The 72,089-nt window shown below is 42.0% G+C and overlaps 1 protein-coding gene across 3 annotated transcripts; it reads left to right on the top strand.

Moving 5' to 3' along the window:
• Nucleotides 1–17,450: 17,450 nt before the first annotated feature.
• MOSPD1 (motile sperm domain containing 1) lies at nucleotides 17,451–54,455 on the top strand. 3 transcript variants are annotated; one of them, XM_075187292.1, is made up of 8 exons: nucleotides 17,458–17,594; nucleotides 20,070–20,168; nucleotides 25,537–25,571; nucleotides 40,301–40,555; nucleotides 43,794–43,869; nucleotides 47,566–47,789; nucleotides 49,061–49,222; nucleotides 54,037–54,455. In XM_075187292.1, exons 4-8 carry the CDS (start codon nucleotides 40,402–40,404, stop codon nucleotides 54,066–54,068), a joined length of 648 nt encoding a protein of 215 aa, XP_075043393.1. In that variant the 5' UTR covers nucleotides 17,458–17,594; nucleotides 20,070–20,168; nucleotides 25,537–25,571; nucleotides 40,301–40,401; the 3' UTR covers nucleotides 54,069–54,455. The 3 variants fall into 3 exon arrangements, with proteins under 3 accessions (XP_075043392.1, XP_075043393.1, XP_075043394.1); XM_075187291.1 differs by lacking the exon at nucleotides 20,070–20,168 and having other exon boundaries at nucleotides 17,451–17,594; XM_075187293.1 differs by lacking the exons at nucleotides 20,070–20,168; nucleotides 25,537–25,571.
• The last annotated feature ends 17,634 nt before the right edge of the window (nucleotides 54,456–72,089 follow it).

The following is a 72,089-nucleotide window of genomic DNA, read 5'->3' as shown; positions in this document are numbered from 1 at the left end:
TAAGGAGGGGAGCAGTGTGATGAAAGAGGGGAGTAATGAACAAGTATAATTTCTAAACTGAGGAGGGGATGGGGGACACGCACCAAAAATTCTCATATAGGGTGCTGCTATACCTGGGTGGAAGAATGGCACATGATTGTCCAATGCTTTATTAAGTGACTGTACATTTTTTTTGTCCACTACCTATAGTATTTACAGAAGCTCCTTTCAGTCAGCTACACAAACTCTTATATGATTATTTAAACAGTGTTCGACATTCAGGCAACAGTTTCACTATACTGTCGTCATAAAGTGATTTATATAGACATCAAGTGAAAAGAAATAAAACTGGCAAGTTGAGCAAAAGATTTACAAGGGAAAATCGTCAAAGTATTAGACGGGAGCATTTAACACTAGGGAGATTTATGAGCTTCCCAAGTATTTCCTTATAAATAGTAACTGATCTTTCAAATACTTACACTGTGCTCACAGTTACAATATAAACTGTTACCAAAGTCACAGGTAAGGTAGTAATGTGTTGTCCTATGTGTACGGTTGATGCTGGCAGCTGGCTTGAAACTCAAGCCCTAAAAAAATGTGAGGTAGAAATTTTTCAACTGGGAGTATTTTAATGAGCAAACCAAGACAGTTTTTGACATTATTATTTGTCATAATCTCTGCGTTACTGAGCTGATTAACATACAGAAATAACGGAACCTTCAATGCTGCTCCTGAAAATTCTGAAATGCAGAAAGCTCTTACACAGTGTGTACTAATGAAACAATTACTTTCTGTCTTGTACTTTTATCTTATAAAATCTTGGTGTACTCTAGTTTATGGATACAGTTGGAAGTGACCCCTCGTGTTTCGCAAAGTCATAAGAGATCCATTATCGTGGTTCGTTGCAGTTGACCTACGAGTGATTTAAATGCCCCAGCTTTCGGTTGCGTAATACATAACCAGTAATGTAGATGCAAGTTCAAGCAGTAACATACACTGAAGGAGATGGAAGAAAGATGACAAAAAAAGAGATTGTGGTGTACCTAACGTACACAGTGCCGGACTGGGACTAAAAATCAGCCCTGACATTTAAAGTACACAAGCCCACCTCAGTTCCAGCAGGAAACAAACTATGTGCTACCCTGCAGCGGCGGCGGCGGAAAAGGGCGTGGCCACATTGTGTTGTGGGTGTGGCCTACATGGGGCAATGATACATACATTATAATAAAACATTACATTTATCACACCCTCCCAGCCACATCACCCCAGCCCGCTGTACTTATCTATGCTTCTGGTGTTGTTGACATCCATAAGGGTGGGAACTTCCTGTAGAGTGAGCAGGGAAACTCTTTGTCTCACGAGATTACCAAATCTTGTATTACTTAGAGCTCCTCGGCTTGCTCTGCAGTCTGTGTCCTGTCCGGGAACTGGGAGCAGCTATCAGTTCCCTTCCCCTAACCAGAGGTGGATTAAGGCTCAGGGGGCCCAGGGTATTTAAGTCATGTAACATGGTTATCATTTTAGACCAGTGGTCAGGGAACAGGGGTAAATTACCCCAAATGGGGTAAAAATGAAATTCCTGGGGGTAATGATGCCGATTCACATGCTGTCAGTTCGATTGTAGACCCCTTTATATGTGAAATTGCTGTTGTACCAGAAGAGCCTCAAGGGTTGGCAGAGGCACTTCTTGAGCTTCGATGTAATAATGAAGAACGTATTGCATTTGAAAACAAAGCAGATCTGTCATATTTTTGAATGTCAACAGCTGCAAAGGCATCAAAATTGCACATGAGGAGGCAGTTAAAAAGTTGCTGCCTTTTGCAACAACCTACCTTTGCGAACAAGGATTTTCCACTCTAACGAACATAAAAACAAAGCAGAGAAATCGATTGGACGCTGAAGACTGTATCCAAATTGCTCTGATATCAAAATGCCCCAATATTGATGCTCCCGTATCAAAAATTAAGCAACATCATTTCTCCAAAACCTGAAGTTTTGAAGTTGAAGCTTTCAAAGAAATTTTGAATAGATTCAATAACATTTTGAATTCCAATAATTAATAATATATGATTTCCTTCCTTTCAAATCAAGGGGGCAACGTCGGCGTATCTAAATATATTTTGGGGAAAAAGGTAAAAAAGTTCCCTGACCCCTGTTTTAGACAAATACACAGGCACTGCCATTAGAACATACTTGCCTACTCCTGGAAACTTGTTTCCGGGAGAGGGGGGCGTGAATGGAGGGCGGGAGGGGGCGGGGTGGGGCCCCAAGAGCGTCATTTTGACCCTGCCCCCGCAAAAACGTCATTTCCATTGTGGGGGCGGGGCCAAAATTATGCGATATGCCTCACCCCGCCCCCTCCCGCCCTCCAAAATGGTGTTATTCACCGAGAATCGCGTAAAATGACGCGATTCTCTGTGAATTCCGGGATGCGGGAGAAATGCCAGCTCTCGCGGGAGCCCGGGAGACTGACCCAAATTTCGGGAGTCTCCCGGACTTTCCGGGAGAGTTGGCATGTATGCGTTAGAAACACACAGCTCTGCCTTCACAAGCAGTACATTGTGAAGCGGGACATACCTCCCAACTGTCCTTGCAGTCGGACCAAATCCTGACTTGGGTGAGACTGTCACCCAAATTCAGGACTGCCCCACCAGATTCGGAACAGTTGGCAGACTGTCCTGCTCTTTCCTACTTGTCTTGGTCACTTTCACCACTTGTAGCAGCTGGTTTCTTTAGCTCAGTTCATTCTTGTCTTGATCCTGGAATATTGGATGCCCTATTTTGAAAAAAAAAAAAATGGGTACATGAGATTTAGAAAATTCCAACCAGCCCCCGGTGTTAAAACAATAGCACTCATGTTTTATAATTAGGCCTCTCTCCAGTCCCCACAATAATAATATTCACATTTAATAAGTAGACCTATTTCCCTCTAACAAGCCCCAACATTAAATTAACAGTATACCTGTTATGACTCGCCGGGCTCTCTGTCAGAGTAGATAGATAGATAGATAGATAGTTATTGATAGGTAGGTAGGTAGTTAGATAGCCACTGGGTGTTTAGATAGGTAGTTATTTTAGTTCTTAGATAGATTAGATAGATTAGTTTAGGTAGATTAGATAGGCAGATAGATTAGCTAGATAGATTAGATAGGTATTAGTTAGGGTTAGTTAGGTCTGTTCTCTGTCAGAATCTGCCCTCAATTCATGCTGTCATTTCTATATTATTCCTCAACTGGCCAGCCTGTTTCTCCTAGCTCATTCACCTGGCTCCTCATTATCACCTGCAGCCTATTGGTTCTGCTCTCCTTAAATAGCCGGCTAATCCTCTGCAGGATTGCTGGTAATACGTTTACCTTAGTGTTCTGCTCCCTTGTGTTTGCACTGTTACCTGTTCCTGTTGTTTCCTGCCGGCTTAGTGTATTCCCGTGTACCAGACCGTTTCCGTTCCTTACTACTCTTCATTGGATTTCCATGCGTACCGACTCGGCTTTGCTTTGACTCTTCTCTTGTGTTGATTTCCCATTTACCAGACCTTATTCTGTTCCTGAGGATTCTACAATCTACTCACCAGTTCCAGTCAGTCTTCTCCTGGACCCCGGTAAATTCGTGCTCCCAGGCATGGCCCTGGCGTGTTCTGGCAGCTCCTCTGTGATCTGCAGCTCCTCTGCTCATCCTACCTTATACGGAGACGCAGCCCCTGTAGCATCTCTGCGCTCAGATTTCTACAATCTTCATTTGGCTCCGGACTCAAGCTTGCCTCAGGTACTATTGACTATTTACATATATCACTGTGGGCCTATAATTGTAGTTACCCATGGCAACCGCCAAGGAACTGCTTCCCTCCAATCTCTGGACTCTCACCGGTACTGTGGGTTGTAGTTACCCCTGGCAACTGCCTAAGAACTGTTACCCCTAAATCTCCGAACTCTCACCGGTACTGTGGGTTGTAGTTATCCCTGTCATCATCTTTACCTATCACTGCAAGTTCCGTTCCTTTCCGGATAAGCACCGGTACAGAAGTCACTGTGGATCAGGAGACTTCTCTATCAACTGTTCCTTATTTATTCCAGTGGCCACGAGTGATATATCAGTCTTGCCACCATCCACTCGGTGTCTCACCGGACTCCCTCCTGCACTTCCTACTTTACGGCCTCGGTAACTCTATTCCTGGGTTCTCCCCAGCCAGTGCACATCTCACGACCCTCTGTTTGTCTGCAGCCAAGTCTGTCCCCACCACTAGGGGCAACAGTGAACACCAGACCAGCTGTACTGGCTGAAGGGGTTCCTAACAATACCCATTTACTCTTAACATATTTCCCTCCCTCCAAACAGTCCCAGCAATAAATTAAATAGCATTAAAGTCTAATAAATATAGCCATTTTCCACAACCATCCCTGGCAATAAATAATTCATATTCACATTTAATAAATAGCCCTCCTCCCCAAAATCATCCCCATATTCAATTGATAACCCTAAACCACCCCAGCAATAAATTAAAGGTTCCTTCACCTCACCTTAAATAATTAGCCCCCACCTACACTCCAACATTAAATAGCCTACCTCCCACACTATATTAAGATCCTCCCTTTCCTCACATATAATATAAAAATATTGCGCGCATACACACACACACACTATATGAACATGGCCAAACACACACGCACACTATAGCAACACGGGGCCACACACGCACACTATAGCAACACGGGGCCACACACGCACACTTTAGCAACATGGGGCCACACACGCACACTATAGCAACACAGGGCCTACACATGCACACTATAGCAACACGGGGCTACACACGCACACTATAGCCACATAGGGCCACACACGCACACTATAGCCACACGGGGCCACACACGCACACTATAGCCACACGGGGCCACACACGCACTCTATAGCAACACGGGACCACACACGCACACTATAGCCACACGGGGCCACACACGCACACTATAGCCACACGGGGCCACACACGCACACTATAGCCACACGGGGCACACACGCACACTATAGCATCACAGACACACCATAGCCACACAGATACACTATAGACAGACGGACACTTACCTTGTTACATCCGACCCCGAGCAGCAGTAGCACCTCCTTCCTGCACGCTAGTCAGCGAACGGAGAGTCAGTGATGTGCCGCCTATGCAAGTAATCACATGGGGCGGCACATGTCACGTCATGCCATCCCAGGTCATTACTTGCATAGGCGGCACGTCATTGACTCTCTGTTCGCTGACCGGCGCGCAGGGTGCTGCTGCTCGGCGGGCATGCGGACCGGCCCATCTAGCCACCGGCCCTTCTGGCATTTGCCAGAAGTGCCAGATGGGACAGTCCGGCCCTGACCGTACATCATCTTAGTATACAGTACATTTTCCTGTGAGTATATAAAGAGAAAACAGGACAGCATGGCTCAGTGGTTAGCACTTCTGTTTAACAGCACTGGGGTCATGAGTTTGATTCCCGACCATGGCCTTATCTGTGAGGAGTTTGTATGTTCTCCCCATGTTTGCGTGAGTTTCCTCCGGGTGCTCCGGTTTCCTCCCACACTCCAAAAACATACTACTAAGTTAATTGGCTACTATTAAATTGCCCTTAGTCTCTCTCTGTCTGTGTGTGTGTATGTTAAGGGATTTAGATTGTAAGCTCCATTGGGGCAGGGACTTAGTTCTCTGTGCAGCGCTGCGGAATTAGTGGTGCTGTAAAAATAAATAGATGATGATGATGATGATGATGAAAACAAACTATGGGGAACCTTGCTGTCATATATTGACTGTGAATAATCCCAGTTAAAGTTTTCTAATGAGTTGATTTGCCAGGATATTTTACAAATCAGAAAGAGCGAGAGAAGAATTAAAATTGCCCTAGTGGAAAGCAGCACAATTAATTCTTACATTTGTTGACTGGGTGTACAACACAAGGAGATGAACCACAAAATTAACTTTGTAATGCAAATGTGATAAAAAAAAAAAAGTACTTCTGTAAAACTAAAGTTAGCCACAAAATTAGTTAATGTTTTGAACAAATGAAAAAAAATATGATACACATCAAATTAATGTGATACTGCAGAAATTAAAAAGCACTATTTTGGAATACAAACATTTTTTTTCTACATGAAAAGATCTGCTGTCTATAAAAAAATGTATAGCTACAAATTTAAAATGTCAAAAAAAAAAATATTTGCCAGTTGGAGATTAGTAAAACAAACAAATACATAACAAATTATATTAGGACTATAAGCAGGCCTGGCCAACCCATGGCTCTCCAGGTGTTGTGAAACTACAAGTCCCAGCCATCCATCGGCTGGCTAACTACTGGCAAAGCATACTGGGACTTGTAGTTTCACAACACCAGGAGAGCCACAGGTTGGTCAGGTCTGCTATTAGGGATGTTTACAGAATGAATTTAATTTACACAATTGATAGAATATTCAACAAAATAGATTTTGTGCAAAACATATGTCAATCGATCTAAGCTGTCATCCAGAAATGTTGAAAAAAGTTGAACTGGTTGGTTAGAAGTAAGCAATCTGCAATCCTGTTATTTACCTAGTCCTCCACTCTTAACAACAATAATGCCACAACTCCCTGTTACATTGTTTACTTCCTGTACTGCCTGGGAGAAGCACATGAAGCGTGAAAGTAAGAAAAAACCTCAGAGTGGTTATATCTGAGACTTTTATAATCAAAAGTATGTAATTCTCCAATAACATCATTTTATACTCCAGGTTTCTGAAATTGCTTTCACAGTTTGTATTTTCTGGTGCAAAATCAATTCTATAGTAAAATAAATGTTATTTTGTAACACAATCTTGATTTTGAGGCATATAATTATTAAAGAATCAAAAGATACATTTTGCAATAAATTAAAATGACTTTCTGTTACAAATACACTTTTACAACATAATTGATTCTGTGGCACAAAATATTTTGTGAGCTAAAAAGAAATACATTTTTTGGCACAAAAAAATATTATCACATGATTCTGACAGCACATAAAATTAGTTTGGGAGACAATTGCCTAAATACGACAATGACAACTGTCAGCACTAATTAGCAACTTCTGATTGGCTAGCGGCTTAACCCTTCCAGCTGATAGTATTTAATTCATTAGCGTATAGCTAATATTATATCAAGCTGCGGCCATCTATTCACATTATTTACTTGTCATTTCCGATTGTTCTACTGCTTTAAGAAGATTGCCATTGGATTTTAAAGGGGAAAGCAGCAGATATTTGTATTTCATTTCATTTGTATATGTGTTAGTATTTAATTACATTTTATATGGAAAATTCAACTTTCCCATTTAATATTAATAACACTGTCAAGACAGCTTTTTGTGCTCCGTTTGGTCTACAAATACCACACTGGCCGTACAAATCACTTCGCATAGGGGCAGTTTTAGCCTCAATGATAGAATTCAAGCAAGTTTCCCCTTTACATAATATAATTTATATTCATATTTAGGTAGCTGTTGTTTAACTGTCTCACAAAATGCTTTGCTATCACTGGTTTATATGTACAGTATGTCTCTCAAGAGTCCCAAATTTGGCAGGACTATCCCGATCCTCAGAAGAGGGTGTGGCCTTGTGAGAATGTGGGTGGGGTTGACAAATATTGGTGGGAGTGGCTTATTGTGTCTCAATTGGCTTTTTAAAAGGTTGAGAGGTGTTGTGCAGGACAGCTAGACATGATGACTTTTGAGTTTAATTTTTGTGGGCCACACATGCTTCATGAACATTTTGCTTTAACAACTGGTTGTCTTTTATTTATCATTAATTTAAATTATAGTGATCGTACTGAAAAGTGCAAGGCAAACTTTTTCATTGCATACTGATTTGTAGTTATTGAATGGACCCTTGGTATAAAGGTTACTGGAAATGCTATGCTTTTTTAAAATGTGTCAATTTTAGGCAACAGGAGAAATCATTTCTGTGAAGTGGGAGCTATGGTTGGCGACTGCAACTGGTATTTTACATTGCAAATATCTCTATGAAGCAAGAGCAGAAGCAAAGCTAAAATAATACACACACTGTATTCTCAGGTCAGAGCTGCAGAGTTGATGTCCTTTTTCAACAATACGTGTCTTTCGTGGTAGAGCATTAACATAAAACCTCTCACACTTGCCAGCGCATCAGAGTGCATCACCAAGGCTCATTTATGTGAAAGTACACAGCAACCCTTCTTTTAATATTCCCAATGTGAACAAAAATGAAAGTTATTTCAATTTATGGTGCAAAGTCTTTTTTTTTTAACTTTTTGTGGTATTAGTTTGGTTTTACTACACTTGTGCGCAGTATTCCTCCTACATTTTGAAAAGTCAGAATGGACTTTTTTGTGAACAAATGATTGTGATGGATTCCTTGTATGCTATTTAATGGTTGTAGAAAGTGAAAGAATAAATTTAACAATGCTAAATAGTGTCTGTGTCTTTGTTAGTCTTTATAAGCATTTTCTTGCACAAATATTCATATATTGCATATCATACTAACATAGAACATCATACAGTATACAGTCATGGCCAAAAGTTTTGAGAATGAAACAAATAGTATTTTTCACAGAGTCTGCTGCCTCAGTTTTTATGATGGCAATTTGCATATACTCCAGAATGTCATGAAGAGTGATCAGATGAATTGTAATTCATTTCAAAGTCCCTCTTCGCCATGACAATAAACTGTATCCCAAAAACAACATTTCCACTGCATTTCAGCCCTGCCACAAAAGGACCAGTTGACATCAGGTCAGTGATTCTCTCCTTAACACAGGTGAGAGTGTTGACGATGACAGGGCTGGAAATCACTCTGTCATGCTGAATGAGTTAGAGTAACGAACTAGAATTTTTAAATGGAGGGTGGTGCTTGAAAACATTGTTCTTCCTCTGTTAACCATGGTGACCTGCAAGGAAACACGTGCAGTCATCATTGCTTTGCACAAAAAGGGCTTCACAGGCAAGGATATTGCTGCTAGTAAGATTGCACCTAAATCAATCATTTATCGGATCATCAAGAACTTCAAGGAGAGAGGTTCAATAGTGGTGAAGAAGGCTTCATGGAGCCCAAGATCATCCAGAAAGCGCCAGGACTGTCTCCTAAAGTTAATTCAGCTGCGGGATCGGTTACCACTAGTGAAGAGCTTGCTCAGAAATGGCAGCAGGCAGGTGTGAGTGCATCTGCACGCACAGCGAGGCAAAGAATTTTAGAGGATGGCCTGGTGTCAAGAAGGCCAGCAAAGAAGCTGTTTCTCTCCAGGAAAAACATCAGGGACAGATTGATATTCTGCAACAGGTATGGGGTTGCTTTTCAGCCAAGGGAGTGGGCTCACTCACAATTTTGCCTAAGAATTTTCCCTTAGATTGTACGCTCCCTTGAGCAGGGCCATCTCTCCTCCTGTTTCCACCACTTCTATCTCTGCTCTCCAGCTACCTAGCCCTCCTCTTTGAGGACCCTCTGCCCTCCGACCCCTCTCGCTTCTCTCCTCACCCCTCTGGGGGTCTCCCTGTCATCTGCGCCCTCCCTCTTTGGCTCCGTCGTATGTGGATCTTCCCTCTCCCCTCCACCCCCCTCTCTAGCTGCGCTTTGAGCTTACTGAATTACTGTGCTTATTGTTTACTGTACCGTGCCATCTCACCTCGTATTGTAATCGTTTGTCCCTGTACGGCGCTACGGACACCTAGTGGCGCCCTATAAATAAAAATGAATAATAATATTAATAACACAGCCACGAATAAAGAATGGTACCAAAACATCCTCCAAGAGCAACTTCTCCCAACCATCCAAGAACAGTTTGGTTATGAACAATGCCTTTTCCAGCATGATGGAGCACTTTGCCATAAGGCAAAAATTATATCTAAGTGGCTCGGGATCAAAACATCTAAATTTTGGATCCATGGCCAGGAAACTCCCCAGACCTTAATCCCATTGAGAACTTGTGGTCAATCCACAAGAGGCGGGTGGACAAACAAAAACCCACAAATTCTGACAAACTCCAAGCATTGATTAGGCAAGAATGGGCGGCCTTCAGTCAGTATGTCGCCCAGAAGTTGATTGACAGCATGCCAGGGAGAGGTCTTCAAAAAGAAGGGTCAACACTGCAAATATTGACTCTTTGCATAAACTTAATATAATTGTCAATAAAAGCCTTTGACACTTATGGAATGCTTGTAATTTTACTTCAGTATACCATAGCAACTATGACAAAAAGGTCTAAACACACTGAAGCAGCAAACTTTGTGAAGCTTCTTATGTCATTCTCAAAACTTTTGTCCATGACTGTAATATAGCCAGCAAATGACCAGCATATTATATCCAAGAAACGACCAGCATATCACCCACAGCAATACTTCTGGCTGGTGGGTACCAGGATTAAAATGTTCAAAACAGTGCCAGCTCTTGTGGCACTGCAAGTGCCAGCATGGCCATGGGCAGCACTGCATACTGTCACTTGTACTGCCACAAGTGTGCACAAGTGTTTTACCTCTTAGGAGAATAAAAAATATTTTTGCCCCCTTAGTATAATAAAAAAAAATAGTGTGTGCCCTTAGTATTAACTGTGCCCCAAAGTAACTGTGCCCTCAAAGTATATTAACTAATTAACTGTGCCTCCTTAGCATAGAAATAAAGTTTGTCCACATTAATATTTTTACTAATATTGGCCCCATAAAGTTTTTTGCAGTGTAGTATCCCTAATGAATGCTTACTTGGAATCTTATTTTCTTGATCAGACATAATCCATATGGAAATTAAAAAAACACACAGAAAAAACAAACTGCTCCCAAAGAGCTCCCGACATCGCGTAAACAATACAGACTTCATTCTTTGGCTACTAGTGTACAATTGAGAGCCCATAGCTGATGACTAATAAATAAAACAGAGACTATTGTTTGGTGGCTAGTATACAATAAAGAGCCTATTGTCTGGTGATTAGTATACAATACAGATCCCTTTAGAGTATAAAATAAATCACATTCCCCTGTGGACCAGTGTACAAAAATGGCCGTTCTCAGTGTTCCAATTTAAAACAGAGGCCAATCCCTGGTGGCACATTGTACAACAGAGTCCACTCCCTGTTTGCCTAGTACAGAATAAATTCCATACCCTTCTGTTACAGTAGACAATAGAGTCCATTATTTGATTGCCAAATAGACAGTAGAGCCCTTTACCTTGTGGCCAAGTGTACAACATAGCTCTATCCCTGGGGCCCAATGTACAATATAATACTGTCCATTCCTTGGTTGACCAGTAGACAATAGAGCTCATTTATTGGCTGCCAAGTAGACAGCAGTGACCATTCCCTAGTACTCCAGTGTACAATAATGCCCATTTCTTGGTAGCCCATTAGACAATAAAGTGTATTGACTGGTGACTTAGTAGACATTAGAGTACATTTGAAGCTACACTCGGGCAGGGACTGATGTGATTGATGTGCTGATTGTAAAAGGCTACATAAAATGTTTTCATTGCAACAGGGGCACCTCTATAGGAATGACACAATACTGAAGAAGGGTGTCAAAAGAACAACTCCACTCTGACCCTAAATTATAGAGTACAACCATCGTTATTCCCCACGTTGAAAAACCTGTTTATCAGAAACTTACCGCAGATACTACCGGAACAGTCATGAGAGTTTTTAACATCTGACAATGTCTGACTGGATGCTGCAGCAACTGTCAGTCAGTGCTCTTAATGCTAGGTGTCAAAGTGATTCCACTGCCACTAGAACGGACAGTGGAGTGACCAATGACAGTGGTAATGGATGGTATCAGACAACCATCCCACACACGTAGTTGGGGGGGAGGAAGGGGCAGTGTGCTTTTACTTTATAATTTATGGTCAGTGTGGAGTTCTTCTTTAAGTTAGTTCCTCGTTATACTCAGCAATATTAATGACAAATTGTTCTTACCCCAAATATGTCGTCTAAATATTTCACAAAAATCTGGTACTAGCTTAACCTCATTATGTGTGTAATTAGGTTATCATACCTGGAAGTCAGAATCTTCATCATCATCATCATCATCAGCTAGTTCATCATCAGCATCAGCTTATATAGAGCCACTAGTGGTGTAGTGTTGTACAGAGAACTCACTCACATCAGTCACTGCCCCATTGGAGCTTACAGTCTAAATTCCCTAACATACACACACAGACAAACCGGAGCACCTGGAGGAAACTCAGGGAGAACATACAAACTTAACACAGATAAGGCCATCAAACAGACAGAAGTGCTAACCACTAAGCCACCGTGCTGTCCATGTTCTCAGTTTTAGGAGGGAAAAATACACTAGCTCTGGACAGGCACTTGCTCCATCAGAAATGCAGTTTATTTTTATTTATTTATTTTTTAAAAATATACTGAGACTAAGAGAAGATTTATTTTCCCTTTAATTATCTTTAGAACGCTGTGGTTTGATTTTCCACCAGTCTTTCTGATGTACACAGTTGCAGTGCTGGCGTGTTCATTAACAACATCATAAAAATAACTCTCTGCCCAGCAGCCATTTCCTTTGCAGTGTTTGGCAGGGCCATTAGAATGTACACAAGGAACATTATGTTGAAATAAATCACATCTTATCTTTCGTAGGAAAAGTGCTTTTCTGAGCCAGCCAATCAGAACGGAGGCGGCATGCCTATGCTAAATCGTTCTGCCTTAAAAATAAAGTCTAGGTCCGACCCTTCGTATCAGTACCGATGCTGTCCTCAGATCACTAATGTAAAGTGTGCAAGAGGAAGCATGCATTGAAGCACCCTCCACTGGTGCATCAGTCAGCTGCCCCCATGACAGGTTCTTGATAAATTGCCCGATAAAATATTTTCTATCACTACTATATGCAGTGATAGAAAATCTTGCTATTGGAGGGGTCTTGCTAGACCTAATGCTGGTTGTTATTATGATCTGTCCAAAAGTAAGTGGTACTGTGATGTACATATTGAGATGAATTTAAACTCTTTGATGACTTATATCCTTATCTGCAGGCGCGGGCTGGGGGATTTCAGACGGGGGGCGCACAGGCGGCCGCATTTCGTGTCATGAGATGCAGCCGCCGTTAAAAATCCTGTGAAATTGAATCCGGAGGGCGGCCAGCCAGCCTCCCGGCCGGCCCAAATAGCGGTGAGTCTGAGCGGCCCGGGCCGATGCCCCCCTGCCCCCGGCCCAGCCCGCCCCTGCTTATCTGTGTGTAAAAGTATGCTATGTAGACAGATAAAGTGAGTAAACACAGTCTGACATACCATACATAGATAGTAAGATGGTCCTTTTTGTTATGCTAATCAGTGGTAGATTTTTTTCAGCCCAAATCAGTGACTATGGATGTGTGCAGACATTATTTGATTGAGGAGAGGTGTCCTGACATTTTAGAAAAGATAATATGTTCACCCTCTTCTATAAGATGTAAAATAAATGTATCCTGTAACATTGAGCTCCCTGACCAATGGCAACCCTGCTCCCCTCGTATTAAAATGAAGAGCTTTAGTACATACACTGATGGACATTAAAAATTAAAGTGGAACAAAACAGAAATGATGAAAACCACTTATCCATAATATATGGATGATACATCGGTTTTACATTCTCAGCATTTGCTGACTGGGGGCTGCCATTGCATTCAGCCTCAATGTGAACTGTATTGTCCTGTATACAACAATACAACTTTAATGGAAAAAGAAATGCTTTGTTTGATAGAAATAGATATTGGGGGGAAAAAACTAAAAATCGGAATGGGGAGGGACTATAACAGTGTTGGCTAACCTGTGACACTCCAGGGGGTAAATGTATCAAGCTGAGAGTTTTCGACGAGTTTGAAAAAATCAGATTCTAGTTATCATTTATTTAGTACATTCTACAAAATGACAGCTAGAATCTGATTGGTTGCTATAGGCAACATTTCCACTTTTCAAACTCGCCGGAAAACTCTCAGCTTGATACATTTACCCCCAGGTGTTGTGAAACTACAAGTCCCAGCATACCCTTCCAGCAATAAGCTGCTATATATTGGCAAAGCATGCTAGGACTTGTAGTTTCACAACACCTGGAGTGTCACAGGTTAGTCAACACTGGACTACAACATAAATATGACAGTGCACGGTGAACAATTTATTGCTAATCTTGAGATTAAAGTGAGATGTTTACCATTTGTTTTTCCGAGGAATGTTCCGAGAAATGTTTTTCCGCTTGTTACTTCTATTAGCGAAGTAATTGGCAACATGTGGCCTAGGTGCTGTATGTGGCCCTCCAAGCATTCACCTTTGGCCCCCGGCTCTTCCCTGCTTCATTGTCAGATTTGTTTGTTACAGCTTGTAACACTTATTTATTTTACATTAAAATACCTGCTGACTGATGAATGAAACAAGCAGCGCTCTGAGCTCTGGTGACTGATGAACCAAGCAGTGCTCTGAGCTCTGGTGACTGATGAATGAACCAAGCAGTGCTCTGTGCTCTGGTGACTGATGAATGAACCAAGCAGTGCTCTGAGCTCTGGTGACTGATGAATGAACCAAGCAGTGCTCTGTGCTCTGGTGACTGATGAATGAACCAAGCAGTGATCTGTGCTCTGGTGACTGATGAATGAACCAAGCAGTGATCTGTGCTCTGGTGACTGATGAATGAACCAAGCAGTGCTCTGAGCTCTGATGACTGATGAATGAACCAATCAGTGGTCTGAGCTCTAGTGACTGATGAATGAACCAATCAGTGGTCTGAGCTCTGGTGACTGATGAATGAACCAAGCATTGCTCTGAGCTCTGGTGACTGATGAATGAACCAAGCAGTGCTCTGAGCTCTGGTGACTCATGAATGAACCAAGCAGTGCTCTGAGATCTGCTGACTGATGAATGAACCAAGCAGTGCTCTGAGCTCTGGAGACTGATGAATGAACCAAGCAGTGCTCCGAGCTCTGGTGACTGATGAATGAACCAAGCAGTGCTCCGAGCTCTGGTGACTGATGAATGAACCAAGCAGCGCTCCGAGCTCTGGTGACTGATGAATGAACCAAGCAGTGCTCTGGTGACTGATGAATGAACCAAGCAGTGCTCTGAGCTCTGGTGACTGATGAATGAACCAAGCAGTGCTCTTTGCTCTGGTGACTGATGAATGAACCAAGCAGTGCTCTGAGCTCTGGTGACTGATGAATGAACCAAGCAGCGCTATGAGCTCTGGTGACTGATGAATGAACCAAGCAGCGCTCTGAGCTCTGGTGACTGATGAATAACCAAACAGCGCTATGAGCTCTAGTGACTGATGAATGAACCAAGCAGTGCTGTGAGCTCTGGTGACTGATGAATGAACCAAGCAGTTCACTGAGCTCTGGTGACTGATGAATGAACCAAGCAGTGCTCTGAGCTCTGGTGACTGATGAATGAACCAAGCAGTTCACTGAGCTCTGGTGACTGATGAATGAACCAAGCAGTGCTCTGAGCTCTGGTGACTGATGAAGGAACCAAGCAGTGCTCTGAGCTCTGGTGACTGATGAATGAACACAGCAATGCTCTGAGCTCTGGTGACTGATGAATGAACCAAACAGTGCTCTGAGCTCTGGTGACTGATGAATGAACCAAGCAGTGCTCTGAGCTCTGGTGACTGATGAATGAACCAAGCAGTGCTCTGTGCTCTGGTGACTGATGAATGAACCAAACAGTGCTCTGAGCTCTGGTGACTGATGAATGAACCAAGCAGTGCTCTGAGCTCTGGTGACTGATGAATGAACACAGCAATGCTCTGAGCTCTGGTGACTGATGAATGAACCAAGCAGTGCTCTGAGCTCTGGTGACTGATGAATGAACCAAGCAGTGCTCTGAGCTCTGGTGACTGATGAATGAACCAAGCAGTGCTCTGTGCTCTGGTGACTGATGAATGAACCAAGCAGTGCTCTGAGCTCTGGTGACTGATGAATGAACCAAGCAGTGCTCTGAGCTCTGGTGACTGATGAATGAACCAAGCAGTGCTCTGTGCTCTGGTGCCTGATGAATGAACCAAGCAGCGCTCTGAGCTCTGGTGACTGATGAATGAACCAAGCAGCGCTCTGAGCTCTGGTGACTGATGAATGAACCAAGCAGTGCTCCCTCTGAGCTCTGGTGACTGATGAATGAACCAAGCAGCCCTCTGAGCTCTGGTGACTGATGAATGAACCAAGCAGTGCTCCCTCTGAGTTCTGGTGACTGATGAATGAACCAAGCAGCGCTCTGAGCTCTGGTGACTGATGAATGAACCAAGCAGTGCTGTGAGCTCTGGTGACTGATGAATGAACCAAGCAGTGCTCTGAGCTCTGGTGACTGATGAATGAACCAAGCAGCGCTCTGAGCTCTGGTGACTGATGAATGAAACAAGCAGTGCTCCCTCTGAGCTCTGGTGACTGATGAATGAACCAAGCAGCGCTCTGGTGACTGATGAATGAACCAAGCAGTGCTCTGGTGACTGATGAATGAACCAAGCAGTGCTCTTTGCTCTGGTGACTGATGAATGAACCAAGCAGTGCTCTTTGCTCTGGTGACTGATGAATGAACCAAGCAGTGCTCTGAGCTCTGGTGACTGATGAATGAACCAAGCAGTGCTCTGAGCTCTGGTGACTGATGAATGATGAATGAACCAAGCAGCGCTCTGAGCTCTGGTGACTGATGAATGAACCAAGCAGTGCTCTGAGCTCTGGTGACTGATGAATGAACCAAGCAGCGCTCTGAGCTCTGGTGACTGATGAATGAACCAAGCAGTGCTCTGTGCTCTGCTGACTGATGAATGAACCAAGCAGTGCTCCCTCTGAGCTCTGGTGACTGATGAATGAACCAAGCAGTGCTCTTTGCTCTGGTGACTGATGAATGAACCAAGCAGTGCTCTGTGCTCTGGTGACTGATGAATGAACCAAGCAGCGCTCTTTGCTCTGGTGACTGATGAATGAACCAAGCAGTGCTCTGAGCTCTGGTGACTGATGAATGAACCAAGCAGAGCTCTGGTGACTGATGAATGAACCAAGCAGCGCTCTGAGCTCTGGTGACTGATGAATGAACCAAGCAGTGCTCCCTCTGAGCTCTGGTGACTGATGAATGAACCAAGCAGCGCTCTGGTGACTGATGAATGAACCAAGCAGTGCTCTGGTGACTGATGAATGAACCAAGCAGTGCTCTTTGCTCTGGTGACTGATGAATGAACCAAGCAGTGCTCTGAGCTCTGGTGACTGATGAATGAACCAAGCAGCGCTCTGAGCTCTGGTGACTGATGAATGAACCAAGCAGTGCTCTGAGCTCTGGTGACTGATGAATGAACCAAGCAGTGCTCTGTGCTCTGGTGACTGATGAATGAACCAAGCAGTGCTCCCTCTGAGCTCTGGTGACTGATGAATGAACCAAGCAGTGCTCTGTGCTCTGGTGACTGATGAATGAGCCAAGCAGCGCTCTTTGCTCTGGTGACTGATGAATGAACCAAGCAGTGTTCTGAGCTCTGGTGACTGATGAATGAACCAAGCAGCGCTCTGAGCTCTGGTGAACTGTGTGTTCCACTGACAGAGGCGGCAGCAGCAACTCAGCATCCGCAGCAGAGGCTCTGACGTCACGGCTGTGGCTCCGGGGCGGCACTGCGGCCAGAGGCTGCTGACAAAGAGACGGAGAGCGGCGGAACTCGGATAAAGGTACAGAGAGAGAGAGGGGGGGAACCGAGGGAGGAGGGAGAGGGACGACGCCGCAGCCCGGGGGAGGAGGGACAGGCTGACATCCGCACACAGTCCACTGACTGCCTCATCTGACCCGAGTACATACCGAGCCAGTGTAAACAGTGTGTGTGATATACACAGCTGACATGGTGTCCTCCTCCTACACGTACATAACATGTCACAATAGGATTGACTGTGTATATATATATATATATATATATATATATATATATATATATATATATATATATATATATATATATATATATACACATATATACATATACACATAGTGTTTATACTGTGTGCACTATACCCCTGAAATGTTATTACACACGTCCTCTGCTCACCAGATACAGTGTAATAATAGTCACTATTTCAAGGGGAAATATTTAACCATTTTGATCCCAAATGTTGAATCTAACCACAGTAGTATCCAGAGAAATGCTCCAGTGTTCTATAGGACAATACTTGTTTTTTTAAACACACAGTGATACAATTATGTCTATGTAGAATAGATATAATCCATAATGCTGGACATTGTGTGGTCTGAACAAGTCTTGGAAGCATGTGCAACCTTAGTATAGAAAAACAACCTGTTTCCAGCAGGTTTAAAACAAAGCTACACAGCAGTAAAAAAAAGCCCATTCTTTGTTATGGGTTCACTGTAAGCTAATGATAACAATTGATTACATATCTATGTAGTTTTTATTGTCCATTGTTCCCAGAGTTATAATTGACCACTCATTTGTCCTTAAGAAACAGATGGCAGATAATGTGATTACAGGTTATTGGTAAATACAGGGTTATATGGAAAACTAGACAACCAGAAATCATAATTTTTAATGACATCTCTAAAATAATTATTCAATGTTGACTTCAAGAAAGTGATAGGTAAGGAGAGTAGAGTAATGATGTTGCACTGAAGAATCCTTTTCCGACACCAGTAGTGATCCAAATACAGTATGTACATTTATCACACATCTAGATTACGACATAGGTTTGATCAAAATTATGACTTATTAACATGCCTGTATTTCGTATTGCACATATGAAGAAGAGCAACATAACCTGATATATGTCATCTTCTCAATAGTAATGAGTACTTTAAGGATTGGTAGTATAATGTAGATACATAATATATCTATCTCTTAAGAGGCACATCCTTGTTTGAACATTCTAATGAATTATTGATCCAATGCTTTATCTCCAAATTCAGTAGTATGGCTTTCACAATGTGTAGTTTTTCAAAGCTGCTAATGAACTAGCTATGATGTATTTCACATAGATGAATAGCCTCTAAAGAAAATATCACAGTGTTATTCAACACAGGAAGCAAGTTCTCAGCCATAAATGTCAAAGGTGGATGAGGAAAATACTGGATGAGCAAAGGAAGTGCCTACTTTTAATTTTGTTATTTTTTTAAAGACATTCATATCCTATGACTATTCACTTTGTGACTTAGTTTGAAATATAGGCCTATTTTTCATATCTCTGGGGACATTTCTTTATGTGACAGGCATATCAAATAGATGGTGTGTTTTCTATATTTTAAATATTAAAACAAATAGACATTGTATAGCTTCAATAGACAAACACAATTAGACACTGATTACACATATTTAGCAATCCATGCACTAATAATGAAAGACCAGTCACTGAGCACAGTTTCATGGTACTGCTATAATTATATGTAACATATAATAATACGTATAATAATTATTATAATGCCAGTAAAAATAAAGGTAAGTCATATGAGCAGCTTTGATGGCTAGCACTTTACCAACTAGGAAAACACTAGTGTTCCTAGTGCACAAATCGCTCAGTGCTGACACACTAGTGAATGGAAAATGCTTATTCCTTGTGACACGGTGTGATTAAGCTCTGCATGTAAAATTTCCTGAGCGTAATCCCTCCCATGTGACGGGTAGAGTGGTACGGTCTTTTGAATGCTATGAACGCTAGTGCTGAATGTTGAAGAAGTGCAAGAGTTTAGAGTGCTCAGTTTTATAGTGCTGTGTATAATTCTCAGTGGTTGTCACTAAGGACATACATGTCACATATGTAGACAGGTAAAAAATGGAGAATCTAGGCTATCATCATCATTTATTTATATGGCGCCACTAATTCCGCAGCGCTGTACAGAGAACTCATTCACATCAGTCCCTGCCCCATTGGAGGTTACAGTCTAAATTCCCTAATATAGACACACACTCACACACAGACAGACAGAGAGGGAGAGACTAGAGTCAATTTTGATAGCAGCCAATTAACCTACCAGTATGTTTTTGGATTGTGGGAGGAAACAGGAGCACCCGGAGGAAACCCACGCAAACACAGGGAGAACATACAAACTCCACGCTATGCTTCCTCATTTTCATGTTTTGTTATTTTTTAATTTTATAAAATATTTTACCAGGAATAAATACATTGAGAGTTTCCTCTAATTTTCAGCTATGTCTTAGGTACATTATTATTGAGGGACAATTTCTGTGGTCAACACTAAGGGGCATATTCAGTTGTGTGCAGAGTGCCTCCGTAATGGGCACAAAGGTATTTTTCATTAATAATATACTTACTTTACCGTTTTCTTACATTTTAATACATTATTGCAACATAAATAATGAATAAGACTTTGGACACTTTTATAGAATAAGATTAAACATAAAAAGTTGATAATACAGAATAGGATTGCAAAGCGAGGGTATTGTGACCCACCCAATATATCGTAGCTTCCACTATTTTGACCCATAGGTTAAGAACCTCACACCTAAAAAATGTTTATGCACTTTTAAGGCCCACTCTCCCATAGATTCTGTTTATAGCATTTTCAAATAAGAAATTGAAGTAAAAATTATCTTTACCCCACTGAAAATCACAACTGTCCCTGTAACAATTAAATTGTGTATCTTAATCTACCTAGTAAATAATGAAATTTGACATTAGCTGAGAAATATTCATATTTACTTGCGGTACTGAAAAGCACATGAGTTCACATAATATCTCCAACATGTGACATCTGTTGACTTGGGAGGGTAATCACATCAAGTGTAATGTATCAGGAAATAGCAGCTTGGAAACTTATATCAGCATGGCCATTTATATTCCCACTCAGTAACATTTTTCAGCAATGACAAACTCATTTATTGTTGCACTTAAGGAACGACTGAAATCATATTATGGGTTGTGTGGAAGTTTTATCTGTACATATTTACATTTTTTAAATGGTTTTAAATGAGAAATATCTTAAAAATATATTACAGATTTTTAGTTTGGAATATAAGTTTATTGAACAATGTGGCATTATTCACATACCTGGGGGGAAGTACGTCAAATTGGATGAAATAATGGATTTGTAATTTCTAAGAAAATGCAGTTTACAACAGCCGGTCATTTTAACTGCCTCCATTGCTTACTTACAATGTAGGCAGACATTTTGTCACTCTCACGAACAGTGAACCACTGTTCGTGAGAGTGAGGAAGGAGGCGCGGCCATTTTAAATCCGCACAAGACTTCAGTCCTGTGGTCTTCGCGTTTCATCCTATGCTTTTACCAGGAATGATTTCTGGGTGCCTAGCAAGCTATATAAAACAGATTTCAAAACACACAAAAGTACCTTGTGTAATAAAGACAACCTTTATGTCCTCTAACTCTCATGACTGATTTAAGCCGCAAAATAGGCAAAACTGGGCAGTGTTTTGGAAGAAAACTGTAAAAGTATTATTAATTAAAGGGGTTATACTATAATTGAGTATACTTTAGTACAGAGAGACAATAATAAATTATGGTGTCAACTGTGCTATTGCCAATTTAAATCAAAAGTTATTTGCGAAAAGATTTGCATTAGTTTTTTCATGATGCTTTTCAGATTGCATGCCACAGGAGAGCAGCTGTGCAGCCATTTTGAGAGGATTATGGAGATAGAAAGATGGCAGCATCTGTTGTCTCTTTGTTTTTCTCGTCTGGGACAGGACCCCTTTGTTTTCCTGAGGCTGGGCGGGCCCCATCTTGCTTAGGCCTTGCTTCAGGGCCTATGATTTCACAGACGTCAGCATTGCCTGCAGCCAACTTAGTTAAGTGATTGGCTTGTCAGGCAAAAGTCAGGGTGACTGCTGAGGCAGTGACATTATAACCCTGTGCCTGACAGACTGCAGCAGCGTCTGTAAACACGGTCACATGACTAGCCACGTGGAGCTAAGGCTGTACATGGAGGGGGGGAGGGCAGGGACTGGAGCACTGTTGTGCAAGACAGACACAAAGGCTGAGAAATGTGTGCTGGAAAAATAGGAGCAGCAACAGTACAAAAACAGCTCAGTGTGAAAAACCAGGAGTAAAAGGTGTTGTGAATCCCAGAATGTGCCAGTAAAGGCCAGCTGCACACATTTCACCTTTTCCACACTTGTAATAAGTGTGAAATGTATATTGTTAGATGCTTGTATTGTATTTAACTTACAGCGGTCACATGATATGGTGATATGTATAGGGTAAATTATCTTTATGCCATTTAGGCTGCTTCTCTGTTGAAATATCCTCTGCTTTTAAATAATGTATAGGTATCACTTTACTATATGGTGAATAACATATGCTGCTACAATCCCTTAATTTGGGTATTATTTATTCATATAGTGCCAGCATACTCCACTTTATAATTGGCTATATGTAAGTGTACCCCCATTTGGCAATTAGTTGCAGGCTATGTGTAGCTCCACCTGTGGTTAGCAGTAATACTGAGCCTCTGACGGGACAGGACCAGGTATAAAAATAGCCTCAGTGCTTCCACTCAATATGGGCTTGTGTTAAAGTGCAGTCCCTGTTGAGAGCTTATACTCCATCTTGTGTACACAAGGATACACACAAGGTTTCATTAGCACAACAGAACAAAGTGGTGTGTGCAGTACATTATTATTATCAGCATTTGTTTTTAGGCTTCCACAAAGTTCCGCAGCGCCATACATGGCAGCAGTACAGACAAGGTAGACATAGTTTACATAAACAGACAGAAGTGCATCAGTATAAATGAACTGGATCATAAGCAGCAGCATGGGACCAGTGACTTCTGTTCTCACTCAGTGTAACAGTTGATCCTTGACAACAGCTTACAGCACAGTTGCCCAAACCATGGGCCACATGAGGCTTGCATGGCCATTTTCTGTGGCCCAAAGGATGCAGGACAGATATAGGGCAACGCAATGTTGTTACGGCAGCGTCCATGGTCCTCCTGTTTACGTCCTGTCCAATAGTTAGGGACAGCCTATAAAAGAGAAAACACTAAAGGGTCTATTTATTAAGACTTTAATAGAAAATCTTTTACCCGGCAATTTATTAAGATCATGTCACCGGGCAGCAGAGTGATGGGCAGCTCTTCGGTGATCCTGGCTGGCAACAGTAAGCGGTGACTTACCACTTGCCAAGCCAGTCCTGAGACCCTCTGTGCGTGCTTGGCCCAGCCTGCTGGCTTGGGCATTGCAAACTGGAACTGGAATCCTGGTCTTGGGCCTCCAGGTCATGATTCTACAAGAAAAAAAATGACAGTTAAAAAAATAGTAAACATAATTAAAAAAAACCAAAACACATTGGGCCAACCGCCGTTTTGATTTAGCCCCTTACCTTTCCCCCTGGACTTCTCTCTGGAATCACCCACTGTTTCCTCCAGGCCGTTCTGAGGAAATGTCCTGGCAATGGAAATCATATAAATTTGACCCCTTTGTCCACGTAATAGGCGAATGAGCCCGTAGGTCATTCGAGGATTTATGCACTAAATACCACCTGTCTGCTTTTATGCAATTTCAATCCCTACAAATCCAGGGATTTATCCAGTCCCAATCCCGGACCAAGGAATTCCAAACTTTCACACCGTTTGAATATAACTGCATCTACTCAGTCGCAGAGGCAATATTTAGATTCTATACTTTATAATTATGGCCAAAATCTTCTGACGCACTCGAGCCCCATGAGGAGGCCTAGGAACGTGACTTAGGGGTCTCTCTGAACAGGGAGGAGTGGTCAGTCATACATGCCTGGACAGCTAATGTCTCCATTAATGCCGGCATTCAGGAAAATTGTTTTAAGATTTATTCCTGTTTGTACTTGGTCCCAGGTATACTCAATCGCATGTACCCCCAGGTGACAGACCGCTTCTCTGTGGAGCTAAAGGCACTTTTCTACACATACGGTGGGAGTGCCAAATAATCCGTGATTTCTGGAATCTCACCTTAGACATAATCAATCAGAATACCGGAATACGAATCCCTAGAGACCCTCTGACAGCCAATCCCCCAGCTCAGTAAACACACATTTGCCAAGTCCCCAAACTGTTCATAGACAGAGCATGGAAGTAAACAGCTCTCCCCTCAAAGACTGAGCTGTTCAACCTCATCTGTTATGTCTCTTCCATGGAGTACGTTATGGTCATCCTAAACGACACTCTACCCAAATACCAACCAACCTGGATCCCATGGTTTATTCTTCACCACTCACCTGTACCTGATATTACTTGATCAGTAATATGTGCTGCACAGACCACTTGAAATAAAGGCAGCCCCAATGTGCCTTTACTTCAATTAGTTATCTAGTTAGTTTAGTAGATAAATGAAGATTAGATGAGGAGTACATTGAGAGAAAAACGGCAAAATTCATATTAATAAGAGAAAGGTACAGATGTGAAATCACATAGTACTTTTTTTTTTACTTTTTCATTTTGCAAATCATGCGCATTTGAGTCACAGTAAAAAAAATCCACAATAATCATGCAAAGAATATTTGCAGATGGATCGTGAAATTGCTCTTTGGGGCATTAAACTATTTATGCAGTGTTAGTTAAATTAGGCAGGATTTTGCATAAAAAATGCACTGCCTGTGCCACAGCATTTTCTAGCCCCCTTAGTATGTAAATTCTGAAGTATTTGCAAATGTAAAACATACTTGCCAACTCTCCCTGAATGTCAGGGAGACTCCCTGAAATAGGGGTGATCTCCCTCACTCCCTGAAGGGTCTGGCATTCTCCCTGATGCTGAGCCAGTAGAAGACGATGTTGGCTTCATCATCTGTAGCATGATGATACAGTTCAGAAATTGTGTCCTATGTCCATGTATTGATGCCTATGGAGGTGGCCATTTTCATGGAGACCAAGATTTAATCAAAGACTGACAGGTAAGACAACATGACTTCAGTAATGGAGACAGAAATGGAAAGACACTTGAGTCTCTAGAGATTCATTAGCTGCTTTTCTTTAACACATAGTTGCCTACTCTCCCGTAATGTCCGGGAGACTCCCGCATTTCTGGGAGACCTCCAGGGAGGGCAGGGCAACTTCCTGGTTCTTGCCCCCTCAATAGATAAGTGGCGGGGGGCGAGGCTTAATGACGCAAATATTGGATCATCTTAGCCCTGCACCCTGCTGTAATTGGCCAAAAATTGTGACAATCGTTTAGGGGGCAGGGCCAAAATGATGCGACTCATCAAGCCCCACCCACACACGCCCACCTCCCTCGGGATCTCCCTGAAGCCAATGAGGAAAAGTTGGCACGTATGATGTAAAATGATAATTGCACTTACTAGGTATGCTTAGATCAGGATAGTTTTTTAAACCGTGTTTTTTAACAAACAGTATGAACTGTGTAGGAAACAGCAGTACCTGAATAATACAGCTTCAACTTTCACCACAAGTTGCATACGCGACCACATGGTATTTGAGTAATTAGAAGATTATAACATTTGAAAACATATCACAATAAAGCCTAAAATGGCAGCACTGTAAACACAGATTGTGTAGGTAGCACAGAAGGGATGCCATGTTTAATTGTGACAGCCAACAGAAATTTAAGCTCTTCTTGACACACAGCATGATTCACCTCTTAGAATGGGATTTTAATAGACGTTATGCTACTGGTGATTACAATACGTTCCTTTGATATTTTACAGCCTGAATCATGGAACGGAACGCTGTGTTATAACAGGTAAGAGCTTCCTCACCTCTTTATTCTATAATTACTTGACTTCCTTTGGGAGATACAGACCCACTTTAACTCTCTGTCTGCCATAGGAGAGTTTGTGAATTGTGTTGTGGCTTCTTGTACAGTAAAATGAATTAGAGCTAGGTTTCCTAGAATGAATACACAAATTTAGCACACAACTGAAAATTTCCTAGTTTTTCTTATTGGTCAAAAAAACCTGCAAAATTATTTTATTTTACATTTGGCTATTGTACACTATCTGGGATTTAGTCATTTTTAAATGATAACAAAATACTATGATTTTGTACATAATTTTAAAACTGCATTACCACCTAGAAAATGTTTCTGCTAAGGTGGCCTCTCCCGCTAGCTGGAGCCCCGGGTGCTGCGCCATGCAGCCACTCTTACCGGAACTCTTCCGTTTCCTTCACAGCCCCGTCCACAAACCGGTGTGGAGGGGTGTGTGAGCGGAAAGGCCAATCTTGGTTTTTCTGATCATATTCTGACATCCACCTTTCAAAGACATGTCCACTGTGCCGCCGTCTCTCCAAATGCATCAATGATCTGAAGAAGCGTTTCTATCTTTACTCTGTTCCTTTTTTGACAGACGATGGATGAGACAGAAATTAACATCAGTGAGCAATTGACCTTCCTGTGTAAATTTGTTAAGTATTATTGGGAGAGATTTATGTACATGGAGTGACCTATGAGAGATGAGATAGCTAGTTTAAAAAAAATCCCTCCTCAAATACACTGAACCGGTCATGATTTCCATTATGTGAAGTTCTGTACATCTCTTACAGTACCTGTGTTGTCCCTTTATATTTCATATACACCCTAAACCTGGAGCCAGGTGGCCTGGTTAGCCTGGTCATTTTTGTAGACATCAGTTAGTGAATCTCCTCCCTAAAATGACAAGATAATATACCAATCTCATTGAACCTAATTAGGACATTTGCTTTTTAATTGTATATTACAGAGTGCCTTGTGAACTGTTAGGAGTAAAAACAGAACAGGGTACCTCCGTGGCGACAGTCACTCTAGGAGAATGTACATGGTATGGTGGGCTCTCAAACTGACAGCTCAACTCAGAATATGTCTGCATATTCTATGCTCTCTACCAGTCAGTGCCATCTTAATGCATGTGCACGATGGGCCCTTGCCCGGGGAGCCCAAGAGCATAGGAGCTCCATATTCCTCTATATTTAGTCAAACCCTCTTTATTAAAATGTTTAAGTGGACTGATCACCTCAGTATCAGCTGTTATCTGTACATGCGATCTTGCTGTTGCAAATACATATCTTGACCTTGACGAAAACAGCGTAATTGTACTATACAATACGGTTTCCAGTGCACTGCTTTGCCTGGGGGCCTATAATGCTGTTAAGACTGCCCTGCTACCGGGGCAATCTTCTCTGTTCCTCACAGCTCTGGGATGGGGTAAGCAGAGCAGATAGAGAGTACCCTGTATTAAATGCTTTATATTGGGTGAATGGGATCAGGAAGTACTCTGTATTTTTTCTAGAAAAAATACAGAGTTCTTTTTGCAAATGTACTACCATTGGGCATATTGAACTTGCTAGTAGAATGCATCTAAAAGGTAATTTGTGTCCTCTGGGCTTGGGAGTACCAGCACCCCATGATGCATTTTCATTCCAACTTCACCAGCTTTGAACTGAATGGTATAACTACACACCATGCCTGGGGGCGTGGTTTGGGTTAGCATGGAGTAGGACGTTTCTCTTCTACTCTTCTCCAGCATCCGCCTAAATATCCTGTTTGTAGCTGGCTCCCGCTGCCCAGATTGCTTATATTGTCACAGTGGGCACAATACACAAGGTGAACCACCTGGTCAGTGACTTTTTGGCTGAATATCAGCTCCCAATCGACTTCCCTGCCTGCATTCTGATCGGGGCCTACATCTTCTTCAAACCCAGGGGCTAAATTTGTGCAGAGACTCGAGCTGACGGCACAGTTGTCCCGGTGACGCCCTTTCTTCTTGCAGTAGATTATAATTATAAAAGTGGACCAGCGGGTGCTCCCACAATACTTTCCACTGTTTTCCAGTGCACCCCGATTTGTCCTGAGGCGTGGGCTTGCTGCGATCGCAGTCCTCACTGAACTCTGGTGCCGTCAGGTCAGGGAGCATGAAGCTGCTAAACTGAGGAGAAAAAGGGAAAAAAATCCAGCTACTTACCTCCTTGGGCTCCTCAGGTGGATGGTACCAGCGGTCTGTCGGCATCGGGCAGATATACTGTTTTGCTGGCTCTGGGGCGACCGCCATATTGGCATCCGAATACTGTGGGCTGTCTTTGGAATAAGAGCCTCGATACTGGGCTGTGTCAAAGTTTCGAGACATAATCTTTTGGAAGTGGCTGTTCTCTGTGCACACCTGGGTACACAGTGAGTAAAGGCATGTGAATAGAGCTTCTTGTCCCTTGACAATCACTGGTGACTGCCTGTTAATAACTTTCTGTTGAACTTGTTAACGCAGTTTTGAATTTGCGCTTCATAAAGCCCAGCAGCAGATGGTAGCCACAGTAATACATTTCTGCAAGTGACATTTCTTTACTATCGCTGCATGATACGGTAGCAGAGTCTTAACTGTCTCATACAGTATATTAAGGCTGATACGCAGCTGGGTCTATTTGTGTTATTCAATGTGCTGAGTGGAACTGTATACAAGAATATAATATTATTGGAAGGGACAAGCAGTAGCCAGTAGCAGCAAGGATAAGCTTGCTCCATATAATATCAGAGCAAAATGGGAAAACATGGTCAGACGGTTGCGACCAGCTGCGAGTGCTTTGCACGCCAGTCTTCCTCTACTCTGGCTGGGGAGGTCTAGGCTTCAACAGCTAATTCTCAATCCTCCTCTGATGTCAACCAGCAGGACCAAGTAGATCCACCATCTATTCAAAAGGCGTTATCCGCCATTACGGCCTCAGAATAAAGGGTCACTGATAAAATCGGCGAAGTTCAAGCTGATATCTCCCTGATGAGACATGAAATGCAAAAAACACGTGAAAGGGTTGGAAAAACTGAAAATCGTATCTCGACTCTGGAAGATGCCTCGGCACCGGTAAAAGGGGAGCTGCAGAGCCTTGCTGCGCAAGTTTCCCAGTGTAAAAACAAACTGGTAGATCTAGAGGCGCAACAATCTCAGGCTTGTCGGGCTGCCGGAACGTGCAGAAGGAGCTGCTCCGGAACAGTTTCTGGAAACCTGGCTAATTGAATAGTTCGGGAAGGAGGCCTTTTCCCTACATTTTGCAGTGGAGAGGGCGCATCGTCTTCCACCTCAGGCGCCTCCACCTGGTGCGACGGCAAGGACATTTACAGCAAAACTCCTACACTTCAAGGATAGAGACGCAGTCCTTAGACTGATACGCCAAAAAGGCCATTTAAAGTTTGATAACACAACTGTCTCAGTATTTCCAGACTTCGCGTTGGATGTCCAGAAGTCCAGAGCTCAATTTGCCTCAGTTAAACTTCACACCCTGCCTACCCCTCAAGTAAAAAGTACCCACAGAATTCAGCTGTTCAAGGTACCAGTTAGATGCACCCTACTGGTAAGTTAATCTAACCAATAGTTTTAGATGTGTATGAGGTTTTTATTGGAAAAAAGACCGAAGGGAGCCATTGCAATCATTTACGAAAAAAATAAAGTTCCAAAAGTTGGACTATTTCTTTAATCAACAGAGTGCAGTTCTGCGGGGCAGTGACCCTGTTCTGTCTCAGAATAATGCAAGATAGAGAAACACCTCCTGCTGTGAAATGATAGAATAGTGCATAATAGACATGTTAAGTCTGGTATAAACACTCAGGTATATTATTCAGTTTACTAATCTACAGCCATTGCTCTACAGTATTACTGTAAATTTGTGCTTCACCTTGTGATTTTACAAGCTTGGATATGACATGAGCTGGTTGAGGAAGCTGTAATTGCTGTACAGGTTATGCAGGGAACACACCACTTGAAAAACTTCCCCATGAGTATATTGTTTACATCTTGCAGACTCATCCAGCAAGAATTTTGTGTTTCCACTGTGTCATGCTGGTTATTTATTTTGTTACCACTTAGCTAGTCATTAACATTATCAAGAAGAGGAATCATAGCAGCTCTTCTTCTGTGTGCATTTTATCAGTCTGTTGCAAGAGTTTGTGATCACATAGCCATAAGACTTGTAAAATATGTAGTCACTGATTGAATACCCTCAATAAAGGGATTAGCATTGAGAATTCTAATTCAAACATGTTTTATAACCAAAATAAAAATAAAACAAATCAGCGACTTTCTGCAAAATCTTCAGATTGAACATTTTAAATATGTTTTCAATATAAAAAGTAATCACATTATTTATTTAAAGCCATTTATAATTCTGTAGCCCAGAAAAAATAACCAGTGCAAATGAACTAATATGCGGATTTATTTTTATGATATTAAGACATTCGCATTAAACACATTATTAAATATAGATATTTTCATTAACATTTTTAGGTGATATAACAGCAATATATTTTCAAAGATTAGTCGTATTATGCTACATGTAGATCTGCAAAGTTTTGATAAAATTGTAACCGTTCTAGGATCTTATATTGATCTCATTAATGTCACTTAAGAAGCACAAAAAATGCGGACCTGCATTGCTTGTTTAGGTGCACAAATTCACTTACTTATGTAGCTAGTGCATTTCAGAACACCCATTTCACGATCCTCGGAACTAACCCTGGAACGTTAATGTCAGTCTATATTACAGGGGCAGACCTAGATTTATTTTTAGGGGGCCATTTAGTGCCCCAACCCCTTTTTCACTAATAGCATGGGCGGGCTGCCTAAAGCAGCACAGTATATACATGTTCCCATCGGCAGAGACAGTCAGGCAGAGGATGCTGTCCTGCCCCCCTTCCCCCATGGATCCGCCACTGCTACATTTGTGGTTTTACGCTAGAATAGTGATAGGCAACCTGATACACTTCGGGGGGCCGCACATTACCTTTAACCTTAGTGATAAATCACTACATTTAAGCAAATAATGAGTCACCTATCTTTAATAGCATTTTGAACAAATGTTACAATCTATAACAAACAGATCTGACCATAAAGCAGGAAGGAGCTAGAGTCCGCAGACGAAGGCTCCAGAAATTGTACTTTGTGAATCAAATGTTAAATCAAAGTCCAACCTACATCCACTTTATGACCACCCCCTACATTAATTTAATCTTTGGTTTAGCTTTTTTTGTTTTAAATTAGTGGAAATTAGGACTGCCTATTACTTGGTCTCTCTGGTCCATACCAGCATTAACAGAACATATACTTTAGTAGAGGAAATAGGTGTAGTCATGTTTTGTTTTGCAGGAAGATATGGCTGTTGAATTGTCAAGGGCTTCAACCTCTGCTGGTGTCCTTTGTTTCCTGTTCATTACAGGAGTGCACCTTACAGTGTCACATCCAGGGTTACCTCCTCTTCCCTGCACCCAGCAATCAAGCATATTGCTCGGAAATACCCTACACTATATGTTAGTAGTGGGATAGGTGGGTTTTGAAAACCGCACCCCGTAAAAAAAACGAGCTAATTTCCTTTTAGGTCTAGCTCAGCACAGATCATGCTCAAATTTGTAGTTGTAGCAAATATCTTCAAAAGTGCTTGTTTTTTGCTGCATTCTCTAAAGCTGTGTACATGACCACAGGACCACAAAACAACTTACCATTTTCCACTAGACTGTAGCTGGCAAGCGTGACCTCACTACTCAAGCCATGTGACTGAATTCTAAATGAACAGGGAGGAAGACTTGTAATTTGGCATTATAGTTGGTAGTAGCTTCAGAGCATGTCATCATAGCATCTACTTAAAAATGTAACTTAACATTAATTTATAGTGAGTCATTGGTGACAATTATGTACTGCTAACCTCTCTCAGAATTATTTTAATCAGCTCCATGGTCATAAGGATATCAGAATGTGTCTTGCATCATAACAGCATCTATCTATAAATAGTCCATCTATGGACTGGACTTTCCTGCAGCACAACAGATAACAGCAAATGTTACATGACAAGCAGTTCCTCTGCCTAATACAATTATATGGTATTATAAGGTGAATTAAGACATATTTTTAGTTTTTGGAGGAATACAATAGACTTATTTATGTGGCAGTATCATGAAAGTGATAATCTGCAATACGAAATAATTTTTCATGACATTCAAATATATAGATATATTATATTTATATGTTATCTGTTATGGGCTTTTGTGTTTCCATTAAAAATACATGCCCTAAAAAGTAAAGCACATGTTCAACATCACAAGAGTTGCAAACGCCACATTATTGCATTATAATTGTTTATAAGCTTTATAAGCTCTTTTACAGCTCTATCTTTTCTCCTTTCGTTTTTTTTCTGTGTAGAAATAAAAATGGTGACACCTAAAACATAGCTATTTCTAAATATTTTCTATATTATTTACCACATGGTCAAGACCTGTGGCTTCACCTGTGGGTATTTCACACTGTTCTCTGCATTTCATCTTTTCACTGCTTCACCCATTCTTCCCTACAGCTACTTGGTGGTTCTACAAATTATCTGCTTTGCGCCCCCTAGAGGACCGCGACCTGCGGTTGAGAGCAGCTAAGACCATATTCCCTTGCGGGAATTTCTGGTAAATACCTCACCTCTGTTAGACTCCACACCTCTCCGGGGGTAAGCTGTCACTCTAGCAGAGATCAAGACCATTCCATGATCTGGCTTTCGTGACAGCTATATAAATAAATAGATGTTGATGATGATAACTGTGGGCGGTTTGTCCCAGGTTCCCTTGGATTCTTCAGGGAGTCTTGCATATTTGTTGCCTGTAGTGCCAAGTCGAGGTCCTGCAGGTCCTGTGGCAATGGTCTCAGAGGTACAGGCTTGGGTCTGAGGCCTAGCAACTTTTGTACAGGGCCTGGTTTTCTCCTCTTTAGAGAGGATGTTGGAGTCCACTACGCCGTATTCCTTGCTTATGCACAGGAGAGTAGTGGTGCCCCAACCTGGCAATCAGATTCTGACTGTTCTTCCCAGAGAGAAGGCAAAGTTCTTGTTGGGTCAGATGTAGAGGACTCCCTCTTTGGGGAGGAAGACACCTCTGAGTCTCAGGGAGTGGAGGAACTGATTTGGGCTGTGTACCAGGTTTTAGACATCCCAGAGACAGCAGTCCCTGAGACTACTTTATTTTTCCTCTTCCTTCCAGCTGGATGATTTGTTGGGTGAGGCTTAAAACTCAACGGACTGGAAGTTCCCGGTGTCCTGTAGGCTACTATCCTGTTATCGTCTTTCCTCTGAGGATATTAGTTAATGGGAAATGCCTCCCATAGCTTTTGTACAGTTATCTAAGACTACTTTCCCATTCCCAATGCAGCCACGCTTAAGGATGGTGTGGATTATAAGGTCGAGGGCATCCTTCAATCCATTTTCGTAGCGAAAGGAGCCTCCTTAAGCCTGCCTTGGCCTTTGCTTGGGTGAATAAGGCTGTGGAACGATGGTCTGAGGAACTTCAGAGGACTTCTAGTTGGCAAGTTGGGATCTGAATTGCTTCCTTTGGTGGAGAGATTCAAAGTATCTGGGACAGGTGGCCCTGTATGCAAGACAGATTGGGGCACAGATATATGCTTCTGCAGTCTTGCCTGGTTGGACCCTTTGGCTTAAGTCCTGGTAGGCTTATGTAAAGTCTAAAAAGTCTCTTGAGTCACCTCCTTTTTCTGTTTGGGATCGGAATTTACAACATTATTAGTCAGGCGACAGGAGGCAAAAGTGCTTTCCTTCCTATTAGTGATCCAAAAGCTAAGGTGCCCTCCTTTCGCTTCTACAATAGGTCGAGGAGTCAGAACCCCATTCATATGCCCCCAGGGGTGGTGTGCATCGTGGACGGTAGGCCTGGTGCATTAGGCGTCCAGCAGCCAAATCTGCCGACACCTAATCATCATGACAGGCATTCTGTCCACCTTATATGGGATATTATTATTATTTGGACCATGGGTCTTCACCAAGATCATGGAGGTCATGGCAGTCCAAGGGAGTGACAATCATTCCTTTGCTAGCTGAAAGTGCTCCAGGTGATGGCACAGACTCTGGAGGCCCACGGTTGGATTCTGAATTTGAAGAAGTCCAAATTCACTCCGTACCTACAGATGATCATTTTGTGTCTCCTCTTCAACACCCACAAAGAGAAGATGTTCTTGCCACCAGACAAGTTTCAGGCCTTATGTGATGGTAAGATCTCTGTCAGACTGACTTACAGTCAATACACTTGTGCATGAATAATCTGGGCAAGAGGGTATTGAATTTTGAGGTGGTCCATTTTACTCAGTTTCTTGCAAGGGAGTTTCAGCTGGAACTCCTATCAAAGTGGCATAGATCTTACCTGAACCTTTCCAGCCAGGTGAATTGTCTTGCCCCAAGGGTACATCAATCGCTTCTTTGGTGGCTGGAGAGCTATAATCTCTGCAAAGGTCATCCATCCTTAATCTGGGATTGGATCTTGGTGACAACAGATGCCAGTCTTCTGGGTTGGGGAGCTGTATGTCTTCACGCCTGTTTTCAGGGTTTTTGGATCAAGCAGGAATCCAAGCTTCCAATGAATGTGTTGGATCTGCAAGCAGTGTTCCACGCGCTGGTCAGTGCAGGACAGGCAGTAAGGATACAGTCAACAATGGCACATCGATGGCATACCTCAATCACCAGCATGGCACCAGGAGTCCTCTAGCCATGTGAGAGACACTCAGGCTCTTTCAGTGGGCCAAAAAAACACGTTTTTGCCATCATGGCGGTCTTTATCCCACAGGTGGAAAATTGGGAGGCCAACTTTCTGAGCATCTAGAGTCTTCACTCTGGAAAATGGTCTCTGCATTAGAGGTGTTTTGCGAGATCGTGGACAGGTGCGGTCAACCTGATGTCGACATAATAGTGACTTGTTTGAACCACAAGGAGGAGCTCTTCTGTTCCAGGGCAGAAGATCCTCGGTGGTCTTAGTAGATGCCATGTCCAATTATTGGCGATTCCACTGGTTTATCTGTTCCCTCCAGTGATCAAGATGCCGAAGGTCTTGAAGAAGATGGGGAATGAGGGTGTCACGGTCATTCTGGTGGCTCCTGATTGCTCTTGAAGGGCCTGGTACACAGATGTTCTCTCCATGGCAGTGGGTCAGTCGTGGCATCTACCACCTAGACCAGTCCTGCTAAGTTAAGCATCATGGATTAGAACATCTGACTTTAACGGCATGGCTGTTGCCATCATCATCCTTCGAGTGAAGGGAATGTCTGAGTGTGTAGTGCAAACTATGTTTCGGGCCAAAAAATGATCATAGAGTGTGGAGGACGAATTTTGCCTTGTGTGAAAGGAAGGGGTTCCCTACCTCTTCTTTTCATTTGCTAGGTTACTTATATTCTTACAAGAGGGCCTGGATGCTGGTTTGCACCTTAGCTCTCCTACAGTTCAGGTGTCATCTCCTTCGGTCTTCTTTCAAAAACAACTGTCTTTGATACCTGACGTGCAGATGTTCTTTATGGTGTATTTCATGTCCAGCCTCCTTATGTTCCTCGGGATCTGTACTTGATGTTGAATGCTTTGCAGTATTTCATTTTTGAATCATTGTACTCTGTTGATTTGAAATTCATTACATGGAAGACTGACTTCCTTTTGGGTTTTCTATGGCTAGGAGAGTTTTAGAGCTAGGAGCCTTGTCCTTCAAGTCTCCTCTTCTAGTTGTTCATGAGGATAGGGCAGTTCTTCAGACCAAACCTTTCTTCCTACCAAAGATAGTGTCCAGATTCCACATTAATCAAGACATTATCATCCCGGCACTGACCTAGAGTAGGTCTTCAGAGGACGAGGGTTCTCTTCATTATTTGGATGTGGTCAGAGCTTTGCAAACTTATGTACGTAGGGCACGTATGCTGGACTGAAGATCTTTTGGTCTTCTATGATATGCCTAAAAGGATCTAGCCAATATGTAAAATTACCATTTCTAGATGGCTTACGGTTGTGAGAGTCTATGGGCTCATTCTATCATGTCGGTGAATGGCGTCTCAAATGAGCAGCTGTGTCTGGACGCTACCTGGTCCTCTGTTCACACTTTTACCAGATTCTACAATGTGTTTGATTCCAGATATGTGAGTTTTGAGAGAAAGGTGCTTTGTGATGTTTCTTCTGAGCATACTCACCCATGTTGGCAGCTTTAGAATGTCCCCAATGTACCCGGTGTCCCCTAATGGATGCTGGAGAAAATAGGATATTTATACTTATCTTAAATAATTTTGTCTTATTCCATTGGGGATACCTGGTACTCCACCCTGTATGCTCTGGGTTCTCCTTTTGCGTGACATGTTCTAGTTTGGGTTTTATTCAGGAGGATGTTGTTCTTTCCTCCTTTTCTGTTTGTTTCTTTCTCTATTTTTCTCCTTTTCTGTGGGTCTTGGTTAAACATAAACAGAGGCCTTACAGAAAGAGGTATAGAGGAGAGGAACTACAGTGCACTCTTTAAGGAGTTGTAAAGTGCCTGCACACCTGGATCTCTACACTTTACCCCTATAACTATTATTTTGCTGGTGACTATACCTTTATTTCAGATGTAAGTACATGGCTTCATGACAACATGATCAATATAATTACAGCTGTGGTTGCAAACTTTTTGCCCCTTCTGTTAACAGACGAGTACAAATTGGGGTGTCAGTTGATGAATGCAGAGGAGAAGTGTCACAGGAGAGGTATCACATGAAGGTTAATCATGCAGCAGAACAACAGGGAAAAAGCTCTTAAATATTTCAGGACATTTTTTTCTGCTGGCAAAAATACTGTGCAGCTTCTAAAGATCTACAATCTAAGCGGCTGATTAATAGATCTGTGACAGGTGCAGGAGAAATAATCATACACATATTTGTCTGAGCTGATTTGCTGCAGGCCCTATACGCTGCTTACATCTCTGCTTTGTGTAACACCCTCTAGGCAAAACATATTCAATTTAATAGGGCAGCATCTTAAAAAAAATACTAGAGGGGAAAAAAAATGCACCAGAAAAAGCTTTGGTGTGACACCACCCTGGCTATGCTTTTTCACCCACAACTGATTAGGTCTAAGGGGTATAGTTACTAAATTGCGGGTTTGAAAAAGTGGAGATGTTGCCTATAGCAACCAATCAGATTTTAGCTGTCATTTTGTAGAATGTACTACATAAATGACAGCTAGAATCTGATTGGTTGCTATAGGCAACATCTCCACTTTTTCAAACCCGCAGTTTAGCAAATCTAGCCCTAAGACTCAGTTTAACATCCCATGGCTCAGTTTGTAATGAGTAATGTGTTTCCTTTTAACTGCTTTCTTACAATTGTATTACATGCTAAGTATATTATTATTCTTTTTTTAAACTAAAAAAGGAAAACCTAAAACAACCAATTCTCTTGTCAAATGTCTGCCAGAGTAAAATGTCTTTCACTTGTTTGACATAAACAAGTATTCTACTGTAAGGGAATTTGGTGTTGAACAAAATAATATTAAAATATAATTTATAATTAGTCTTAGCAAACAATAGTTTTCCAAACAGTTGTCATAATGATTCAGTATAAATAGCACAATTTAATGGGTATAAGCAATAGAGGTAATTTACACTGGGCATCCACAAATGCAGATTTTTCGCACTGGTGATGTTGTTGCATATTTGTGTTCTGACTGGCACATATACCAAAATACTTTATACATATATATATATATATATATATATATATATATATATATATATATATATAATCGTCATATACACTATATCGACAAAATTATTTGGCCACATTTGTTAATTATTGAATTGAGGTGTTTCAATCAGACCCGTTGCAAGAAGTGTATAAAATCAAGCACCTTGCCATGCAGTCTCCAATTGCAAACATTTGTGATACAAAATGGGTCATTGTGGAGATCTCAGTGACTTCAAGAGTGGTACTGTGATTGGATGCCACCTTTGCAATAAGAAGCTTTGTGAACTTTTAACCATGATGGATATTCCACATTCAACTGTAAGTGATATTATTATAAAGTGGAAGCGTTTAGGAACAACAGCAACTTAGCCACGAAGCGGAAGATCACGTAAAATCACAGAGCGGGGTCAACGACTGCTAAGGCGCATGGTGCATAAAAGTCGCCAGCACTCTACTGATTCTATAGCTGAAGAGTTCCAAACTTCCACAGGCATTAATGTAAGTACGAAAATTGTGCATCGGGAGCTTAATGGAATGGGTTTCCATGGCCTGTTCGCAAGCCTCACATCAGCAAGACCAATGCCAAGCATCGAGTGGAGTGGTGTAAAGCACATACTTCCAACTTTGCAGCAACAGTTTGGGGAAGGCCCTTTTCTATTCCAACATGACTGTGCCCCCAAAACATGGACTACAAAGACATGGTTTGAGGAGTTCGGTGTGTAAGAACTTGACTGGCCCGCACAGAGGCCTAACCCCAACCTGTCAGGTGCCGTCTTCGCGCTCTCCACAGGCGCCGCAGACGGACACCTTCTCTCCGCAATCCTCGTCCTGTTGCCTAGCAGCAGAACTCTATATCTACTCACCTGTCTGCAGCCAGCATGTCTTTACCGCCTAAATCTCCCTAACCCTATCAGGAGGCACCTTAGAGTACTTAAAGCAGCCTTTGACACATGTCTAGTGCCAGAGTATTGGTTCTAACCAGCTCCAGCATTTAGTTTGTATTCCTGTTCCTGACCTCCTGTGTATTTGACTCCTTGGCTTGTTTGACCTCTCTTCCGGATATCCCTTGTACTTCGCTGCACGCACTGGTATTGACCTTTGGACCGTTCCTGACTACTCTTGCCTACTCTCCGTGGTACCTCGCTTCCTTGGTTTCGACTCGGCCTGTCTGACTACCTTCTAATCGCTGCACTGGTGACTTCCTGGGAGAACCGCGACCTGCACATCGCATACAGCAAAGCCCAAACCTCTTTGCGGGGGTCCCTGGTGAACACCGGTGGTGTGTTAGACTCCGCGCCTCTCAGGTTAGTAGCGCTAATACCAGTCAGTGATATTCCTTGTGTAAAAGTGTGACACAACCCCATCGATCACCTTTGGGATGAACTGGAACAGAGATTGCGAGCCAGGCCTTCTTGTCCAACTGGAACAGAGATTACAAGCCAGGCCTTCTTGTCCAACTGGAACAGAGATTACAAGCCAGGCCTTCTCGTCCAACTGGAACAGAGATTACAAGCCAGGCCTTCTCATCCAACTGGAACAGAGATTACAAGCCAGGCCTTCTCGTCCAACTGGAACAGAGATTACAAGCCAGGCCTTCTCGTCCAACTGGAACAGAGATTACAAGCCAGGCCTTCTCGTCCAACTGGAACAGAGATTACAAGCCAGGCCCTCTCCTCCAACTGGAACAGAGATTACAAGTCAGGCCTTCTCATCCAACATCAGAGCCTGACCTCATAATTGCTCTACAGAATGATTGGGCATAAATTCCCACAGACACACTCCAACATCTTGTGGAAAGTCTTCTAAGAAGAGTGGAAGCTGTTATTGCTGCAAAAGGGGAACTAACTCTATATTAAAGTATATGTATTTGAGCACAATGTCATTACAGTCCCTGTTTTTGTAATGGGTCAAGCATCAAAATATTTTGTCCACATAGTGTATATGACACATAAATAAAAAAAACTTGCCTTAGTCACATTTCTCACCAGAGTTGTTATGTGAAGAAGTTGACAAAAATGTACAATTAGTGATATATCATAATACACATGTGCAGAAATTAGAGGAGGGACAAGTGATTTCCAATCCGTGGCGAGCTGATAGGCGGAAGCAGATACAAAATTTCGATTAAGCTTGAGCTGATGCTTCGCAAAGTCAGGGGGATAAATGTGCGTTTTTTACATTGCATGTGCACATTGTAATGGACCCCATTGCATTAAACATATCTTAAAATTAAAGATTATATTTGAAAATTCGCATACTCCTGCCCCAAAACACAGAACGCGAACAGAAAGTAAAACAACGTATCCATGGACTCACAATTCTGTTATATATTATAACAACTGTAAATGGCTTTGTGTACATGCATGAACCATGTGTCCGAGTGTCAGTGGGTGATAGATACAAAGGAGTTAACATAATAAAATTTCCATTCTGGTGCACCACAGTTCCAAAATGGAAGAGAGGGCTGCAAGCAAAGGGTTAAACAGCTGAGAAAGGCTCCTCATATTAGATGCTGTTATACTAGTAATCCCATCATCCTTTCTGAGCCAGTGGCAGCCTGAGAATAATCATTATCATCATCATCACCATTTATTTATATAGCGCCACTGATTCCGCAGCGCTGTACAGAGAACTCACTCACATCAGTCCCTGCCCCATTGGAGCTTAGAGTCTAAATTCCCTAACATACACACAGACACAGAGAGACAGACTAGAGTCAATTTTGATAGCAGCCAATTAACCTACCAGTATGTTTTTGGAATGTGGGAGGAAACCGGAGCACCCGGAGGAAACCCACGCAAACACAGCGAGAACATACAAACTCCACACAGATAAGGCCATGGTCAGGAATTGAACTCATGACCCCAGTGCTGTGAGGCAGAAGTGCTAACCACTTAGCCACCGTGCTAAGTGAATCTGCGGTTCATCTTCAGTGATAACTAAGGAGTGTATATCTGCTGTTCGAGTATTGCTGTATGAACTGCTACGGACTGCGGTATTAATGTTGTTGTTCCTCCTGCAGAACTGACAGCATGCACTAGAGGTCTTCCCAGCACCAAGAAAAGAAGATTTGAAATTCCAGGAGACAAAAGGAGCTGAGGAGGAAATCCAGATTCTGTGCCAATGCAGCAACATAAACGGCAGCCAGAGTTAGTGGAAGGAAACCTTCCAGTGTTTGTCTTTCCAACTGAACTTATATTTTATGCTGATGATCAGTCAACACACAAGCAGGTTTTAACTTTGTACAATCCATATGAATTTGCCTTAAAGTTTAAAGGTAAGTTGAACAAGAGGTATGGCACACTGTATTGGAAACGTAATCACACTGCATCAAAGCCTAGGAAAGAGCTGAAGCAGCGCTACACTGTTCTTATTAGATATGGTTTGTTTATACAGCTTGGCTTCAACATATTAATGTACCCGGCATGAAGTAGAAGTGGGTAGAACAGTAATATCTTAAAGGGGAAGGCAATTATAGCATATAGCCACAGACAGCAGCAAAATATGGTTTAAGTATATGGAGTGTGCTAGGATGATGGTATTTCAGTGCTAATCTATAGGGGAAAAAAAAATACAACGTGCCTGAGTCATTAAGGAAAGTAAGGCAATAAAAGGAATAAATGTTCTATGGGAAAAACCACCTTATAATGCAAGGGTTGCAAATGAGTTTATTATTTTGCACATAAGTTAAATACTGTCTGTTTGTTTATGTAGCACACACATATTTGATAGCTTAAGTTTTACACTGAAATTTAAAGTTGATCTTGGACATGTTCTACCCCAAATATAAATCTGTCCCCACATTGTAACCTCCCCCCCCCCCCCCCAATGCAACATGGTTTTGCCCATGTGCAAGTCACTCCTTTTTTATACTTTTCTCTCCTTAATGACTCGGGCCCACAGATACTAATGGAGTGGACATCAATAGTCAAGTAAGGTTTTTTTTTTTAAACGGACTGAGTATAAGTTGTTGATTTTATTAATGTATTACTTAGTAATTCAGATAGTTGGGCTTTGTCACAGTCACAAAAGTTGTGACAGGTTAAAATAGGTACTCTAAATTATGGTAATACAGAGGTTGGTGATTTAGCTGATTTCACTATTTTTTAAGCTGTGATTGAGTACAGTCAGCACATATATTGTATTCATTATTCAAAGCTGACAGACCTCCAGGACATTAAGTCACAACCGGTTGTCAATCGGAACATTAGCATTAGAATACAAACAGCAGCATGGAGTATTTCAGCTCAGCCAAGTACTGTGTCTGTACAAAATAATGAGGTGAGGCTCCTGTTAAAATTGTGCGGGAAGATTGTGTTGTAAATCACACCACTTTATGAATCAAAGTTCATGCATACAATATGCTGTTTCATGTGTAACAAAAGCAGAAAAAATATTTTGGAAATATATTAGAGGGTTAATTTCACTAGGTTATGTTCACTTGCTTGGCAGAATGGCACTGTTAAATAAGCAAGTAAGTGCATTCTGCATTTGCAAAAACTCTGCTACTATGCATTTTATTTGCCCTGACAACTTGTGTCATGTGATGTTCTTCACAATGTCAGATAAAGACTCAATCAGATTATTGTTGGGGATCCTGGTCATTTGTCTGGTATTAACTACGACGTTACAGCTTGTGGAACACCTCAGAAAGCAACTAATTTTGTGCATTCTAATCTGCTCAAGTGCAACACTTAAGTTTCAGTTTGCCTGAAAGAAGCTGTGAGTCTTGAATACATATTCATGGGTATAAATTTATCAAGCTGCAGAATTGAAATAGTGGAGATGTTGCCTATAGCAACCAATCAGATTATGGTTATCATTTATTTAGAGCTTTCTAGAAAATGATAACTAGAATCTGATTGGTTGCTATAGGCAACATCTCCACTTTTTCAAACCCGCAGCTTGATAAACTTACCCTATGGTGTTCAAACATACCTTTTATTGAAATGCCAGGTGACCCACACCTCCGCTGGCTCTGTGACACTCTTGCACGGGAAGGGAATACCTCAATATCTGCCCAGTCAATTCCCTTTATATTAATATTAATCTACACATTTTCTTTATAGTTTTGCAAATGTGCCCACCTCCAGTTACAGTGCATATGCAAAGTTTGTTATACCGACTGGCCCCTAAAAAAGCAATACATTTTTTTCCCTTTAATATCAAGTTCAGTACCTTTTAAGCAGGCATCTGATCAGTCATTTTTCTTGGCTATCCTCCTCAAACCATTATTTATTTTTCAAAAGCTCTCCGGTTACCAAACAAAAATGACTGCAACACTGACACAGGTTCACAACTCTCAGCATGTAATGTTATGGCGGAGGGAGGAGAAGCAAGATTTCACAGTGAAGCAGAGCTCAGAGTGGCATTCCAAAGCCTCTCTGTTCACTACATTATACACCATGGGCTAGATTTACTAAGCTGCGGGTTTGAAAAAGTGGGGATGTTGCCTATAGCAACCAATCAGATTACAGCTGTCTTATTGTAGAAAGTACTAAATAAATGAAAGCTAGAATCTGATTGGTTGCTATAGGCAACATCCCCACTTTTTCAAACCCGCAGCTTAGTAAATCTAGCCCCATGTGTCTGTGGTTACCATGGTAGTCCAGAATCATAAATCATTAATAGCAGCCTGAAGAAAAAAAACAAACAAGGAAAATGGTAAACACCAACATGCCTCTTATAGCATGCCACAGTGATTTATGTAAATAAAGCTCATCTGATTTTTTTCATGTAATTGCTGATTTAATATTTGTGAAATCTGTCAGATACCATCTTCTGCAATTGAAATTATACCTCATTGTTTCCATTACTGAGGGCAGGAGTATACAAATGAAAGTGAATTTGGAAAATCTGGGTTTCTGTGGAGGAATATTTGTGAGCATCTGTTTATTAATGACCCCCAGATTATTCTATAACTAGTAGTGGGATTGTTGTAGAGATTTCCCAACATACACAATTTTTAGTGTGTCTTGTGTCATCCAGTCTCTATGAAAAGCTCCCAGTAATGGACAATTCCTACACTGGAATTCCTCTCTAGCTATCACAAGACCATGGCCAGCCACAAGAAGATATGTATGAGAAAGGCTGTCTCACCCATGGGAAACGTACTGTCAGATCACTGTGACCTCTTTAACACTAATTGAGTTTGCAAGCTGTTCATTGCAGGGCTTTAATAATCAGTCTGTTTATGGCGGTTATCGAAACCTCTTTCTTATATGAAAGTACGTTCCGGGTAATTTACAGAATTATGCAACCACCAGATGCTTCATTTGTGTATTTCAAATTCATTTGAAAGTTAAAAAAAAGAACCTGTCCACCATTTATAAATAAATGGTGATGATGATGATTATGATCTGGAACAAGTGACATCTCATATGCAACTGTGTGTATCTCCTGCTTAAAAGGTAATGTATCTTGATTAATTGACAGGACATGTGCACTGACACCGAATATTGTTAATAAAACATAGAAATCCATTAAAGCACTAATGCACTTTGCTTTTTCTCCAGTTCTCTGTACGTCTCCCAACAAATACGCTGTTGTTGATGCTGCTGGTGCAGTGAAACCTCAGTGCTGTGTTGATATGTAAGTATTGTAAAGCTTATCTTTAGCTATAGGCAATTGTAACTTCACATAATATGTTGTTGTTTCATTGATTCATTTATACACAGCTATTAGTCATGCAACCAGTAAAGATGAACATACAGGTATGGAATGTCTTGTCCAGAAATCCTGTAATTCAGAAACCTGAACAAAAACTAGAAAAAAGATTAAGTAAATAATTGTTGCTTTTCAGTAGTATTTTTCGTACACACATAATCAGCAGGTGTTTCCCTTACAGTCTCTGTAAGGAGAACTGGTAAACATCTGCATATGCAGAAAAACAACAACTTTTTAAGCATTAAAATGTACAGCTCTTAAGCGGTACTTACTAATCATTAACAGACATGGGATGTCTGGACAGACTAATGTGCATACAAACTGAGATCAACTCCTTTCAAAGAAATATTGTTTTGGTCCCCTCAATTCCCCATAGTATCATACTTACCAGCTTTCTGTCATTGCCTTCCGGGAGATGCCGTGGGGAAGGTGGGCGTGCAAGGGGCGGGGCTCCAAAATTGCGTCATTCCCGGACAATCGCTGTATTTTGGCCCTAATTCTGCAGATGCGGGATTTTGCCATACTCTCCCGGGAGTCCGGGAGACTCACCCAAAATGCGGGAGTCTCCCGGACATTCCGGGAGAGTTGGCAAGTATGCATAGTATTCTAGGGAAGCATTTCCCGATGTTACACCACAATTTCCTAGATTGTACATTTTTGTCTCTATCACTGACACCCTGTTAGGTACAGTACACACAGAAAAAAAAGCCATCACACATTATTGTACTATTGTGCGTAGGGTGTGGTGTGTTGATTGGGAAGAACTGACTTCCTTTCAAACTGACAAACAACATTTAAATCTGATTTCACAGTCAGTTTGTAACATACTTTATATGTCAGTGCAATGAATTGTGTGTTTTCTGTTTGTGGTACTGTCACTGAGATGAGGTGAAAAGATTTTCAGCGTTGTTGAAAAAGTGTAACATATCAATAAAACCAATACAAAATACTGTTGTAAGTGTTCTGTATGTGTCTGTGTGCTGTCTCTGAGATGGGGTGAGTGTTCTGTGTGTCTGCTTTCTGTCTCTGAGATGAGGTGGGTGTTCTGTGTGTGCTGTCACTGAGATGGGATGAGTGTTCTGTGTGTGCTGTGTGCTATCACCGAGATGGGGTGAGTGTTCTGTGTGTGCTATCACTGAGATGGGGTGAGTGTTCTGTGTGCTACCACTGAGATGGGGTGAGTGTTCTGTGTGTGCTATTACTGAGATGGGGTGAGTGTTCTGTGTGTGCTATCACTGAGATGGGGTGAGTGTTCTGTGTGTGTTATCACTGAGATGGGGTGAGTGTTCTGCGTGTGCTGTCACTGAGATGGGGTGAGTGTTCTGTGTGTGCTATCACTGAGATGGGATGAGTGTTCTGTGTATGCTGTGTGCTATCACTGAGATGGGGTGAGTGTTCTGTGTATGCTGTGTGCTATCACTGAGATGGGGTGAGTGTTCTGTGTGTGCTATCACTGAGATGGGGTGAGTGTTCTGTGTGTGCTATCACTGAGATGCGGTGAGTGTTCTGGGTGTGCTGTGTGCTATCACTGAGATGCGGTGAGTGTTCTGTGTGTGCTGTGTGCTATCACTGAGATGGGGTGAGTGTTCTGTGTGTGCTATCACTGAGATGGGGTGAGTGTTCTGTGTGTGCTGTGTGCTATCACTGAGATGGGGTGAGTGTTCTGTGTGTGCTATCACTGAGATGGGGTGAGTGTTCTGTGTATGCTGTCACTGAGATGGGGTGAGTGTTCTGTGTGTGCTGTGTGCTATCACTGAGATAGGGTGAGTGTTCTGTGTGTGCTATCACTGAGATGGGGTGAGTGTTCTGTGTGTGCTGTGTGCTATCACTGAGATGGGGTGAGTGTTCTGTGTGTGCTATCACTGAGATGGGGTGAGTGTTCTGTGTATGCTGTCACTGAGATGGGGTGAGTGTTCTGTGTGTGCTGTGTGCTATCACTGAGATGGGGTGAGTGTTCTGTGTGTGCTATCACTGAGATGGGGTGAGTGTTCTGTGTGTGCTGTGTGCTATCACTGAGATGGGGTGAGTGTTCTGTGTGTGCTATCACTGAGATGGGGTGAGTGTTCTGTGTGTGCTATCACTGAGATGGGGTGAGTGTTCTGTGTGTGCTATCACTGAGATGGGGTGAGTGTTCTGTGTATGCTGTCACTGAGATGGGGTGAGTGTTCTGTGTGTGCTGTGTGCTATCACTGAGATAGGGTGAGTGTTCTGTGTGTGCTGTGTGCTATCACTGAGATGGGGTGAGTGTTCTGTGTGTGCTATCACTGAGATGGGGTGAGTGTTCTGTGTGTGCTGTGTGCTATCACTGAGATGGGGTGAGTGTTCTGTGTGTGCTATCACTGAGATGGGGTGAGTGTTCTGTGTGTGCTGTGTGCAATCTCTGAGATGGGGTGAGTGTTCTGTGTGTGCTGTCACTGAGATGGGGTGAGTGTTCTGTGTGTGCTATCACTGAGATGGGGTGAGTGTTCTGTGTGTGCTGTGTGCAATCTCTGAGATGGGGTGAGTGTTCTGTGTGTGCTATCACTGAGATGGGGTGAGTGTTCTGTGTGTGCTGTGTGCAATCTCTGAGATGGGGTGAGTGTTCTGTGTGTGCTATCACTGAGATGGGGTGAGTGTTCTGTGTGTGCTGTGTGCAATCTCTGAGATGGGGTGAGTGTTCTGTGTGTGCTATCACTGAGATGGGGTGAGTGTTCTGTGTGTGCTATCACTGAGATGGGGTGAGTGTTCTGTGTGTGCTATCACTGAGATGGGGTGAGTGTTCTTTGCGTACGATGGTACTCATTTTTATATATTGGATTTATCACAATCGCTTCATTTCGTTCATTGGTGTGGAATCTTATTGGCAGTTTTGGTCTTTATGCCTTCACTGTACATTAAATGAAAAATGTTTTCTTCTGCAATAATAAGCTCATAAATATTAATTGAATCGTAATAGTTGGAAAAAAAAATGTGGTTTTGCTTCCCATTAAACATAGCACTGGAGCTGTAAAATGATTCTACATGCAGTTTTGCTTGTACAAGTTTACAGACATAGCTTGATTCTCTCTCATCAGTCTTGTTTTTTTGTCTGAAGCAAAATTAAATTAAGTGCCCAGAGAATAGTTTTATCATGGAGGCATAATTATATTTTCTTTGCTACTGAGCAACATGGGAAAGGTTTTGTTTACTGGTGTTTCTGGTCCTTTATAGAGAACATGTCTGTTCTGATAAAATTAGCTTTTTACATGTAAGTTTAAAAAAATTAACTTTTATATTCTCCCTCTGCTCAGATGCAAAAGTCAGCATAATGCATTATATTAACACCTGGAAGGCTCCTTCCATTCAGTGTCTGCTTCACGTGTGCTTGTGAGACATGGTAGCTGCGTCATATGAAGAAGGCCACCAAGGGATAAGACTAGAGCAGTAATAGCCCATCTCTTAAGCTGAGTCAGGCCATTTATATACAGTGCACATTGTTTTTCTATGTTCTCTCCCAATAGGAAAGCTTAGTGCTGTTGCACAACACAGTGGACAATTCAGAAATTATCTTTTTTAATATTGTATTAGCTTGTGTTTTAATTTTGGTAGTTATACTTTAAGTTATAGAAATTAATTGGTTTTATTTCTTCTTCTGTTCTTCAGCGTTATCCGGCACAAAGATGTCCGAGCCAGTCACTTTGGTGTCATTGACAAATTCCGCCTTCAAGTGTCCGAACAAAGTCAGAGAAAAGCGCTGGGACGCAAAGAGGTAATAGCGACACTACTTCCGTCTGCTAAGGAGCAACAGCACAAAGAGGAGGAAGAGAAAAGAATCAAGGAACATCTAGCAGAAAGTGTCTTCTTTGAGCAGGCACCATGCCAGCCAGGTCAGTGAAAATATTATACATCACGTTTAGGACATCCATTTTCTCCTTATGACTGCTGGAGAAAGTATTGTTTTTTTGATTGAAAAAGTAGCTTTATTTGTATAAAGTACAAAAAACAGACGAAACATTACATTCAAGTGTGCGCAGTACACCGTAAAACATAATCACTCATACATTTTAGTACAATACAAGGCATAAAGTACAAGATATAACATCCTACACTATACATCGAGTACTGCACTAACCATACAAACTTAAGCAAAATGACATTTAAAAAAAACAGTGGATGTGAGGGAATGGTATGTGAGAGGGGTAGGGTGGGGAAATCACAAGCCGGAAGCTTTATTGAGGACAGACACAAAAAGGGAAGGGTGCATAAATTAAGACAAGACATTCAACAAAACTTCAAACACTGATATGGGTATGGTTGCAGGGGGTAAGGGAGGGAAGGCACAAACCGACATTTTAATGATCAAAAATACACATAAGGGGAGAAGGAGAAGAGGGAGATAAACAATCAATCATCTTCCTCTTCCTCAGGACTGTCAAGGGTGTTGTAGTCTCTTAGCAGGCTGTGGATCAGCCTGGGACAGTCCTGGATGGTCATCTTCTCCCGCTTAAAAATGAGGCTATTCCTGGCAAGCCAAATAGCATCCCTAAAATAGTCCATAAGGCTCCAGACCTCCTGGATTGCCCCAATGGTGTGGTCCCAGGAAATAATCCATAAAATATGATTATTATTATAAATAAATAAGATTATTTGACAGTATAGTTTTATTAGAAAGGAGTAGCAAATAAATGCACAATTAAGGAGTCAGACAGGCATATGTAAAAGCCACATAAGGTGCAGGGGAAGAGGTGCATCATCTGACATTAATAGGAATTTACAGCAAAATGTAGGCGCTAGCCATCTAATCTTAGGCGCAATAGCTATGTGGCTTTTGGTCAAATCTTAATTACAGTATTTTGAAGTGCAGATTATCTTCATTTATTCTAATCCAAGTAAACCTAAGGAATGTTGATACAGTTTTAGTAATAACTATCTTATGTTGGGCCTAAATGCCAAATGGATCAGTTTCCAATTTGGCCACACTGTGATCATTGGACAAATCTTGACATTCGTCACTTAGGATGAGCAGACTGATCACATCACACATGTTCATCTTAGTCCAGCTTCGCTTATTATAGGCTGTGTGACTAATTAGAGTTCTAAGCCATTATACAGAACGGTTAGCTATGGAATGATTGCAGCTTTACATTCATTCTTCCAGATCTTAGAAGTTCTTCCTCAGGACCCAGTCTGCTGATGGTCTTCCTTGCCATGGTTTGCATTGCTGCACTGATGATGCCCACTTTGGGTGAAATGGAATCTGTGGTGCCTCTCTACCTCCATTTAAGTGTGAATCAGAAATTAGTGGCTGCCTATGTTTTAGGTAAGAATATTGTCCTTGTTACAATATACACTTGTGACATGTGTTTTTTCCAAATGCGAGAATGCCATGTGCATTAAAATAGGGAGAGTGAAATCAGATTGAAATCAGAAAATGTGTTGTATTATGCAAAGCAAATCAGAATGTATAATTACTTTATCTGTGCTGGCTGTAACAATACCCTCTTGCTGAAAGGCCAATATCATTCTCTTCACACTCCCAGAAAGCTGGGAGTGTGTATTAGCTGATAATTACAGAGCCACTTATTGAAATGTACACAGTAGGAAACTCTGCTAATATGTGATGTTGCATCCAAGCAGGTCCATATTGACCCTTTATGAGGATTATGATGTCATGGCAAAAACACCACTCTAAATTACCCTCATTCACAAATAATAAAAATTGAATTCCCCACTTGTTACAATGAGTATACCTGATATCAATGAATAAAAGAAAAATCAATGTATGCTTAGTGGGTTAACATCAATCACCAGCTAAAGTCTTGAGTCGAGGCAGTGGGGTTCAAACAGGATCCTCTGTTGTGAGGATCCACAGCATGACACAGCAACACATATGAACAGCAGACCTGAGAGAGCTATGCCCAAAGTTCAGGCTCCTCCAGTAAAGATATGTGAGACACAAACACCAGCCAACACTAGACTGAATTTGAGCCCTTAACTAGGCCCAATCTGCTCCCCTTATGATGAATGTGTGGGACTTCATCCTTAACCCTTTTCGCAGATTCTGCAGTTTCTAATCCTGTCACAGCATGAATCACCAGGTTCCCAGAAAGTACTAATCAGTTATAGATTCAAAAGGTTATCCAGTAATAAGCAAAAAATACAAACATCATTTATTAACAGCCCTTAATAAATGGCTTCCATACATTTTATTGTATATATACAGCAATACCAATTATGGTACTCTCAATTAAAGTTGCACTACCACCTAGTAAAATGCGGTAATGCAGCCCCCCTCCTATATCTAGCTGGGGGGGGGGGGGGGGGGGGGTTTACAGCCATTTTTCTCAGGACTTCTCTGCTTCTTATCAGTCTCTTATGACAACTAGGAGGGGGAGGGATTATGTGCAACTAATCTCCTGAAGGTGTATGCACATAGCTAGTCCCAGTTAGTCACTGTTTCTCAACCCAGAAAATACATAGTCCCAGAGCTTTAACTTATAATTGTAGCGCCTGGGGCGAGAAAGAAAATTGCTGTCCCACTAGCCCTCAATTTTAACCAAATGAACCTGAAATATACATAAATTGCGCCCCCTTTCAGTGTTGCGCCCTGGGCGGCCGCCCCTATCACACAGTCCTAGTTACGGCCCTGCCTAGAGCACATGGCTTGACTGGATAGATTTACAAAGTAATAAGCCTGATATGGATGCCCTTGAGCAAGCCAGAAGGCGAAATCCAGATTGGGTTTATTCAGAGTAACACTAGTCTGATATGCAAAGGTTTGGGCACACCTTGTCAAATTGTATGTTTAACTACATCTCTAAGTGAAAGGATGTTAGAACAACCTCTGGAGGAAACAAGCTTTAACATGACATTGCTGCTTATTTTAATGCACAACCTATTTCTTTGTTGGATTTAACAGATCAGAAAAAAATAAAATAATCATATAACCATTCTCTCCAATACATTGTAATGTGATATATTCTTACAGCAAGAGGTGCACCTCTGAAATCTAAATTGTCATTTTTTTATATGGTTTGCTTGGTGCAATATATTGTCTAATTTGAATGTGTGTACTTTATCCTCTACTTTTATGGACCTAGCATTGGGTCCAACATGAGTACAGTGCTCATTTAGCTTGGTACCGCTGTAATCAGTGAACTGGTTCTGATTAGATATTATCTTCCCCGATTGTGTTTGTATGTATGGTATGATGTTTTATCGTACATGTATTACTTAAAGTGACCCACTTCACTCTTAAATATATAAAGTATTTCTGTATCTACAATATGAATGGAAAGAAAGGAGATTTTCGCTCAGTGTAGTTTGCTGGCGGTCAGATGGCGGTGGTATGTTCTGGTGAGCTGCAATCTACGTCCTGCATTGAGTGTGTATTACATATGACATAGTTCTGACAGTTAGACAGGGAGTTTAGGAACCACAGTAGTGGGTAGGTTTGCTAGTTCTGCAAGTTGCCCTTAAAAAATATTCCTGGGTTTACATCTACTTTACCCTTTCTTTACATTTCACATATCCAGCAATGCTTTCTCCATTTATAATGCAAGAAGGTCTACAATGAACAAGCAGACCATAAATTAAGTAACTAAACTACATTCAAATGTCTAATGGAAACACCATTCATTACAGAGGTTCCGCACAGAGCCTCTACAGTGCAGATTTCAAAATGAAAGGAAATGACTAATTAATATACCTGTGTTCTTGAGAGAAGATTTTGACAACACATATTGTTGGTGGTGGTTGGATATTGATAAGAGCCACAGCTATCTGAATATATTGATTTTGGTTAAGTTAACATTACACTTGTAAACTCTCTCCATTCATTATGCTTTTATATTAGACACATCATAGAAATGTATATATCTTGTTTTATATCTATTTGCTGTGGTGTACCTTTTATATAGACATTGTTATTTTTATACCATAAACAAATTTAATTAGCTCTTACAGTTACTGTTTTGTGTTGCCTTGAGTATTTAAAAACATTGAATCTCATGTGAGACGTATAGAAGAACTATTATATGGTAGAACTTGGCCTGTTCTATACTCCCAACGCCTCCCAGTTATACTTGACCAGTCATTCTATTACAAGTCACATCATGTAAGTCCACCCTAGCAGGGGCGCACAGAGGATTTTTAAGGGGGGGTTTCCCCTCCACACAAAAAGCTCACTTTCGGCAGCACTCTACTATACAGCAGCCGCGGCTGCTGTAAAGTACACTGACGCTATGTAGGGCACTTGTTTAGCAGAGGGGAGGGGTTCCTGGAGACCCAGAAACCCCCCCTGCGTGCGTCCCTGCCTAGCACTGTAGGTTCATATATAAAGAATTGTATAAATTGTACACATTTATATTGTGCCACATATAAACCGGTGCACTTCCCGATTAAGAAAATTTATGGTCAGTTTCCACATCCACACTTTACACATCTGTGTGTAATCATGGCCAATTTCAAGGTGAAACTGAAGGACACATGTCTTGCACAAGTGAAAACATCACCACAAAGCATGGCTAACAACCCCATTGTGTCTGTACTGTGTCAGTTTCAACTGGTATTTATTTCTCTTGTTTGACTAGCATTTATATTCCATAAAACCTGAAGGACACCAGAACGTTTGTGGTATTCACCATTATTTGAAACGACAAATATTTCACACATTTAATACATAGTTTTAATATAAGCAATTGTGCATTGTGGTGTGTCTGTACCTAGATGGCACTAGAAGGGTATGCTGGGACTTGTAGTTTCACAACTCCAGGAGTGTCAGAGGTTAGCCAACACTGCAATGGATAAACATCCAAATCAATCTGCATTGTGTTCTACCCATATGTGCATGTTAAATTCCTTTTTGATTTGTCAAATATCTCATCCTGGAAGGCACATTCTTGTTTTTGTGGATTGGGCACATGGTTTGGTACATCATCACGTCTGTTCTTCAGGAGTGTGGAACTGCTATAATTATCTCCACGACTCTCCCCACATCTTTCTTATTAAATTGTGTTAAAATGCCTTTCCGTTGTATGCTCCTCTCTCTCTCATTTGGAAAGAACACCACTGGAATTAGGATGGACTGAAGGAGAGGAACAAATTGACTAATAGAATAGTGTTAAGCTACCCTTAATACCTGCAGAAAACTAAGTATACTATTTAAGATTTGATATTTAATGCATACATTGTTTTTATAACGAAAACAGAACCCCAGCAAACCATTTGTACAGCCAATCCTTCTGATATAATCAGTAGTATTTTATTGCCACAAAAATTTAAAAGATATTAATTAGTGTTTCATAGTAAACTGCAGCACCTTCTTGTAACCTGCTGGTGGTCACCAAAACAGTGATACATGAAGGCTATACATTTATTATTATTATTATTATTATTATTATTATTATTATTATTAATACAGCGCTGTACAGGGAATATTTAATCACTCACACCTGTCCATGTCCCATTGGAGCTTCCAGTCAATATTCTCTACCACCCAAGCACACAGAGTAAGGGCTATATTTACTAAACTGTGGGTTTGAAAAAGTGGAGATGTTGCCTATAGCAACCAATCAGATTCTAGCTGTCATTTTGTAGAATGCACTAAATAAATAAAAGCTAGAATCTGATTGGTTGCTATAGGCAACATCTCCATTTTTTTCAAACCCGCAGTTTAGTAAATATACCCATAAGCCTTTTTTGTCATTAGCCAGTTAACTTACCAGTATGTTTTTTGATTGTGGGAGGAAATCAGAGCACCCTCAGGAAACCCACGCAAACACGAGGAGAACATACAAACACCACAGATTAGCAGTGAGATGTTATCAGACGTTGGTAACGTCACCCGTTTTGCCACAAATACCGCCTGATATCCTTCACATACTTGCCCAATAACAGCAGGATCTGACCATTGGCAATTACTGCTATGTATGTGTAATGTATCAAACACCTATTACCTACAGATTGTGAGCAGGGCCCTGCCTGTTTTTAATACCCATTCTTGTTTATTGCTGTCTTTTTTTCCCCAATTATAAAGTGCTGCTGAGTACGCTGTAAATATATAAATAAATGTTAATAATAACCGTTACCTAGATGATAATAACAGCTAGATTGTCCCTGTTTCATGTCTTGCAGGTCTTATAACAATGGTTGTACTGCGAACATGAAGGTGTCTGCAGCCACAGGACGGCACCTGCAGATCACTGGGACTACCTGTGTCTGCTCACCTCATCATGTGGACCGCATTCAGCTGCTAGGCTGGCATTATCCGCCCTTTACACAGACATAACAATGGTTTTAAGGCAGAAATATAATATATTTTAACTGTATTACTGTAATTGAATGGCTGAAAGCATATTACCAGCGACTTTGTTACAGACAAGCGAGAATCTTTGTTTAATGACATCTGTGAAAGAAAAATGAAAAAAATAATGCATTTTATATGTATGCCTATACGATACTTTTATTGTAAAATGGACAGTCATTTTCTACATTTTGTTTGTGTTTCATTTTTCAATAATAATAAAAAAGAATGGAAATAACATGTAAAATTATCATATGACCTCTATTAATCTTTGTGTTTAGCCCAGGCCGTCTGTATGGGCAGCGCCGGTGCTAGGGTTCACGGCGCCCTAGGCAAAATAACGCCGCCGCCGCTGCTCTCTCCCCGCCCGCCCCCCGCTCACCAGATAAAAGAATAATTAATTAAAATTAATTTAAATGTTACTTACCTTTTCTTCCTCTAGCTGCTCCTCGCGATGCATGCTGAGAGGGGAGGGGAGAACTCAGAGGCGCCACCGGACAGACTATCACATGATCACTGACGTCAGTGTGACTAGTGTGAGATGGAAAAACAGCAGCGGCACCCCGCCGCCTCTGCCCTTCTCTCCTGAACCGCTGACTAGATTAAAAAATCTAGTCAGCGGCGCCCTGCAGGTCCCGGCGCCCTAGGCAACTGCCTAAGGTTGCCTAATGGGAGCGCCGGGCCTGTGTATGGGATTTTGTGCACAAGTTTTGGTAATACAAATGTTGGAATGAATAGAATACAATATACAATGTTTCTGCAGGTTGGAAATAACCGTTTCCATGGTAAACAAAAAGCTGTGTTTACCAGGTCTTTATGAAGGAAACATTTCTCCCTCCATATGTTATCTCTGTTCCTTGAAGTGGGGGAGTTCAGTTTACAGCTTGTCAGCTGATGAATGAAAGGACATTATTGCAGCTACAAAACTGACATAAATCTGATGAGTGTAATTCTTTAGCAAACAAAAATGTCAAAGGTAATTTAAAGATAATACCTATAATGATGATTAGCTATATTGGAAATCATTGAACGCTGCAAGGCCCTAGGGGACCTTCGTCTGACAGATTACAAATTAAGCTAAAATGATATGCCACATATGTACACACACAGGTTTCAAGGCACATAGACACATCTTCTGTAATGCAAATGGGGCGAGAGAGAACAGATCAGAATATAAATGACTGTAAAGTGGAACAAGCATTTGGTGGGGAGCACAAAGTAGACAGGAGGTATTAACACAGGAAGTGTCCCCACTGTCGGACTGTGGCATGAAGGGCCCACAAGGGGGGATTACAATGGTAGGGGCCCACCAGAGGGGGTGTGGCCAGTCACTAAAAAGGCGTAACCAAACCGGGATGTGGTAATCCCAGGAAGGACAGCTAGCACCATAGTGTAGTATATAAAGATTACACAGTCTTGGCCTGCCCCTTAGATTGGGCAGAACAGTCACCAAAAATCGGGATTGTCCCACTAGAACCAGAACATATGACATACTATCCTACTCTCTCCTGCCTGTTCTTGTCACTTTCACCACCTGTGGCTGCTGGTTTCTTTAGTTGTGTCTTGTCTGGATTCTGGAATGTTGGGGGCCCTATTTGGAAAAATAAATGGGTACATTTAGAAAATTCCAACCAGCCCCAGCGTTAAATCAATAGGACCCTTGATTAATACTTAAGCCTTCCTCCAGCCCCAACATTAAAGTAATTGTATTCTCAGTTAATAAAGACTTATTTCCCTCCCTCCAAACAGCCCCAGCAATAAATTAATAGCATTTACGTATAATAAATATACCTATTTCCCGCAACCGTCATCACCCCACAAACAAAATAGCACCATTAATTAGCCATCATCTACCTCACAAACACACTACATTGCCACAAGCCCTCTGTGCCATCACACACACACACACACACACACACACATTACTGTGTCCCTTCATCACCATGCTGTGCCCCCTTATGATCACACTGCACCATCCATGCTGCTTTTGCTCCCCCCCTTTCACACTCTGTCATGCTGCTTTTGCTTCCCCCTTCATCACCCAGTGCCAACCTGTTCTGCCCTTCCGCCCTTCACTCTGTGCCATGCTGCCCCGCCCCTTCATCACTCTGTGCCATGCTGCCCCGCCCCTTCATCACTCTGTGCCATGCTGCCCCGCCCCTTCATCACTCTGTGTCATGCTGCTTTCCTCCCCGTGCCTCGGTTCCTCTTCTTACCTTCTTCTCTTCTGTCTTCTTACTTGCGTGCTCCTCTCTGTGCCGCTCCTCACTGAATGTCGAGCGCGACATGATGAAGTCACGCCCGACATTCAGTGTGAACAGAGTAGAGAGGAAGGAGGAGGGGCGTCGGCGCCGCAATCACGTGAGTATTATTGGTGTTTTTTTTTTGTTTTGTTTTTTTTAAAGTACCAGCTCTCCCCACCAACGAAGAGGGGAGCCATCAGGGGTCGGGGCCTACCGGGGGATACCCCAGCTCCCTGGCGGGCCAGTCCGACCCTGAGTGTCCTCCAGAAAATGTTTCTTCTATGTTACAATTGTTCCTAATGTGATCTGTTCTTTCACCTCATGTGTTCATCACTTTTGCATTTCAGAAGATTTTGACGTGTCATTTAGCTTCATTTGTAATCTGCCAGACAAAGAGGCCCTAGAGCCTCGGAAGCTGACAATGATCCCAGGAGAGCACTGAGACAAATTTCTGACGGCTGTTTTAAAACAGCAGCTCAGATTTGAGAGGGCATCGCTCTGTTATTTTATAACAGTGGGTGCTCAGCAAATAATTCATTTTAGGTTGCATTGGGGAAAATGTATGTGGGACATTGGAAGGCAACAAATAAGCAATTGAATAATTATAATGAAAACATATTGGGCCTGATTCATCAAGACACGTATCTACCGATTTTGTGCATATTGCCCGCTTTATCTGGGAAATACGTCCGTGAACTCAGCGCTGTCCGCTGTGTCCGTGATCTCAAAAGACTCTTAATACAGTAGACGATTTTGTGGATGGAACAGGGCAAGGAAGGGGCGTTTTGCTGTAGTCAATGTACTGTAGGGGCGTGCCAAACTCAAGCGCCAGCAGCCACATTCAAATCCAGCTCTGATCGTCTCAAAGTTACTGGTGTATCTCTTGCACCAGTTAAGCGGCTAGTCTAAGTCCTGATCAGTAGTGTTGACAGTCTCGTAACTGTTTTATCATTAATGCCTATAGTATTAACAGGTGACATTAATTCAATATTTTTTTTAATTTCCTTTGTGTTCTTTAGCAGATTTATAATCCATATAGCATTGGACGTATCCTGCAGCTCTTGTGTATAAGAGCACAGCAGACCTACTCCTGAATTCAACAGCGCACGTATCCAAAGATCCGTGCCTTGGTGAATTCGGGAGTACGCAAAGCCTTAATTCGTGCGTATAATGCTGAAGACAGATTGCACTCAGAATGCATGTCTGGATGAATCAGGCCCATTGTGTGGGTTAACAAGACACATGCATAAAACATTACTAGTTACTAAACATGGAGACAATTAATAAGCAATTAAACAGCACCCCATGGGAGAACTGTCACAGTCATTTTATCCATTATGTTGGTTATACCCATAGTCATCATTCCTGCTTTTTAGGGACAATCTACAGTGTGTGTATCTGCTTTCCAAGTACCTAGTCACACAGAACTAATATGCATTGCTGGCCTGTAACAGCAGTGAAGAGCAATCATCTGTATTCATAGTCTATGCATTCTGGACACTGACAGAGAATAGCACAGGTACAATGACTACAGGAATCAAACAGACTGCAATCGCAATAATACTTTTAACACAGCTGCCTCCAGTGCCACAAAGCTGGCACTGCTGCCGACAGTGCTTATTCCAGAAATCACGGCTTCATTTGTAGTCTACCTCACTTTCAATGATCACTACACAGGCAAAGAGTTTAACACGCTTAAGTAGAATTTGATTTAATCCTTGTATTCTACAAAATACTAACAGCTTGAAGTAATTTATTATAGATGTGCTCATTTAGAGTAGTGGAATTGTGTTCATACAGTGTGTAGGAAAAACTACATGAATCTGATAAAAGTATATAATTGAAGAAGGAAAATGGTTGGTCTTTAAAATATCTTATCCATTAGAAAATAATAACAAAAAAAAGTAAATGTCACGATCCAGCACTCACCTGAGTTTGTGTGACATATGTGTGACAAAAGGTTACTCAAAAACAGGCATCTGAGGCAAAATGGATCAAGCTGAGATTTGCCTTTTTCAACGATATTCTCGGGCAAATTTGAACCCACCGATGTAAAAAAGTGCAAGTTGATAGTAAATCGCCAGTAAAGTGATGTAGCCAAAATCGACATGCTACATATCGTCGTCCCGATGTTTTGCCATTCTAAGAACACAAGTCATCAAATGTATGAAGCTGCAATTTTGCAAAATCACTGGGTAATTCACCCCAAAAATCACCAAAACTAAAGAGTTGGTTCTGAGAGGCGAGATAGCTCAAGTCACCTGTGTTTTGAGCTATCTGGCCATTCTTAACATAACAGGAGGCAACAATACAAGTTTTAATTATGAGGGTAATCATGATTTCTTGTTTAGAGGGGCAAAAATTATTATATTAATTATCTGACGGGTGCAAAATTATTTTATTAATAAATTAGTGGCCCAAATTTCATTAATGATTATATGTTAAGCCAAAAATTATGTATTTTATTATGGTGTGCATGCTATCATTTGTAGTGTCACAAGAATGTACTTTAAATGATGTCCCCATCAGGAAATATTAAGTGTTGCTACATCAGAAAAAAATATTATTGCCCCACTGGCAATCAACTAGTATGCCATAATAATAAAATAAAATAAACATTTTTACCCTTACATATTTAGGGCCACTAATTTATTAATAAAATAATTTGTCCCCCGTAAGACAATAAACAAGAAATCATGATTACCCTCATAATTAAAACTTCTATTGTGCCTTTTGTTATATAAAGGATGGAGAGTATGCTGTTAGAGCAATCTAGCCAATCAGAAGCAGGACTAAAAAATGCAGCGATTTCTCTGGTGAATTTCCTGTGATTTTCTGGCGAGTTTGACTAAAATGCCAGGGTCAGAGATTGGATTTTGGGCTCTCAAAATCGTAGTTTAACACATATGACAACTTTGCCCATAAAATTGCAGCTGATCTCTAGCAATCTGCAGTGGTTTCAAATCGCTGGAAAAATTGCACTCTGATACATTTATCCCCTGATCTATTTAAAAAAGATTAAAACTCTCCCTGTCTATCCCACCCACTAACTTTGCCTTACCAATTATGCTACCACCAAGGTTTTTTGTGAAGTGTTGACACTCTTACTCAGGAAGCCTTCGGTTCTCACTTTAAACGAATCTATCACAATTTACTTTCATCAGAGTTATCATAAACCAAATGATCTCCCCTGACCCAGAGTTATCATAAACCAAATGATCTCTTCTGTAGCATTCTAAATCAAGCTAACTCTCAGGGCTAGATTTACTAAGCTGCGGGTTTGAAAAAGTGGGGATGTTGCCTAGGGCAACCAATCAGATTTTAGCTTTCATTTATTTAGTACTTTCTACAAAATGACAGCTAGAATCTGATTGGTTGCTATGGGCAACATCCCCACTTTTTCAAACCCGCAGCTTAGTAAATCTAGCCCTCACACTTGAATTCGTAAGAACACAGAGACATGAACTTATTAAGTATAATTTAATACGGAAAATAATTAACAAAATTACATACAATGATATAATACTATAGTTTCTTGAAAATAAAAAGGAATAAACAACAACAATGGTAAACTCATGAATAATCAGTTTTTTGTCTGCTGGGAGGGCATGAATAAGGGGGGCACTTCTCAATATGAAATTGACTCCAAAAAAAGTGAACAAATCTATTAGATTTTACAGGACATTTTAACATGCCTCAAGTGCCCACAGACCCCCTTTCACTGTGATGTCAGAACTAGAAAGTATGTGTAAAGGCAAATTAATTTTCTATGATTTTTTTTCAAACACATTTCAAGTCAGGGTTTATTTACACTGGCCTAAAGTCTTACCAGAATGTCCTACAAAGATCAATGCTGCCCATTGAATGTGATTTTAACTGTCCTTATAAGGGCTACTTGAGCTAATAAAACATCCTTACTTAAAGAACCTGCTTTGAAGACCACTTACCTGCTGAAATTCCTGTGACCTGCAGATTAGGCCAGAATCTAATCCTCTATGCAGTTGTTTTGAGGTTGGGACCCAGCATTCTAGCACCAATGCTTTGACTGTTACTGGCAGCTCTGGCCCGTGTAATAGGCCAAGTGGAACCATCCGCAGCAATGCTGATCTGAAGGCAAGAGGTCAGGGGTACCAGCCCAGGTGTACCAGCAAAGGGGTAAACTAGTAGCAAAAGTTTCTCAAAAGGAAGCAGTTCTAGATGCCGCTGTAGGAGCCTAGTGGTGGCAGCAGGCTCCTCCTACTGCGACAGGAGGGGCATATTTGGGATAAAGAAAGGGGATGGTGGCAAGGCAAGCCCAGCCTCTCCCCAGCAAAACAATAGACAGGGTGGCATAGGTGGTCCATCCTGTCACACCTTCATTTAAACATATCCCAACTGCTTAGTCACCCAGTTGAGATGTCCTGAGATATTATTACATACAAAAAGAGAGAAGGGATGTGTTGACTGGAGCACTCTGGGATGTTAAAAAATAAAACGTAATATTTTATTGAAAATCTTTAAAATTACAGTCAGTTCTGGTTCATAAAAAGTAGCGAAATATTGATAAAAACATAAGTGATGTATGTGACGTGGTTATACTTATGTTAGTGCGACTAAAGTGTTTTGAAAGTTACCGAATTAAACTGCAACAGTATTGCTGCCACTATCTCAATTAAATAAACACATATATTTGTGTGATAGTAGTATCTCCACTCGTTAGAATCTATATTTATAGCTGCTATTGGCAGAAATTTTTTTATTCCATGGGAACAGGTCAGAATCAATAAATCTGACTATTTGTCATAACATTAATAGTTCAAAATATTATGATAGCTTCTAACATTGTATTCCCATGGGTATAGGAAATTATACACCCCCTATGGGAGTAATAGGATCGTTACACGATCCCAGCTATAGTTATAGCTGGATCTATTGTAAAAATTTAAATAATTAGAGTTTTATAATTCATCTATTTAGTCATCAATAAGCAAGGGTTTAAGCAACCTAATGTCAGGTGCCGTCTCCCCACTGTACATACGGCGGTCAGGTGCATCTGACTGCTGAGACCTTCTCCACCTATCAGGGGCTAACCTACTATATATAAGGTAGACTCCCTACCTCAGTCTGGTGCCAGAGTATTAGTTCACCAGCTCCAGCAATCCTGTCTCCTGTTCCCTGTTCCTGCTATTGTTGTGTTCGGATCAGGCCAGAACCGTAACTTAAAATGTTAGCGCCTGGGGTGAAAAACAAAAATGCTGCCCCCCTAGCCCTCAATTTTAACCAAATGAACCTAAAATATTCATAAACTGCGCCCCCCTTCAGTGTTGCACCCTTTGTGGTCGCCCCTATTGCACAGCCCTCGTTACGGCCCTGGTTTAGGCTCCTGGCTTGTTCCTGAATATTCTCTTGTCTTGCGAATTGGTACTTCTTGCTCATCTGAATTCTGACTTCTGGCTTGCCCCTGACCATTCTCCCGGATTCTCCTTTTGTACCGCACTATTGTTTGGTACTCGACCTGGACTGCATGACCATTCCTGTTCTCTATCCACTGCACTGGTAACTAACTTGGAGAACTGCGACCTGAGCACCTAACGCAGCCGAGTCCATACCTCCTTGCGAGGGTCCCTGGTGAATACCGGGGGTGCATTAGACTCCACGCCTCCCTGGTTAGTTGTGCTAATACCAGTCAGTGACACCCACAGAGTCTATAACGTGACACCTAAGCTGTAACAAGCTTAAAGGCTTAAAACAACTGGGGAACATTTTTTAAATTTAGACAAGGCAGGGGCGCACGCAGGGGGGGTTTCTGGGTCTCCAGAAACCCCTCCCCTCCATTAAGAAGTGCCCTACATATTGGCACTGTACTATACAGCAGCCGCAGCACTGTCAAAGAAGCGTCCGAGGCGGTGCTGTATTGTATACAGCACTGCTGCGGACGCTTCTTTGACAGCGCCGCGGCTGCTGTATAGTACAGTGCTGCATAAATGGAGCTGCTGCGCATGCGCTGCAGCTCTCTCTTTTTTTTCGTTTCTGTTTTTTTTCGGTGGAGGGGAAACCCCCCTCAAAAATCCTCCGTGTGCCCCTGCAAGGGTCGCTCACATCACACCTCAAAGTATCCACTGTAGGAACCCTGAGATCTGCAGTTGCTACACCCCCTTTTTATGTCTAGAGGTGCATGGGGCTGAGGTCTTCTGTAACTCAAGTCGGAGAGCTTCATGTGCTAGAATGATAGTGATTGCTGTCAACTTACTTTTCATGGCAATGGAAGAGTTACATGATAACAAGAAATGGTCTGTTGGTGAGATAGGTAATTAATGAGACAATCATTGGAACATATGAGTAATCATGAGATCAAGATAATAACCATCTTCATATGTAGGAGATTGAATACACCGGAAAAGCCAAAGTAAGGGTTTAAAGATTGTAATTTTGTAGCAGCAGAATGCAATGGGTTAAAATTACCCAGTAGGGGAATGGTTAGAAAGAACTATGGTAGGAAGATTAAATGAAAAAAGCAGTCCCAAATGTAAAAGGTGGTAGGAGTCTACTCTATATCCTATACAGGGAGCAACTCTTGCCAAATAGAATATCTCTTGCTTTACCTGACTTGTGACTCTTCCATGACTCTAACACGCGAGATGAAATTGCCATATATATACTGATTTGCTAAAAAAAAGATTATCTAAACTTCTCTTACTATAAAAGTAAGAAAATGAAACACTATTTGGTTACGCACAAGGGTTGACCCAATCTCCATTTAGGTCTTTCTGGAAAACAAATCCGTAGAGAGCGTTTTGGATCCTTCAGGGCGAGCTGTCTGTTGTATATCTAACATGATATGTTTTAATATCCTTTCATATGTTAGCTAAATTAGTCTTAATCCACTGAGAACATTTCTCTGTCAGACCTCTTTCCAGCATTATCTGATTTGCAGCTGGGAAAGTGCTTTCATATAAGATTGTCAAGATTTATATTCAGAAATAATATCACCAAAGGCACTTTAAAAGCTCATCATGAAGTCTGCTAGAGTGTTTATTAAAGCTATAATTAAGAAAAAAACTCCTTTGCAATAACATATTTCAGTGGGATGGAAGATACAACAAATTTCATTGTAGGGGAACAGCACTGAGCTGTAAATCAAAAAACATGCTTAAGCAATACAAAAGTAAAGTGGCACAATGCTCCACTACAAGCCACATGGGTGGGAGGATGGCTTGGTGATGCAGGTTCATCCATATTAGACCCTTGGTATGCTCTTCTGCCTGGGGGGGGGGGTATGGAGCAAATGGGACGGCAACACTGCACTCCTTTGCCTCCTGACCCACCTTTTGGGCCTTTCGTCACCATACCACCCCCTGTAATTCCGTCACTGCATAACACTATACATAGCAATGATGAGTCACTGATTGGGCACTCAGAATACCTGTCATATTCTTTGTGCTGCCATCTTGGACCACAGAGCCATGAAATTTCTCCCACAACTTCCCAAAAATGCGCAAAAATTATGCTTGTGACATCTCAAATGAGCTCATGATTGCAGCTTGTGATTGGCCCTCCCACTTACCCTCACCTGCCACTATTTAAAGTTGGTGACCAAAAATGATTATTGGTTTGATAATATAGAACCGTCAGAGCCGTGGGAAAAATGGCCACATGTAGCAGCCCAGGGGCCTCTGGATAGTGGGGGTGGGCACAGTGATCCATATACTCTACATTCATGGTTCATATCTGAACATTTTAGTTTGGGGTTAAGTGTTTTTTGAAGTCAAAGGGAGAAATTCAATTCCCCCAGATTAGCGCCGAGATAACTCTATTACCGTTAGTACGGTAAAGTCAACCCGACTTTCTGCTCGCGGCTTAGGGAGCTGCGAGCAACAGCCGTAATGACAGTATTTAAGCGCACTATTACCGTAATAACGGTAATAGTTCGTACATTACTTTTTACAGTAGCGCGGCCAATTGAATTCCGCCCAGAAAGTCAAAATAACCTACAGAGATATTGTTTTTTTATTTGTCCATCATAACAATGCAAATAAAACATATTAAAGTGTATACATGAGACCGACCCAACAAATTGAGTGCCATTTGGAGTTCATGGCTCTCTTATCACGGACAGGGCCGGATTAACCATAGGGCTAACTGGGCTACAGCCCAGGGGCCTATGGCACCCAGGGGGCCCTTGAAAGTGCTCAGCAGCAGTATTGATCGGTCGGGGGCGGGAGCACGATCAGTGCTGCTGAGCACTTTCACTGCGGTCCTTCTCCGGCGCGCTGTAGTCTCCTTACTGAGGAGATCTCGTGAGTCTCACTCTCACGAGATCTCAGTAAAGAGCATACAGCGCGCCGGAGAAGGAGGTAAGTGTCGGGGGGGGAAAAAGCGGGGGCAGCTCGGATCATGGGGGGGGCGCAGGCAGCTCGGATCACGGGGGGGGGGCGCGCGGGCAGCTCGGATCACACGGGGGGGGGCCCTCAAGGGGGAATGGAGGCCCCCTCAGCCCAGGGGCCTCCATTCCCTTAATCTGGCCCTGATCACGGACCAGATGTCGGGTCACCCTCTTGACACACTGACTGGTGAAGCCAGCCCCTTTGATAGTCTTCAAGCTAAATATCTGACACCCAACATGGCGCCAGGCCGGGCTTTCCCCCCTCCCCATCCTTTCCTGCTATCATATCCCTTCTTCCTCCTTCCCGCTTAAGGTCTCTTAGTCCTTTCACCTACCCTCTATCCCTGTTTCTTTCCTTCTTCTCCTTTATCTCCCAATTCCAATGTTTAATTTCCTCGATAGTGATTCATTTCTTTGAGCCTATCTTTACGCTGTAAAAACCCTAATAAAATATGTTTAAAACAAAAATAAAATGTATACATGATTTACTATTGCTAAGAGAGCCAAACAGCATGCAGGAAAGCATAAGTTAAAATGTTATTGTGTTGAGAAACAGATGACATGTTAAGTAAGTTGATTCACTACAATTACCTGTTCATCATAGGGCAAGACATCTAGGGCTGGGTGCACTAATTAGTCTTGTCTTATGATGAGCAGGTAATTGTAGTTTGCAGCACACTACAGGGTTTTCAGACAATTATTGGGCCAATCACACGATAAACGACCGTTCTGCCCAATATCGCATTAGTGTGTACATTGAAACGATGAACGATTATCGTACCAAAGCACATCAAATCGCTTCATTTCATTTTTAAACTGGACTATATATACATTCAACGATGGAACCATGTTGTTCCAATTCTACAGGAGACTGATTCTATGGAGACTGATCGGCAGTCTCCATAGATCTCTATAGAATGTGCAGAGTCACAATCTTTTCAGCCGATGGTTATGACGGATGAGAAGCACAGATCTGAAGGTAAATCGTGTAAAATGTGTTTACTGTGTACACATGAATCAGCATGCTGATCAGGATATTTTTTTTTTTTTAAATCATTGGTATAATCGTTAAGGATATCACAGCAGATATTTTGTATAGTGTGTACCCAGCCTAAGAATCTGACATCACCTACTGCATATGAGTTGCTTCTTTCTGTAAACAGACAGGTCAAATATCACTCTCAAAGGACAATCTCAAATATTCTTAGGCTAATGTGTCACAACGTCTGAACACAGCTAACTAGTCACTGATGTCAGGGGCAAACGCAGGATTTGCAGGGGGGGGGGGGGAGTTTCCACACCACGCCACCAGTGGGCGTGACCAGCATGCATGGGGGCGTGGCTATAATTTTAGAGTGTGCTTGGCTGCTCTCCAACTCTTCCTATCCCCATAATATACATGGGCAATGCTGCGTGAACTACTGTTAGGTGCATGCAGCTCTCTCTTTTCGAGCAGAGCCGTGTGAAGCGGGGGCAGGGTTCAGCCACCTCAATTATAGAGTGCCCCAGGCTTGGAAGGGGTTTCCAGGCACTAGGAATCCCCCCCTCGGTTTGCCTATGGATGTGTTTACTGTTCTTTTACTGTAGTGAGCCCAAAGACCATTACAAATAGACATATTCCCAATGGCCATAGATATTTGACAGGGTGCATAATGCTGCATTTGCTCTTTCTCCTGGCCAAGTTTAAATAACACCATGAAATGTAAAAGAGATAAACCACCGTTCGGATGCACCTGGATTTTCCAGGGAGGCAGCTGCACAGCAATATAAATACACTATATTAATACAAAAGAACAAGAAGTTGTCAGCGCTTATCCTTACCACACGCCTATATATCTCTAGAACAATAGAAATATGAAGTATAGGTTCAAATTTTGATCAAAATATTTAAGTTTGCAATGTCAAGGATCCTCTTTGTTTGCAAGTGTCTGCACTCACATCTTTCCTGCAAACATCACTGAAATACACTTGAAGCTTGCACAACTAAGGAGGCTAAAATGTGACAAAAGGTTAGTTGTTCTGTACACAGGGGCCAATCCTGCTACTGTGCCCAAGTGACAGGATCAATAGCCAATTTGTCCACACAGGTAGGTCACTTTCAATGTAACTAAACTTTTGCAAACCATGGAATTTTCTATTTTACTAATAATATGCATTTTTGTCATACTTTGAATTGGGAATGGTTACAATCTGAATTTAATTTTACCATTTACTTCCTGCGCAAGAGGACAACAGACCTTCACTGCCATCTACCTAGTATCTGAGGGAACCTTTAAATACAGATGGAGCACTCCCATTGGTTGTAGGAGCTTTTTATCAACCAATGATATCTGAAGGTGTTAGCAGATGTAAGACATATAATTGCAGTATTGGGGGAAGTGCTTGCACACAGATTGCCTGAGGGCTCACGCTTGATCTCAGAGCTGCTATCACTATCAGCATCTTTGGCTGAGAGCAGCTCTTATTTCTGCTCTGAGAAGCAGCGAGCACATTTAGAACAGGAAAAAGGGCAGCTAAGTGCATGCTCTGAACAGAGTCGGATTTAGACCGCATGGGGCCCTAGGCAAGATACTGGTTTGGGGCCCCCTCCCCCGAAAAATCCATAGCACTATAGTTTTTTAGCATAACATATATCCCTATTCAGGGGCTGGTTGACAGACTTTAGCCCGTGGGGCCAAGCATATAGCACTGGCCCATAAGTAGCGGCCCATTTTTAAAGGGTGGTCTCACCGCCGGCCTTGGGAGGGCCCTAGGCAATTGCCTAGGTTGCCTAGTGGTAAATCCGGCCCTGGCTCTGAAGAGTATCCACTCTGTAGTAGCCAATAGCTACAAGAGGATGGGCTCTGAATTAACCAATAGCCATCCAGAGCATGCTCTATAATGTTCAGTAGCCACTAGAAAATGTGCTTTACCATGTCTAATAACTATCAAGAATGAGCTACCAGGCTCTGATTCTACATTAGTCACCAGAGATTTGTCTCTGTAGTATACACTAGTCATTAATGGAGTCTCTATTTCATACTAGCTACAATATGATTTGCTGTGCTTCCTGTCCTAGCCACAAGAGAATGGGGTCATTGTATTTCTACATTAGCCATCTGAGAAAGGGCTTTGTATATATTTATGCAACAAGAGAATGGGTTTGGTATTGTACACCAGAGAATAGGTTTGTATCGTCTAGCCGTCACCATAATGGACTCTGCACAGCGTCTAGTATATTGTCACAATTGGAGCGGCCGGGCAGCATCCTCTGCTTCCTTCTCGGCCGCCAGGCACATGTACAAATTGTACTTAGCAGACAGCCCGCCCCTGCTAGGCATGATGGAGGAGACAGGGCCCACCAATTACAGTGATGGTGGACAGGGCTCTATTAAATGGTACTAAACCCTCCCCCGAGGAACTATTCTAGATCTTCCCCTGTTAAGTATCCCCCGCCTCCAGCTACTATAGCAGTTCCTCTCGAGTGCTGCCATATTGTCATATTTAAACATTATTTATTTTTATAGGTTGCAGGACATCACTCCTCTAACCACAAATAAACAAATTGGATATGGAATGCTTTGTGCCACAAATCCCACCTTCTTGTCAATGCTGTCTAATACCCAATTTCCATCACTCAAACCAACCACAGGTGGACACACCCTTCCTCCTAAATAACAATCCCTGCCGTAAAATTCAGTTTTAATCCCCACCAAATGATAGTTGCTGCTGGCTTAGGTGAATGAGAAAATTGCCATCAGTATCAATCCCGCAGCTCTCCACCCCCTGCTCCTCTCTTTTATTGTATGGGGGTAGAAGTACAGGGAGTGGGGACCATAATAAAGCAGGGAGGAGGCAAATTAAAATGATCATTTCTTTTTGGGGAAGTGAGTGAAGCTCTTTGGGAATATGATGGTGTCTGAGCAGGGTAGCGAGGCATCAGGGAGTTAATTATGTTATATCTTGAGTCCTGCATTATTTGTGGATTAGATCAGGGCGTAAAGTCATGGAGCTCTTGGTTTATGTTTATGTATTTGTTCACATCATATACAACGTAGTTGTTGACAGAGATATTGGATCGCCCTTCACTTTTGAATCTATTTTTTCTTCACTTTTAACAGATAAGGTTGTGTGCATTTTTGCTAACGTCATTAGCACTACTTATATAAGTGTCTGTCCTTTGCCTCAGCAAGAGGTTATTGTTGTCTAGAGTAAACCTTGACTTTGTTATCTAATGAATCTTTTGTTATTGACCTAGTTATCCTAATGACTACACAGCTGCTGCTTAGTAAAACAAACCTGGGGGCCACAACCTCTGGCCAGCAAAATGCTAACAGCAATATAAAGTGCAAATCTGCAAAAGTTTTTACAGTTTAGCATTGGAAGTGTTTTTCTTTCATCTTTTTTCCTAAAACACTTGAGGGTCCTTTGAACGAGTGGTGGAATATAAGAGTTCGTTTCCACTCTGCTTAATAACAGTACTAGTTTTGTGAACAACATGCCTGATTACTGTCTGCAGCTTGGTACCCTAATAAAATTGGCATAGTTATTAATGAGCTTTGTTCCCCTGCTTAACTTATAATCTGCCTTTACTCCAGTGAAAGCTGAAACATGTGCAAATTTCAATAACTCTGACCGTAGATAGTTAAAAACACCCATTGACATGAATGGCATTACGGTCACTACTGGTATTTAACAAAGCGCAATACGTCCGTTGCGCAGTGCGCACCTACATTTTTCTCAGTACTCAATGGGTTTACGGAGTCAGATGTCAGTTTGTGGAAAGGAGCTGAAGGTTGCATAGGTAGAGGGAAGAAATGAGTGTAGTGAAAGCATTCCTGGTAACGTACAGAACAATGCAGAAACAATATCTCCTTTTGCAGAGTGAGATGACTGGATTTAGATATCAGGCTGCAGAGGGTGTGAATTTAGAAGCGTTTCTTGCTGTGTAAAGAGGTGTATGGCTATTACCACTCTACTCTGGTAGTCATCAAGTCTCATCTCATGGGGGAAATACAATTAGCTGCCAAGTGTCTCACGGACATTTGGGAGACACTTTGCGGCGGAGACCTTGACAGAAGTGAGTGGAAATTTCTACTGTAATTGCCGCCAATGTGCTCGGCACAATGTCCGCACACGCTACAACGCAGGCAATTAAATTCCTCTCATATGTCTAATGGAACCATTTTGTGCCTCCATGTTGCACTGCTGCTGAGTAACACAATTCAAGGTGCACTCCAAGCAATGTAATAAAAACCTCATAAAAAAATTGCTACATGTCATCATCATTTGTTTATATAGCGCCACTAATTCCGCAGCAATCACATCAGTCCATGCCCCATTGGGGCTTACACTCTAAATTCCCTAACACACACACAGACTAGGGTCAATTTGTTAGCAATTAACCTACCAGTATGTTTTTGGAGTGTGGGAGGAAACCAGAGCACCCGAAGGAAACCAAAGCAAACACGGGGAGAACATACAAACTCCTCACAGATAAGGCCATGGGAGGAATTGAACTCATGACCGCAGTGCTGTAAGGCAGAAGTGCTAACCACTTAGCTACCGTGCTGCCCACTATAGATAGTCCCATATTCCCTCAATCTCATGATTATTTTAAACCAAAATAAGGCTAAACCAATCAGTATTTTAGGTGATAAATTTAAAAATGTAATTTGATGAAAGGGGTGGTAATAAAGAGGTTGGACATTGATCTACCATTTACTATACTGCACAGTGCACCTTAGGAGACTTTTCCACCACTCCCAACAACGAGGCGCATTTCTAGTTTGCAGAGTGTGACGCCAGACACCGAATTTCCAGACTAGACCTCTAGAACCAGGCTAAATGGGGACTTTGCATTAAGCAGCCCCTGTACATTACAGCTGATCGTGCTCATTGGTGCTCATCTGCCACAAGTTCTTGTGCATGCGTTATTAGAGGATTATTCTGGGAGAAGCACCTGTACAGGAAAAAGTTAGAAACACAATAGCCAAAGCAGGTCAGAATGCCTTATGTGCTTGCATAACGCCTTGTCTGTGCCTGCATAGTGTCTTGTCTGTGCCTGCATAGTGTCTTGTCTGTGCCTGCATAGTGTCTTGTCTGTGCCTGCATAGTGTCTTGTCTGTGCATGCATTCTGCCTCATCTGTGCCTGCATAATGCCTTGTCTGTGCCTGCATAATGTCTTGTCTGTGCCTGCATAGTGTCTTGTCTGTGCCTGCATAGTGTCTTGTCTGTGCATGCATTGTGCCTCATCTGTGCCTGCATAATGCCTCATCGGTGCCTGCATAGTGTCTTGTCTGTGCCTGCATAATGTCTTGCCTGTGCCTGCATAGTGGCTTGTCTGTGCTGCATAGTGCCTCGTCTGTGCCTGCATAGTGCCTTGTCTATGTCTGCATAATGCCTTGTCTGTGTCTGCATAATGCCTTGTCTTTACCTGCATAGTGCCTTGTCTGTGCCTGCATAGTGCTTTGTCTGTGCCTGCATAGTGCCCTGCCTGTGCCTGCATAGTGTTTTGTCTGTGTTGCATAATGCCTTATGTGCCTTGTCTGTGCCTGCATAGTGCCTTGTTTGTGACTGCATAGTCAGTGCCTTGTCTGTGACTGCATAGTGCCTTGCCTGTGCCTGCATAGAGCTTTGTCTGTGCCTGCATAGTGCCTTGTCTGTGTCTGCATAGTGTTTTGTCTGTGTCTGCATAGTGCCTTATGTGCCTTGTCTGTGTCTGCAAAGTGCCTTGTCTGTGCCTGCATAATACCTTGTCTTTACCTGCATAGTGCCTTGTCTGTGCCTGCATAGTGCCTTGCCTGTGCCTGCATAGTGCTTTGTCTGTGCCTGCATAGTGCCTTGCCTGTGCCTGCATAGTGTTTTGTCTGTGCCTGCATAATGCCTTATGTGCCTTGTCTGTGCCTGCATAGTGCCTTGCCTGTGACTGCATAGTGCTTTGTCTGTGCCTGCATAGTGCCTTGCCTGTGCCTGCATAGTGCTTTGTCTGTGCCTGCATAGTGCCTTGCCTGTGCCTGCATAGTGTTTTGTCTGTGCCTGCATAATGCCTTATGTGCCTTGTCTGTGTCTGCAAAGTGCCTTGTCTGTGCCTGCATAATACCTTGTCTTTACCTGCATAGTGCCTTGTCTGTGCCTGCATAATACCTTGTCTTTACCTGCATAGTGCCTTGTCTGTGCCTGCATAGTGCCTTGCCTGTGCCTGCATAGTGCTTTGTCTGTGCCTGCATAGTGCCTTGCCTGTGCCTGCATAGTGTTTTGTCTGTGTCTGCATAATGCCTTATGTGCCTTGTCTGTGTC

The sequence above is a fragment of the Mixophyes fleayi genome, chromosome 9 (genome assembly GCF_038048845.1).
Source record: "Mixophyes fleayi isolate aMixFle1 chromosome 9, aMixFle1.hap1, whole genome shotgun sequence".
In the NCBI taxonomy this organism is placed as follows: Eukaryota; Metazoa; Chordata; class Amphibia; order Anura; family Limnodynastidae; genus Mixophyes; species Mixophyes fleayi.
This window is presented reverse-complemented; position numbering and strand designations above follow the sequence as displayed.

What these genes read in the sequence shown, in the direction of transcription:
- MOSPD1 (XM_075187291.1), top strand. Translation starts at nt 40,402, where the DNA reads ATGCAGCAACATAAACGGCAGCCAGAGTTAGTGGAAGGAAACCTTCCA. An exon ending in GCAGGCACCATGCCAGCCAG is followed by an intron (nt 47,790 to 49,060) that starts GTCAGTGAAAAT and finishes TCATTCTTCCAG; the next exon opens with ATCTTAGAAGTTCTTCCTCA. An exon ending in AGTGGCTGCCTATGTTTTAG is followed by an intron (nt 49,223 to 54,036) that starts GTAAGAATATTG and finishes CATGTCTTGCAG; the next exon opens with GTCTTATAACAATGGTTGTA.